This window comes from Leptosomus discolor, chromosome 3 (genome assembly GCF_034619465.1).
Source record: "Leptosomus discolor isolate bLepDis1 chromosome 3, bLepDis1.hap2, whole genome shotgun sequence".
Lineage (NCBI taxonomy): Eukaryota > Metazoa > Chordata > Aves > Leptosomiformes > Leptosomidae > Leptosomus > Leptosomus discolor.
In genome coordinates this window covers 85,116,001-85,187,729 of record NC_141393.1, presented here as the reverse complement: position 1 = coordinate 85,187,729, position 71,729 = coordinate 85,116,001, and the positions used below count along the sequence as shown (strand labels likewise).

Below are 71,729 nucleotides of genomic sequence, written 5' to 3'. Positions count from 1 at the left end.
AGGAGGTTTCGCCAACAGCAGCTATTCGGCAAAGGCTCAGCCGGCCTTGGCGTTGGGAGCACGGCGTGACCAAGCAGCTGCCTCCCGGTGCCGGCGCAGAGCTGGAACCGCTGTCGCCTTTCCAGGAGGGCAAGGGAGAGGAGCACCAGGAAAGGAGGGACACCTGCCCCATGGGGGGATGTCCCTGCTCCCTTGGTAGCTCTCTGCGCCGGACTGCGGCGCTCGGTGCTTTCGCAGTGCTCTCTGCTGCGGGTTTAAATCCCAGCAGAGCTCTCCGGCTGCCGCACGCCGGCTGGGGAAGGAGGTGTTTCCCAACAGGTCAGTCCTCAACACCGAGGTGCGAAGAAATCCTCGACACAGAAACGGGATCGTGAGCCCCATGAGTCGTGGCATTAAAGTGTGTTTAAGAGTTGGTATTTTTTAAAACCAAAAAGGTTTCTTACCTCCGTCTGTCAGCGTGTACCAGTGGTAGGATCCTTGTCAGAGATGCCGGTGAGTTTTCTTGGGACGCTGTAACACCGAAGCGCCCTGTTAGAGGCAGAAGGCGTAGCAGACATACACACACAACTAGTGTGCGCAGCACGCTGCTTATGTTCTTGAACAGCCTTGTAAGAAATGACCATTAAAAAACCCAGCAAATCAAGATTAGAATTGATTCAAGTACGTAAGACTTTTTTCAAACAAAAGCACACACATACGCACATATATATACATATGCATATATGCAAAGTGCTATTAATTACTTGCTTTCCACCTGAAACCATCAAGATCCTTGAACTGCAGACCGCCTGGGTCCAGACATGCTTGGGCCTCTGTCAGCGTAGGCGTGTGTGAGACCTCGAGGGGGCGGTTTGACAAACTTCTGCAGCTTTTGGCAGGGCAACGATACTTGAGTCCACGGTCAATTTGCAGGACTTGGCTTCATGCTGATGTCTGTCTATCTAGTTGGACTTTGGCAGGTGAAGGAAACTTGATTTCGGTTTTCTGAGGGAACCCGTGCAGAGGAATGGAGGAATCGGTGGCCCGGCGCAGGGCAGTGGCCGCCTCTGAAACCCTGTGGATGTGCAGGGACACTGGGGCGACTGGGCTGTGCTGCTGAGTTTTCTGTCTTGGCTCGGAGAGAGGCGAGGCAGGAGGCTGAGTCCCCTTTCTGACGGCACCAACAGGATTATTTACTCCCTCTGCTTTTCATTTCGCTGGAAGGGCAGCAGGATTTAAGCATTTCTCCTGCTTGTTCATTTCCATTCCTGACAGCGTTTGTAGTGAGTGGCAAGCGCACAAAATTATAGCTCTTTAGTGGGTGAGAAAGCTGCTTGCTGCAATCTAAATGAGACAATCAGGCACTTGACAACAGACTTCGATGCTTGTGCAGAAGAACAGAATAAATGAGGCATGTCAGGGACGATTCTGACACCGTACCCAAAGCTTCGGGTGCAGCTTCCCAGACCTCAGGCCTGATGTTCAACCCTCTCATCTTCTTACAGCACTGCCACTTGTTAATGAAATGTCACCACTTAAAGAAAGAACAAGGTTTTTCCATCTGTGACTGTGCTAAATGCTGTGTGCTGTGCTGAGACATTTCAGGGGGGTTAGTTTATTCTTTGGAGGGATTGTAGCTGCATTACCTTCCTCCTTGGAGGGAATAATCGCCGCTTTGCATCTATCTACTACACTCTCTAATGGAAACCTCAGCATATTGTCACATCAATAACAGAGAACATTGATGTGTTCCTTAGTATGAAAATGCTAGTGAAGACAGGAAAAATTAACACTGTCCGGTTCATGAACCAGGCCTCATCAAAGTAACTGTTAAAATCTGGTTGAGACTCATTGGTATTTTTGACTGTGGTGTGGCTGGATTGTATTTTACGTAAGGATATGATCACATATAGTTCAGAAATGGTTAATACAATCGATTAATGCTAAATACTTTGATAAAAGCGGACCATAACACCCAGACCAGCAAATAGGTATTAAAGGCATGAACCAGTATCTAGTGTTTTCTATTGATTTACATTTAGCTCTCCAGAACTTAAGGCTATTCATGTGTAAAGCATGCTCTTAACATTTTAATTAATTAGTTCGTCTAAACCAGGAATATAAAGTGGGACCCTGTGGCACTGGTGCTCTCTGGTTTATTATCATCCTGCTACCTTTTGGCAAACAACGCACAAATTCCGTGCTGTAAGAACTCCCCTTGGGTTTACTAAGGAGCAAGAGAAAGGGAAAAGAGAAAGGATGTAGGAAAAGAATGCCATGTTTGCAACTTGTGCTCACTCTTTGTCCCCTGTGACAGTATAGGCTTGATGTAATATTTAAACACAAGCAAAGCCAAGTCATTGGTACAATTTCTTTCTGGTGCTGTGATCTATATAGGCTGAATTCTGTTGACAGCTGAATAACACTGTTACCTGCCAGAATGATTACAGCAGTGTCCACCTTCATTTTCAAATCCAATTTGCATTTAATAAAATGAAAGATGAAAGCAACCTGGCTGAAAGTGCACCATCAGCACCAGCTCGCTGAATAATGGATTTGAAAGACTGGAAAGAAGTCACCAAACTCGTTAGGGTGTTGGAGTGAATCTAGGGCAGGGAAACTTCAGCATGACTTATTGCAAGCTGATGACATAAACCGTCCAGGAGAGGCCAGTGAAGACCAGCTACCGAGCTTATTTGTTGTGGGAGAGATTGGCGTTAATGAGCTGGAGGAGCAGAACACATTCACCCGGGATCAAAGTAGCAGCGTGTCCTTCGAAGCAGTGGTGACTATCCAGAAAACGCCACAGCCACCACGTCCAGAACGACCCCTTGCCCCAAAACACGGGGGTGACTCCTGCTGACTGCTCTGCCAGACCCACGTGTGGCATGGCCCCTCGGCGCAGCGCCGGGAAGAGGGCCAGCCGGGGCGGCGTGGGCGCCTCCATCGCGCTGGCAGGGCCGCCGTGCTGGCATGGGGACTGGAAACGGGGGGACAAATGCTGCAGCCGTTGCTGCTTCTCCGGCTGGGCTTTCCTGGGCTCCGCTGACCTGTCTCTGCCCGACCCTGGCTGCAGGGATGCTGCGGGGTGGGAGGCGTGCGGCAGTGTCGCACACACTGGGTTGGACTGGGGTGTTTTCCAGTGTGGTTCTGTTTTCAGCTGTAATTTCCATTTATCTTCCTTTTCTGAACCAAACACCTTTACAATGGTGATTCTGGATGCAAAAAGGTGGAAGGAGTTGGGCTGGGTTGTGGGGGTTTGGATGCAAGGCACCTTCCCTGGTGGCGTACCTGTGTTATTTTCTTTCCATTCTCTGCTGCGCTTGTAAGGCCTGTGACTAAGTGTCGTTTTCCTGGCTGGATGTCCTGTTTTGTGTTCTTCTCCCGGGGTATTTATTTCTCTTCTGTCTACACCTGGTGCTCGTAAGTGTCTTAATTTTGTTTTTTCTTGACATGCTCCTGCGATGCTTTATTTTACAGAGGAGGACACCCAGCGGGGCAGCCTGGTTTAGCCCATCACTTCTCCAGGGTGTTTATCGAATCAAAGAACTTCCTGATGTTTCTGAAGGCGTTAATGTGTTCGCCTACATCCAGCGTTCGGAGTTGTAAGTTATTTTAGCGGTTGTCTTTTGCAGGAAATGACAATTGCACAACAGTCGTTTCTGTCATGGTTTAGTATCCCATGGATTGCAAGGCATGGGGGAAGCTCTGGTTTCAAAAATCTATGTATCTTAAAAGGGATGTGACTGCGTTCGGGCATTGCTGCCGGCATGGTCCCTAGAATGCTTGTCATTTTAACAAGCTGAAGTAAATGTCTAGAAGTAAAGCTGTATAAAACACGCTTCTGAGGGAAGGAAGGAGGACTTGAATACACCTCACCGGTAAAGATGAACAGAAAACCTGTGTAAATGTTACTCTGGGAGCTGATGTGACTGGAACCAGGATGTCAAAACTTTTAAGAGCCTGACAGCCATCAGTAGGCTCTTAAGTGGGGGGAAGCTTTTGTTCAGTGGAGCTGATGAACAGCTCGCTGATGTTAATGAGATATTTTCCATGTACTTCAAATTTTTGGACTTTGAATGGGGTCTAACATTCTCACTGAATGTGTGATATTGCACTCCCTCTGTTGTCATAAGAATGACACCTTCTTCAGAGAAGATTATTTTCTTTTGGAGAGGGAGGGACCTGAAAAGGAAATAATTGATAGTCTTAAATCCTGTTCTTTGGAAATTCAAGCTCTTTTTTGTAATCTTCACAGAACAGGAAAAATGACTAGCAACTTCACAATACTTAAAGCACACCCGATAATGGAGTAATTATTTTACACCAGAGCACATTCTTTATTGCAAAGATGAGCATTTAGTTCTATCTATACACAGCTTTGTAATAAAGGTAATAATTTCCACCAGAACATGTATGATTAGCTGAGCAACTCAGTATAGAGTTGTCAATCCTGAATGTTCTGGTAGCAAGGAAAGAACAAGGACACCTTGTCTCTGATTATTGTCACTGGGGTGGGGGTGGGCAGAAAGATCTTATGAATAGTGTCTCAACTCACCTCAGTGTATCCTTTATATCCACAAAATGCTGAATATAACTGTGAATGAGGGGTAAGTGGAATAAAGAAGCTAAAATGACTGCCTGCTTGCTGCTGAACAAAGCTGTCCCTAGGAAAAAACCAACCTTGAATTAGAAGCAAAAGAAGGGGGAAATGCATGATCCATAGCTGAGGAAAAAATATGGAAGCAGAGAGAGAGAAATTAACTCAATTTAAAGTTTAGGAGAATAACATTATCTAAACTAAAATTACAGTGCGTTGAAGAAAATAAAGGTATTTTAAACTGTAATTTCCCCCATTTTGAATCTCTTTTTTCTTTAAGTTAGTAAGAATCAGAAAAGTGAAGTTCTAAGTCATTTTGTTAAAAGATGCAGGAAGTGATGTTACTCTTTCTAATGGTACATATGAGTAGATTAGTTTAACTTTTAAAAAAATTTATTCTGTTTTTTGTTGCTACTTAAACTGATAATTGCATTAGTGGTTCATAATCTGTTAAGGGCAATGTTACTTTGGGTATTTCGCGTAAAAGGCACGCTCCAAAAAGAAAAAAAGGAGAGATGCGCAGTACAAGCTTCAGAGTGCTGGGGAAACACTTGAATGGACCATGGTGGAAGTGAGAGCAAATTTTTAGGAACAAACACTTGTAATTTACGCTTTATATCAATGGTGACCTTGGAGAGCTGGGTATCACGGCAGCGGGAGCTACTGAGCCTGTTCCCACACTAACCTGGTAACGTCTTCGGAAGGTGACCGCTGCGGCGCCCTTTCGGGGAAGCCGAGCGCTGCACCTACCACCGCTACACACAAAATAGAGGAAGGTCGTTTTCCCACCCCTGGGGTTTTGCACTGTGTGGCAAGGATTCTGGTTAGCTTCTGCTTGCACGTCGTGCTGTCAGCAGTGGAGCTATCTTCAGTATTTCAATGGCTGACGTCCTGTGGCACTGCATGCCAGGCTGCGTTCGCATGAAGTGGGTTTTTTTTTTGTTTGTTTATTTATTTATTTATTACTTCCGACTCTCCTGTTATTTCTCCCTTCGAACATTAGTTTGGGAAGACAAATGAATGTGACCGCTCTTCCCTGAGCCCGGTTACAACAAGAGTTGTTGTTTTACAGGAGCAAAGCTCTGGCAGAGGACAAGGACAAGGATGCGTTTGTTGGTGAGCACACAACTGTAGGGTTAGTCCGCGCCCTGCTCCGTCTGGGGGAACCGCAGGGCTGAGCTCCGGGCGAGGTTCAGGCCGTCGCCCCGCGGGGAAGGCAGCGCCCGTGCGACCTGCAGCCGTCCGCAGGCTGCGGTGACCGGCTGCCGAGCGCCTGCACCGCCAGAAGGGACGGCGTTCCCTCGCGGCGGGGGTGATGGCGTCCCGGTGACCGCGCAGACCCTCACCTGTCACTGAAATTACAGAAGGTAATTTCGAACCGACAAGGGTTAGGGAGCACTCCGTGGGCTACCGTGAGCTACAGGTTTCTCTATCACCTTTTGTATCTTTTGCATTGTATTTAATCTGCCTGGATTCAGACCACCCAGGAAATCTTGGAAAGATTCTTTGAAATTATCTGGGAATGAGAGGAGATAACGTTGTATGCATTTGAGGCAAAGTATATGCATTGTGCCACATGAAGATTTATTTTTTAGCATCCTTATCAAAATTTTGGCTTATTTACAGGTAGATGACATGAGTCAAACCACCTTTTGGTAACACAGAATAAGAAATGTGGAAACATTCTGACAGGCTGGTCAGGACTTCGCAGTCTGGGCTAGGCATACCTAACCAAAAAAGGACACTAACCTTGTTTGCAGGCTGTTTTCGCATCTGGCTGAACAGCAAAGATTTATTCTGGCAAAGCTGTCAGTATGGAGGAAAGCAAAGAGGACAAGCAGGGTGTGAAAGAAAAATAACTCAAACAAGAAGAGCAACAGCTGGTTTGAGTTGGGCCAACCCGAACACCGGTTTATGACACCCGTGCAAAAAGAGGAGAAGGCGAGCTGGCCAGGAAAATGCACGGATAAAACTGGTGTGCTCTTTAAGGGATGCGGTTTGCTGGGAGAGGTTTTTGTAGACAATCAAATGTCAGCAAAACAGCCTGCTCTGTGATCAGCCTTTATAGAAACTGTTAGTGAAAATATGTCTATAAAAAATTTATAAGTAGTGCAGAGGAGGAGTGAGGACATGGATATAGTTTTGCTTGTGCAGGACTGACTAGTCCAATGCTTTTTGACGGCCTTTACTGGGCTCAACACAGAAAAACACTGCAAAGATGGCAAAATCCATGAGGCTGTGCTGATTTATACTCGTTAGAGATTTCTCTTCTTGTGCTGTTTCTCCTTTGTCTGAAAAATGGAGCTAAAACTGATTTTCTTCTGCTCTTGTTTGTCTTGTTTGTTCCGACTCTGGGCCCTGGTGACAAGGGCCACTGTCGCTGGTCGGGCAGCTCTCTGGCCGCAGCAGCCCTGACCTCAGGCTGGAGTTTCCAACCACCACAAGCATCCTAATGTCACCAGTAACAGGCAAGGCACCTGGAAAGGGAATATAGCTGTGAGTATTTTTTTTTCTCTTTCCCTTTCAAGAGAAAAGGAGTATCTCCAAATTGCTGGGAGGTAATTTGCTATCTCTTTGTTACAAGGGCAGCGTCCGTGTTTACCTTGCTGCTGCCGGTCATGCCAAGAGTTATTATCAAGGTCTGACTGTTGCAGTCATACATCATGAAAGTGATTGTGTTTATGGAGGTTTTATTAGTCAAAATTGTATTTCAGCTGAAAGGTTTGCTAAAGATGAAATGGAATTTCACTTTACATTGAACAGGAAAGAGTGCAAAGGAAAAAATCCTATCACAATACGGGGCAGTGCAGGGTATGTGGGTTTATAAATCTAACCCTAAGTTTGGAAACAGAGCTCTAATCTCGCTGCGCAAGCAACGCGTGCCGCACAAGGATAGCACAGCCATAACAGCAGGTTTTAAAAGCTGCACATTCAGTGTCGCAGAATTCCTTGGAAATTATCTAACTTTTGTGGTCTGTGAGTCAAAGGCAGGTTAATGTCCAAAAAAAGACGTGCTTATTGTGGAAACTGTGGTGAACCTACTTTTGATGTTGCACTACCACGTCTCCCGGTCATTTGCAAGTGCCTGACCTTTCCACCGAGACAGCTCGCGCGGTGGTTAACCCCTGCACAGCTACTCATGACTGCTGTTGGGCGAGCGGCTCGTCTTCAGAACCAACTGAAGTAGACTCAAGCTCTCCTGGGAGGTCAGCTAGTTGTCTTTGGTACTTGAGTCTGGGGTACTCCTCCGTCCCTGTGGAATCCAAGTGCCTTGCAGGTGTAAAGGCACCTGTGCTCAACCTGCTTCAGTTAGAAAACCACACAGAGCAAAACTGAGGGCTAATTCTCTAAGGAGACACCAGACATTTCATGCTTGGTGCTGGGGTATCCAGCTCTTGGGTGCCCTGGTGCCCCGTAGGATCAGCAGGGCTCGAGGGTGGGATGCCTGGAAGCTGCCACGCTCAGAGCCACTTCAGCAGGCCTGGGGGAAATGTCCTTTCCACCGCCAGGCACTCGACTCCGGGCTGCAGGCAGCAGCTTTGCACACCAAAGGCTCCGTCCAGGGAGGAGGAATGAGGCAGTGCCCCCAGCACGCTCCCTGGCCTCGAAAGGCAACTGTCCAGCAAATCTCATCCCTATTGTAGGGAGGGTGAGGCGTGTTAATAAAGACAAGGGCAGATGAATTGCAACATCTTACTATTCCTTGTCAGATCATCTTTACTCTAAAACCCTCAAGGATATTTATTCTGAAATCCTTTAGGCTATTCATTCCTGGGTAGGGGATTCTCAATTTTGCTTTCCTTTTTCTGCAACCTAATTAAATATTGCTTGAAACAGAGGGATGATGCCCCAATTAAATATTACTTGAAAGAGAGGGAAGATGCCCCAATTAAATGGATAACCACTGTAATCATGGAACATCTTTGAAATTACATGGGAAGGATTACTGCTCCAGGTGCAGGCAGTGCCATGGATACCAAGGATATGTACAGTCCCAATTTAGAAATACATAATAATAGTGAAGCAGTAGCAATCACATTAATGTTGCTATTACATACAACTTCTCTCTGACCCAGGGAATGGTAGGGTAGTTCGTACCAAACTGCTTCAATGAAAGAGAAGAAGGAACATCTGCACTGCACCGTGGAGGGGCAGCACAGACACAGACCTCGTGGCACTCGAGCTGCTGCAGAACTGAAATAATCTAGTTGCATCAGCACGTTGCAAGTAAGGTCTGCCAAGAGGACTGGCATCGTCATCTGACCTAGTGGTGGTGGAGCTTGGCCAAGAGTGATGTATTCTTGGTCCCAGTCTCGATGTCCCTGATTATGTCTGGCTTGTATTTGTTTTTTAATCCAGAGGCCATCTAATGCCAGACGCTTGGACATCCCAGGGAGCAGAAACTGGGTCCCACATCTCTTCCACTCACATCCAGGTTTGTGCTTCTGTGTGGGCTCTGCTCTGCCCAGCCCAGTCCCTCCCGTGTATTCCTGCAGGAGGTGGAAGCTGTAGTTTCAGCCCTCCTCAGCAGGGAAAAGCCTGGGATCCGGGTCTACCACTTCCTGAGCAAATGCTCTACTCGGGTATTATGCAAAATGCCATGGCTGTGAATAAAAACTTGGCATGCATTAAGGTTGCTCAAAGCATACCAAATAAATCAGACTCCTCAGGAGGGACAGCGAGTTTGTAAATCCCAAACAGCCTTTGTTGACAGAGAAGTGCTTAGATTGTCAGCTCAGCTTGGATTTCGCAGAAATCTAGTGCAAAATCCCTTTGTGTCTCCAGTTTCCATTACCCCCTGAGCTGTGAGGCAGAGTGCTCGTGTTTGGCATGCAGGATGAGGTGCACGTCAGCTCCTCGCCTGTCCTGTGCCCCTATAGCCGCTGGGCCCCAGAGCCCCTTTTGGGGGAAAGGGTTAGTGCCCGGAAAGCAGGAGCGGGGCGAGCCCCGTTGGAGGACGGACGCCTGGCAGCGTGCAGGACCCTGTGGTTCAGGGTTCAGCGCAGGAGGCTGGTGGATGTTACAGCAGGGAAAGCGCAAACAGATCCCTGGTCTGCTTGCACGGTCGAAAGCTGCTTCTGGAAGGAAAGGAGAAAAAAGGTTATAGATAAAATAAAGCAGTTAATTCCAAAAGAGCTGTATGAGCACAAATGGGTGGTTTGAATTCAGCTCTGAAAGGAAATAGCCTTTTAAAATGTACTTGAGCAGTCAGTGTCTGAACCTCACTGGTTTCCCGAAAAGTGATGCTTATTGCTCGCAAACCGAGCGCCCGGAGGCTGTGGCCCATACCTAAACAGCCGGGGAACCTCCCAACAAGCGAGAGCAAGTTCTTCCGTGCAGCTACGCTGGCGAACTGCTCAGGGTGACCTGGAAAGCGGCGTCTGATGTCAACGGTGTCGGTGAGAGGTTTGTGCCTTGGCTCTTTTCAGAAAGGTGAAACGAGAAAGCTGGGCATGACTGTCCTGGGGACGGTTCACCTTGTGCTCCCCAGAAACTTGTTACTGCGCTGGCACAGCTTTTCCTGGGCAGAATTAACTGTCCAGTTGAGCTACACAATGGCTTACATGTGCTCAATCCATTCCTGTGTTCACAGCATAGAGCTTGCCAGGCCTTATTTGCATTTGTGGTTTATAAAACCCAACCATGATTTCCTGACTGCATGAAGGTGCCATATATCGTCCCCTGATACGCTCCGAAAACCAACCTCCTAATGACTTTTAGCCTGTTCTTAAGGCTGCTTACATTATTGTAATGTTGTTGAGTTACCTCTAACAGAGCCAGCAGCTCACTGCGGAGATTTCATTCCCTCGTGAGACGGGAAAGCAACTCTTTTTCTCAGCTGCATGAGGTGTCTCACTGCAGATAACTCGGCCCAGATTTGCATAGGTGTTGAATGTCACAGCTGCACGTCCCGGTGGCTGCAAAGGGCCCTGGGGAGCGCTCAGTGCTTTCTGAAAAATGAGACTATTCAGATTTCAGATTTACCACTGCAAATTAGAGGAGTGGAAAGTATGAGGCAATGAAGGACGGGATTTATTTGCATTCTCCTGATTCCTGTATGCTTGTGTGACTACTAAATATATTTTGAGATCTCCTGAGTCTTTGAGAGCGTGTAATGTTTTCGTCTTAACAAGGAAAGGAAGAAAACGATGGATGAAATCGGATCATACAAATTTTATTTAAACACGCTGTCATTGATTTGCATTTTATTTCTTGGTCCAACTGGAGCAGGAAAATCCTGCTTTTTCAGCTCTGCAAGTTCTACGATTACATGAGAACCCCCTAAAGAGCTGATGGAACAAGTGCGACAACTCAAGACAAATACTTGCTTCTGGCTAATTGTTTCCAAACTACAGATGCAGTCACATCGTCAAAAAATCGTCATGGCCAGTCCATGCAACAGCTGTTTCGTATAGAAATGCTGTGATTCATTTTGCATTCCTGTCCATTATGTGCTCTTGGTGAATTTAGTGCAATTACGTGTAGAAAAAGGTTATTGCTTTTTTTGAGGAAGCCAATGGAAGCTGCCATTTTTCAACAGTGTATTTCTGTGCTGTGTTATTCCCCCCAACAAAAAGCAGCCACAAAGCTGTGTCAGAAAGACAGATCATCTTCAAAAATGCATGAAAGGTGGCAGGCTGGTTTCAACACAGTTCTGTGCAGTTTAGAATTGTTTTCTGTCATGTTAACTGTTAACTGCCTTGTTTGGTAAAGATGCATGTTGATAGGAAAAAAATCCAAATGAGAAATGACAGGATAGTCTGAAGAAAATTGCTGAAGAGAAATTTTGCTGGGCTGTTTCTTCTACACAGAAACAAACAAACAAACTACCACACCGTAGAAGAGATTCTGCCCAAATTTGGCTGTCCACCCATGGGAATGGATGTGGAACTGAAGGCGCGGTGATCCTGGCTGTTAATTTTCCTAGGTGTTTGCTCTGTTATCTCACTTTCCTCCCTGTAAAACGGGATATTAATCCTTCCTTCTTCCAGAGAATTAGTTAGGTTTTGTACAGTCCTTTGGCACTATTAATGAAGGATTTCCTCTGCAATTTAACGCGCCTCTCCCCCTCTGTGCAGATACTCCTGACTCCACCAGGAACCTTTCTCCTCAGAGTCACGCTCCCTGGTTTGCATTAGGAGCTGAGAAGGTAAAGCTGAGATTTTTCTCTGAGAATCTGGAAGAGAAGCTGAAATCGCTCCAGCAGAGAGTGAGCCAGCGTGGTGAGCTTTATATCCCTAAATTAGTGCTGAAGAGAAGGGGAAAACTTCAGAAGTAATTTCACAGTAGAGCCTCAGTATGCCGGTGAGTAGGAAAATAAAGTATTCTTCATCCATGAATCATTGTCACTCCCGGGGAGGAGAGATAGATACTTACGGCTCTTGCCATTTACCCTCCAGCCAGCTGTCTGAAGAAGAGTCATGCACCTATAGCCACATGTTGAAAATATCTTCTCTGCCCTCTCGAGTTGTTATAATGGTTAGAAGAGAGAGGAATTGTGAAGGACTTCATTATTCTCACCATTTAATTTTGCAGGATGCCCTTTGGTGCTTCTGCTCCGCGGCAGAGCAGAGTCATCCTGATTGATGTACACGTCTCGTGGACACAAAAACAAGGCTACCACTACTAAGAAACACTGACTTTGATGTCATGAATTAAAAAAAAAAAAAAAAGGAGAAAAGCACTAAGACCATTTTGGAAATATGAAGTAGCAGTGCTTATTTGTTTAGCAGCGATAGCACAGAAGGAGAACACCAAAAAGCAAATAAAAAACCCCTAAAGTATGGGAGTCTAGTGCTAGCAAGCACCAGTTCAGTCTTACCTCCCATGGATACAGTTGGACGCAGCAGCAGGAGCGTTATTTTCTCCCCGCACGATACGAGTCACTTCCACAGGAGACAATCTGCAATCCTAAGAGCTAAGCACTAGGTGTTTCATATTTGCTGAATCTCTTGCTTTGAGTCATTGATTTCTACACATCGAATCTCATCTCTGGCCCAGTTAGTGAGCCATTAAGTGAGGAGTCTACTGTGTTGATGAAATAATAATTCTGTTTACAGAGCGCCTTCTCACCAAGGCACGGTAGGTGCAGCACGGTATCTGCTTAATTCACACCCTTTTAATAATTAAAGCTTCTCTACCTAATGCCTTTGTGAAAAACGGAATTCTTGTGCTGTCTTCATCCAGAAGCAATTGCAGAGAGGCTGCCTGGGGAGCAGTTCCTAGAAGGTTGCCCATTTGTTTGGCACCAGAGCATCTTTTCCTCCAGAAGGAAGAAAACATTTCCTTCTTTTGAGGAAGGTGCTCAGGCCATGTGCATGAGCACATCAGCTGAGGAGCAGCATGCAGTGGAACTTCATTTCTGCCATAATTTTGTCCTCTTACCATACTCTGAAAACAGAATTCATGTGACACTTCAAAGTCTTTTTTCCTCTTCTAAACGTTTAAGAGATGCTGAAATTATACGTGTCCATTAAAGAATAGATTGGATGATGCTAGCAGAGAAAAATACCAGAAACTTAGACAAAGTAAGGACGAGGATGACCTGCTGCATCCAGCCCAATCCAGGATGGCAGGAGTTTGCCCACCTGGCTGAGGGTTCCCCTAGAGAAGAAGGATTCTTGCTCGTGCAGCTTCAGACAATCACCTACAGCACTCACTCTTTTTTTTTTTTTTTTTTTTATTCTCACGTCTAAGTAGGGAAGGAAGCAGAACGTAAGGAGCTGCGCTGTGCTGGCCAAGCCGCCGACGTGCTGCCTCATCCCCTAATACTTGCTCACTGCTGGCTTAACCATGAACAGTTCCTCGGAGCTCTGCTTAAGAATCCAGAGAGGCACTTGCAAAACCTGTCCGGAGATTTACTCCCCTGGCCCACCAGAGCACTTTTTTGTACACTTAGTGAATCCAGCGCAGGAGAGAGTAAACGTTAGTTACAAAGGCGAAAGAAATTCCTTCAACAATAAAGGCCTGATTCTCCTTTTTTTCCCTCTATGAACATCCACAAAGTTTTTGTAAAAAGACACATTCAGGCTCTGTACGTACCTTGTGTAGACAAACAAATGACAAAAAGGACGTAAAGGATCAGATGCCATAATCCTAAAGTGCCACCATGAGCGATTTGCATCTGTGGACCTGCTCTGGGGCTAAACCAGCGTAATTAATTGGTTGTATTGGCTGGACACAGCTCTGGAGCGACCACCTGCAGTGGGATGTGAAAAATGAGCCTGAGACACCAGCTCTGAGGCGTGGTGACTCTCACACCGGGCTGGCACGACTTCCCTTCGCCTGTGCCAGGGGCTCTTGGAAGCCAGAGACCCTGTGGCAGCGTTTAGGCTTCAGGTCACCTTACTGCTTGTGTTTGAAATGCTTTAAGCAGGAGGAAAGACTAGCAGGGGAAAGATGATGGTCTGTGTTGGCAGGAATGAATCAACTTGCCCCCATGTGGACGTTGCCTTCGGGAAGCAGTCTCTGCTCCTGCTGCCATGGCTTGTCCCTCGATGGCCATGCTGGGGGCCGCTGTCATACTCAATACACTACGCTGGTTGAGCTGGAACGCCTTGAAAGTGTCCGTCTTTCTCTTAATGTGCTTGTATTTCTGTGCCCTCCCTTCCCATGCTGGAAGGGTCCCTGGCCAAGGAAGGGTGTAGAGACAGACAGCCGTTCCGATTCACACCGCACCACCCCAAACCCTGTTTCTGAAGGTAACAGGCTGTAGTAGGAGACGCATAGTTCTGGCGGCATTAGCCCACTTGTGGGTAGTGTCTTTCCAGAAAGCCGCTGTGTGTCATGGTGTCTGGGTGCTGCCAGAGGGATGGAGCTCACGGGCAAAGGCCGCCCCAGGGGGTGGTGGCTGACAACAAGCTGTCACTGGCCGCACTGCGCCCAAGTGGCCCTACTGCTGCTGTGAGGGCATGGGAACGACGAAAACTTACATCTCCTCAAACAATGCCGTTGAAAATATTTTCCTAAGATTTTTACTTTGCTTCTGTCACAAAAAGCAAGGCTGGAAAGTAGTTTGAGAGCTCTTTAAGATAAAACCTTTTGTGCCTTTCCTACAGATGCAGGTAATTGCAGAGAGATTTGGGATCTCAGTCAGATCCTGCCCATTAAAAAAATATATCTCAGGGTTGGATTTGACATGCAGTGTTGACAACCTTCTTTCTACAGTAAGGCAGATGATATGTTTAGCAGACAGCTACTTTGACAACTTCCCTTCTGAGGAGCTGAAGGAAAATGCTGAAAGTTTCCTCTAGCTTTTGATATTTTGTGTGCTTGGTGGGCTAAGCTTTAAAAAATCCTGACGCTGGGGGGTCACACTTACTGCTACCAGAGGCAGATGCAACTCCAGAGACATCAGTGGAACTGCATCTCATTGCAGTTATGCAGCTGGACCTCCCTCTGAAGAAAAAGATTCCCCTGCTTCCATGAAGGGGAGAACAGGCTCGCAGGCTTCTGAGCTTTGATGCCAATGCTGCAGGCTCGGACGGCTGCAGGATCTTTCCAAACCTACCATTTCGTTCCATTAGGAAAGTCACCTGCACAAACCTTTCAATAAATTATCACAGAAATATTATTTCCTCCTTGTAGTTTAAATCACATCTCGAGTTATTCCCTACGCATTGTGTGTGCTCTCTACTTTCTTCCTTTCACTTTGCTGCGCTAGAAACTACCTTCTGTATCGCAACCTATATGAACAGCTAAAAATGCCCATATTATGTGGTGATGACTAACTCCAGAAAGAGACCCTGAAGCTGTTATAAAGAGCTATTGAACGGGACGTGAACTGCCAACGTGCTCATTCAGAACGAGATGAAAGCCGGGGAAGTGCCTTGCAGAGGGAGTTGGGCTGGATGGTTCGTTGTATCAGCTCCTCCTGTAACAGGGGATTCCCAGGGCGGGATCGCCACAGGTTTCTGAAACCTTCCACTGGTTGCCGTGAGTACATTTTTCAAAATAATTCTTTTCCATGAGGTGAAATATACCTAGTTTGTTTTCACGTGTGTTGGTTCAAATCATATCAAGATGTATACCAGATTTTTACCGGAGTCTTCGAGAAGAGTGTTCGACTTGCATATTCACAAAGGTTGTAGGGAGACACGTAATGAAGTGGCAATGTGTTCTGGCACGGTCGCAGCTGTGGATACTTTTAGTGTGTCTAATATTGGTACGCCTGGTAGAAGATACCATGACTGTATCTTTTCTGAAGGTACAGTTAGACAAAGAGGCTTCTTCCCACACAATAAGCCATAATTAAACTTGATCCTCTACTAATGTAGAGAGATTTCTTTTGTTAAATGCCTTGGTCACGTTTGCCCTCTGGTGGCAGCGAGTTTGGAAATGACGGACCCCAGGAGCCAGGCAAGAAGGGCTCGAGAAGGGAGAAATAAGCCCCACGAACAGTGTAATGAGGAATTCAGGCAAAGAGAAGAACTGGAAGTAGGAAAGGTCTCTTTGTATGAAGGAAATCTTTTTTGGGGGGAAGGGCGTAATGAAACCCAGTAGCTGTGAAATTGCTGTGCGATAGCCAAGCCAGCAGCCTCTCAGTCTGTCATTCAGAAAAGTTATTGCCCTTTTCAGACTTGAGTCACTGGAATAGTATGGCAGACTGTGCCACGTGTTTTAGTTCTCATACGCTGTTTTAAAAGCTCTACCAACATCTTTGCAGCAGAAGAACCTTTTTTTTTTTTTCCTTCCTAGTGTGCATGTTGATGTGGAGGGAAACGGTGAGGTTCAATGATTTCAGTGCTGTTACTGCAGTTATTGAGCAAATGACTGAAATTCAAGGATGATGTAATGTGGAAATGCTCAGGTGTCTTCCTGAGGGGGCTGACCCTGGGCGATCCCACTTCATCTGTATTCCAAACACCTGCGGAGTCGAGGCCGTTGGTTTTAAGAAAGTACAATTCCTTGTGATATTGATTGCCTTAGGATGACGTGCTTGTAGCACGTCGGTAGTGTAATGAGAGCCTCGTTGGACCAAGGGCTTCCTGAGGTAAAATATGAGTTTTGGCAGCTTGGCTAAACAAACCCATTTACAGCCAGCAGCCGTGAAAAGCTCGCATCGCCGACAGCACGGAGGGTGTTGGAGGGTTTGTTGTGGCAGCGCAATGCCCGTCTCTTGTGCTCGATGTGGAGCTGCAGCTACAAGGGGACTTGATGTCTGGAGCGATGGTGAAGGGGCAGACACAGTTATAGAGAATATATTGCTGTTATACATGGAGCAGTCCAGGCACGTAGTCTTGATCACCCAATCTCAAAACTATATATAAATAATTGAAAAAAAACAACAACAACAACAACAACAACAAACCAAACCCTTTAAAACAAGACTTTTAAGGAAGGAATGTTGTCCATAAGAGGAGCAAAAACTTATACATTTTGACTGCTCTTCAGTGCCATGCTGAAAACATGCAGCAGGTGAGTGAGGGGGACGTTCCAATGTTTGTACCACGAAGGGTTTAGTCTTAGAATTGATGGTAGACGCTTTGGAAGAAAAGAGAAAGCCTTCTTAATGATATATATTTCTATTTCTACTTCTATTTCTATTTGTATTTATATTATTTATATTTGTGTTTACATTTACACTTACATCTATATTGACACGATATGAATCAGTACTAGAGTCTGAGCTGTGACTCTGCGTTGGGCAGGCCAGGGTTCTCTCTGTGGGTGTTTGTTCAGGTAAAGCCGCAGCTTTGGCAGGGCGGAGCGGTGCACAAAGCACAGAGCTCTGCCTGCGCTGGGAACCCAAACCTGGCTCTTCAGTTCAGCTGACCCGTGCCGCCCCGCCAAGGGAAGGCTGGGACGCGATGCCAAAGTGCTTCGGCCTTCGGATCCTTCCAAAACCACAAACGAAGCCGCCTCCTCACACCACAACCGAGAAGCTCCGCCGTCCCCTGCACGCGCGAGGAAAGCGAGGCCGGGAGCAGCCCTCCGCCCCGCGAGACCCAGCTGCCCCTCGGGCTGTCACGTCGCCTCTCGGGGCATGGGAGGGAGGCGTGGGCGCCCCGGCATCTCCCACGAGCAGAGCCATCCGTTTTGCCGGCCCGCAGGCAGGCGCAGCGCCAGGCTCCCGCGCTGCCCGGTGGAACCCGCCGCCCGCGGCATGCTCGGGAGCCGGCCGAGCCAAGCCGGAGGCAGGCGGCAGCGCCGGGGAGATGGCTGGTGCTGGGCTGGCAGCTGGCAGCCTTGCCCGGCCCGGGAAAGCTGTGTCCTCCGCGCGGCTGCAGCTGGGGATCCGAGGACTTGGCAACGGGGGCAGCCCGCCTGCCAGGTTTGTTCTGGCCTGTCAGGCAAGGTCACCGATTAATTCCTCCGGAGCGCTTCAGTTTGGTTGCACCGGGATTTTCCAACGTGAAGCTGTGGTGGTGTAGCGAGAGACGCCCAGCTCCACAAAGTAAAAGACTTGGATAAAACGTAGGGTAAGACTGGAATCCTTAGTACACCCTTCTGCGCGTTTAAGTGGCAAAGTCTGCCGGAGCCTGATTTTGACAATCTGTGCAGCTCTCCAGCATCCTGAGGAACAGCTGGAAAAGCTGCGGGGCTCAGCCCCTGCTCACACATAAGACATGAAAAGCCTCACACCAGATGTTCCCCCCTCTACACCCCTTAATCTCTACCAGTGAGCCCCACGAAAGCACAGTAGCTGTGATTACGCTCCTTCAATGATACAACTGTGGTTCCCACCTATTTATGATTTAATGGCTTGAAGAGTCACCCGAGACGTGAGACATCTCCCCCTCCTCACCTTCCCCAGCCATGTATCAGAAGGGGCAATGTAGCTGCCAGAGCCTAGAAGGTGATTTCAGGTGTGGAAACCTGTTCCCAGGGAGCCCAGGGCCCCGGGAAATGGGATGTGCTTGATGACCTCTTCGGCATGTCCTGTTGAATAATCCAGGCAGCCACCAGGCTGGAGGGGGAAGATACCTTAGATCCCACCCAAAGTGCTCGACTCTCCTTAGCACACGGAACTCAGTACATGACCCTGTGGAGAAGACACACTCTGGCTTCAGCCACGTGAACGTCAGGGCTCGCAGTGCAGCAGATCATGGTACCAGAGGCAACGGGGGCACCACGACTCACGGTTGGAGACGCCCGAGCTCGTACCAAACGCAAGCGGTGCAGCCACCTTTCCCAGGGGTGGAACGCCGTTCCGAGAGCAACCTGTCTGCGCTGAGTCTGAAGGAACGCAGGGCAGTTCGCCTTGCGGTGAGACAAACCTCCGACGGCCGGTTCTAGCCCCAGCCCGAGCCTGCGTCCGTCTCTCATGCCCACAGTGAACCTAGTCGGTACGTCACCCCGCCAAGCCTCACGGTCATGAACAGATCTTGAATATTAATAGTTTTGTTTTGACCACATAAGCAGGAATCTAAGTAGAATTCTAGCGTGTTAGCTTATTCAGCCCAAATTCTTGGCTCTGTTTCTTTTGCTATAATTATCCTTTTATCAACTGGCAAAAAAACCCAAAGCACCAAAGCAGCTCCAGCTAGAGTAAACTCTCAACTGCATGAGAGACAACCACTATCAAACAAGGCACTTAAATATTGTTTCAAATAATGTCTATAAAGAATGTTGAGTTACTTCTACCTGCAAAGGTTAAGGCGATATATGGAGGAAATAATGTAAAAAAATAACAGAGGTAGGTTTGAGGGGGGCTGGTCACACCGTTTCATGCGTTTGTCACCACTTACTGTACTTTGAAACTAATTTCATTACTTGAGAGGAAGATTTTTGAGAGTCACGAAAGTGCCTTGAAGCTTCAGAACAAAAAGAGCCTGTGAACCATTTTCCCAGTGAGACAAAAGAAAGATGCGGCAGAAGCCTGAGGACTGTTACTTCAGCACCCTAGTTCAGCGCTGTGTTTGTTATGGTGACCCTTGCAGAGTTCGTGCAGGGCTCGGGGTTTGATGATGTGAGTCTCGCACTAGTATTTTTCTCCAAAGCACTCACAATTTACCCAAAAGTGTCAGATGATGGAGAACGTGACTGTCCAGTTAGAGAGAGAGAGAGAGAGAGAGAGAGAGAGAGAGAGAGAGAGAGAGAGAGAGAGAGAGAGAGAGAGAGAGAGAGAGAGAAAGAGAAAGAGACCTGCCGAGCGTTTGTCCTGCTGAGCATTTGTCCTACTGAGCAAAGCTGAACAGGCCAGCAGACACAGAGAAATGGGGAAGGGAAGCTGGGATGTCAGGAAGAAACAGGTTATGGATAATGAAGGGACGCGCGGCACACGGATCTATTTATCTGTAATTCCTGCTTCCCCAAACCCATCTGAAAGTAAACTTAATAATATCAGGAAATATAACTGTACACTGTGGATTACAGCTAAGTCAATCACAAGGGAAAACAATCAGGAAACTCAGATATTTTTCAGTACATTAAAGCATTTTCAGGTACCAAAATAACAACCTTCTCACACCGATTGAGGAAGAACCGTAAGTGCTATTTTCAAACAGCCTTGGATCTTCTTAGTAAACTGTTCTCCCAGCCCTGCTTGCGCTGTAATTACTGCCTATCCAGCAATAACAGAAACGAGGATGTCTTAGGCAATGTCGTTTTCCTCCAGAGACAATGTGAGATGGTGTTCAGAAAGGTGCAGAATTGTGATGTACTTACAGGAAAAAAAACCCTACACAGTAATCAAGTGTGGAGGTTCCAGGGGAAAAAAACAAAATCCCAAACCTTGATTAGAATTTATATATAAAACTGCCTGGAATGTACCAGCCCTATAAATAAACCTGGGGGGAAAAAAAAAAATGAAGCCGCTGTTAGGAAGGGTAGAGCCAGTAGATGGCAGGAGAGACCTTGAGATGGGCGTGCGGGTCTGGTGGCCGCTCTGCAGCCCTCTGTGCTGCCTCCGGGTTTAGCCCTCGCTGCTGTATTTATTTGCCCGATTCCCGAGGTTTCTTCTTCATCAGCTGCACTTAGATCCACGCAGTACATTTATTTTTAGGGACAGCTTTAGTCCTTTTAATACCTCGTTCAAACATGCTGAGTAAAAGCCCAGCTCCGTTGAGTTTAACCGTTGACTTCAGTGGGGTTAGAACGGTCCTTGTTTTTGTTTGATGTGCTGCAGAGCAGGCGTTTCATTTCCAGGAGGGGTCTGACAGCAACTGGTCTGTCCTTCCCCGTCATGCTGCAGCTCCTTGCTCTGGAGCAGAACCCCCACGCCTTCCTAGGAGCCACCGTGTCATTTAAAACCAGCGCACCAAAAGACCAGGTCTGATGGACAAAAGGTTTGTTGTCTTTGTCTAGGATACAAAAGACCGTGCCTCCAACAGCCTTTTGCCTCTCCCCCTGTAATAGCAGGGTCCAATTCTAGGCTTTTATGAATAAGCCGCTAAGGTTTAACCAAAGCTGACCGTGAACAAATTAAGTACATTGTTTTGATTTTTTCCAAATGTATAGTTATTTTACAGTTGGATGAACCTGAAAATGAAAACCTTCAACTTTTAGCAATAAAGTATACTCGTGTGGTTAGGAGATCTAGTGGAAAAATTTACTTTTCATCTCTAGAATCGCTGAAGAACTTGCAAAAGACATATGGGACTATAAATTCATAAGCATTTCTGACTCCATCGAGTAGGTAAGTAGTCATATCCTTCTGATGCAGAAAATGAGGCACAGAAATCCCCAGCCTCATGCAAAACCGCATTATAGAGCTGCAAAGGCAGGATTAGGACTCAAGCCTGGCCTATGCTTAGGCCCGCATCTTTTCTCCTGGCACTAATTTTTTTTAAACAATCCTGGAGTACTATAATTGCAAGGTCATATTCCTTGATTACGACAAAGTCCAGAGTTCATTAATGCATGTCATTGAGAAGCCCTAGGAATGAAAAGCAGAGTGCATAGCAGCCCAGGCTCTGAGGCACGCGTTTTGATACTCGGTAGGCTGTACAGCTTCGGTTTGCTTTATAAGCGAGGACAGGCATGATTTCCAAATGAGGTTTAAATCTGGACTGCAGATATATCCTCCCAGATGGGTTGGAAATGTCTACGTGGTGCATTAGAAACTCCAGAAGGGCTTTTTCACACTTGTACTGCTAATGCTCTTAATTCCTTTGGCAAAACGAGCTGGTTCTAAGTGTTTTGCTCTGCTGTGCCCGCTGCCAACCTCAGGCTTTCCTAACTTTCATTTATTTGGGTTTTACAGCTGCAGCATCGGCGGAGCCTTTCAGCCAGCCCAAGGCACCCGGCTGGCTCAGCAAGAGGGCACTGACCGACAGGGACTGGGCAGGAACAAGGGCTGCCCCTTCGAAACAGAAATACCCGAATAACCATTGCCGCGTCTCGCCCCTGCCCAGCACCGGGCAGCGAAAGGACCGGGCCTGGGTTCTGCCCGCAGCCGCTTCCCCCCGGCCCGGCTGCCTCACGGGGATGGAGGGTGAATGCCCAGCCGTGCTCTGGCACCGTGGGGCATTTCCACCTTTCTATCCCCGTGTCCGGGACTGCCCGCGCGCTGCCGTGACTTCTCCGTGACTTTTGGGCTCAAGCTGTCGCACGCAGCATCCTGCTGTTGGGAGGTTTATTGCCCACAGCCAGGGGAAAGTGCCGCTAAAGGCGCTTCTGCCGGGGAAAGGCATGAGTTGTTGTTAATGTTATTAGCATTATTATTATTACAATATATCATCATTGTAGAACAAACTCATTTAGGGCTGCTGATCAGTCTCTGCCTTCGAGTTTTTTTCCAACGACTTTAACAGTCTGTAAATTGTTTCTGGAGAAGGCGTTTGCCTTTATGAGCCGCTGGTATTTTTTGTACTGTACATCCCAGCTTGATCATTGTTAATTAGTGTCAGGCTTCTGTGTAGATGACTGTGTTTTACTGTGAGCGGAATTACTTCTCTTACTAATGGCTCCTTGCTGTTACTAAATTCCCGCTCCAGTAGTTGAGCATGAAAGTTCATTTTTCTTCTCTTGCTGCATCTCTTCACCACCTTTGTCTCATCTGAAGTGGTTGACTGGCAAAAGTTTCTCTTTCGTAAACAAGCAGATTAAAGAGAAAGGTGTTGGATTAAAGATGACAGTCTGATCCTATGAAAGTCAGCGGCAAATCTCCCATAAGCCTCAGTGAAAACAATACCAGGAAGAAAAGGGCTCTCCAGGTGCAATATTAGTGTGATCTTAAAGGCAAGGGGAACGCAGTATTCTTCATCTCCTCTCTTGTTTGGGGCTAGCCTTTCTGATGAGTTCGCAAAACGCAGCTTCTGTACAGGGGACTGGTGAACGCTTTGTTCCATACCAAAACACAGCGCAAGGACTCACGTCACTGGTCTTAGCTTGAACACACTTGCATGAAAAAAGCTCCCGAATAGAGCACTGGCTCTCTGCACACAGGCCCAGCTCGCAGGAAGGTTCTCGAGCACCACACACAGCCTACGTCCAGGCAGGGGACCCCCTGTTGCCCTCTGTGGGTTACCCTCAGGAGAGAGGCTTCAGGGCAGACAGGCTCGCGTCAGGGCTGAGCCCAGTGCTTTGAACCAGCTCCTAGTGGCATAATCTCTCCTGGAAGCAAGGAAGCAAGAGCAGTGCCCTGAGAAAAAGTGGGTCTTTTCTAACTTCAAGCTGGTGGCGAGCTGCAACTTGAGAGAGAGCGAGAGGAGCACTGGACGACAGTCATGTTTCTGCTCTTGAAAGAAAAGCACTGAGCAATGCTCTTCTGTAATTGTTCAGCTATTTAGGCTTCAATCGCCTCTCTGATAGCTCAGTTCTGGGTTAGAAAGAAACGTATTTTCTTTAATGACAGTTTCCTGACAGCACTTGGGTTGAGCGGTACCTTGCCCGAGCCGAGGCTTCTCCTGGCAGAGCACTACGCCGGCTGCTGTCGCCTGTTACGGAGAGCACCACGGCTCGCTGCACGGCTGATTCCTGTACGGGGCGAAGAGGTGTTGTGCCGTTGCTGGGGGGCTGAAGGCGCCACCTCCTCCTGCTCCCCTGGGCTGGGAGGGAATGGCCTTTCTGCGTGGGCCTGGCGAAAGCGAGCAGACTGCCACTTGGCCGGTTAAACACAGTCTAAGTGTCCTGCTTGTACTTTACTTCAGCTTTATGATGCTATTGATCCTACATATTTTTCTGTATATTACTTTCTTGGAGTATTTGGAATGCTACCGGATGTATTTTTGTTCCCTGAATTTTTGAAGGCATCATTTTCATAGATATACAATAGGGGATGGTAAACCAAAAAAAAAAAAGTTCCTATTCATACTTTTAGCTCATGAGGCAACAGCACATCCATTGAAATGTAAATGAAAATGGGGACTGTGTCACACACTATAGCTCTCTGGAAAGCTACAGTGGGAGTCTAGCAGTCCAATTCATTCCTTTGTAGAATGTACTAAGGCTAATGGTCTTGCTGGGAGTAAAATGTATTTTTTTGCAGAATGGTTCCAAGAACAGACTTTGCTCTTTACCAGAAAACATAAAAGAAAACAAATGCTTACTGTGTCTTTAGTATGCTAAATATGAAATTCTTTGCACAATGGAATGTTAGCAGTAGCCGTAATCATGTTTCCTTTCATCACCTAGTGAACATAATTTTGAGAGAGGACTGCTGTAATTATATTTCAGATAAAAGGAAGCAGAATTTCTGGATAATATTATAGTTGGTCTGATTGTTTTGTTGATAGGGAAGAACAAAGAGAGAGACCACATGAATACTTATTTAATGAACAACGTATTTATTAAGCAGTGCAGACTGTACATAACGCGTTTGACTCTGGATGCAATGCAGTAGGCTTATTTTCTTCAGGCACATTTCTTAATATTTTGCTACAGCTATTACGTTCTTATCTGTCCGGCTCTTCAGTGATTTGTGTGGTACGTCTAAGGCACAACACGAAAGCGTTTGGCTTAACTACAGTCGCCAGCGCAGGTACAATCAACGTCGGCATCCACAGACTCCACAACATCCTCCGATGCAGATTTCTTATCGCTGCTCCTCTGCCATTCCAGCAGGCTTACGGCAGCGTCTGTCAGGAGAGCGAGGCCATTGTTAACTAGCATCGAGCAAATTAACACGTTTCAAGAAAATACTGTTTTGATGGCTGCCAGCTCCCTCAGCAAGCGAAGAATGAAATCCTGCCCCCACAACTGACATCTGACTGACTCACTGACTTGGAGCAGGGTTTTCATCCACGATATAATTACTATCACACTTCCCTAAAATCAAGATGAGTAACATTTCCTGAAGCCCAAAGACGACGGGCAGGAGGCAGAAGAAGTGCCGGAGGTGGCCGCCGTCGGTGTAGGACCACCGCGCACCGGCACACATCAGCAATCCCTTTTCGTGCGACTGCCGCCTAGCACTGCGTATTTCAGCTGACTGTTTGTCGAAGTTCATTCGGAAGGATAAGCCCTTTGGAGAATTTTCAGAGGTTCATAAACTTCTAATTAAAGTTTCCCATATATTGTGAAATTTGGCAGAGCATTGTCAGTCGCAGCATTAACCTTCCCACACTGCTTTATCAACAGCAGCTTGAACAAGCCATATCCCTTAATGCTGAAATAATCTAAACGGAATAATGACATTCATCCTCCCAATAAATATTCTTAGCTAGTTGGAGGTTTATCATTGCATCTGGGAGAATATTAGGACATCCATTTAGGTTAAGTTTGTGTAATGAGAATGGGTAAAGCTTTCATAATTTTACCTCCATTTGCTTTATCCCTTGGTTGGACAATACATTTATAACGTGCCATCGCTCACCACAGGGAAAGCTGGGGACCACCGTACGGGTTCTGAGTGTACCAGTCACTTATCTCCTGAAATGCTAACAGTCTCCTCGGCTAGACTACTGCCCAACCTGAAGCACAGGTTTTGCATAATAAGCTGGACAATAAATATTGCCCAGAAAGGTGCTGGGGATGCTTTTTAAAAATATATAATATTTTCCAGCTGTGAAATGAGAAATGCTATAAAATGTCCGAGTTCTGGTTTTCATATACATTAATTCTGGTTACGTCTCTTACTCTTGGGCACACCGTGGGTCTGATCACATTCACATCCACGTAGGAAATAGTTCCCTGAGCAAATTGGATCATGGCTGAGTAACTACGATCCCTACGGGCAGGGCTTGTGGCACATTTGAGATCTAAACCGATATGTGGACTTAATCTGTGAGTGATGTCTGCCTCGGTCAAGACCCTAAGACTACAGTCTCACTGATTTGAAGACAACAAGGAAAAACTCTGCCTCCTTGTACTTTGTTTTGTCCTTGCTCCGCTTGCAGCAGTGATGGGGTCCCTCTCTTTTGGAACAGCGGACTATCGGGTCTGAGTTCTCGTACAAAGAGCTGGGAAAAGGACTTTGTCCAGTGTATGTAGGTACAGGGTTTCAGCTTGAGAAAGGTGAGGACTTTGTGTCCGCTGCTTCTCCAGGGTGTTGAACAAAGAAAGAAAAAGAACAGTCTTTAAGGGCTGGCCTTGCCTTCCTGTTGATTCTTAGCCTGAGGAAAAGCAATCATCTCACTAAAAAACCACAATTGGCATTTTTTTCCCTCCTCCTCCTCCTCCTCTTCCTCTCCCTCCTCCTCCTTTTCCCCTTCCTCCTCCTCAGGATAAATAAATAAAAAAAGCCCTTGATTAGGAATGCTGCTAGCAGACTTCTCAGTCTCTGGTTCAGCAAATGACCCAGAGAAGCCTGCAGTTGCTGTAAAAGCAGCACTGGCTGCAACAACTAACATATATTTTTTTCTGATTTTCCTCTTTTCTCGCACATTTTTGTGAGAGAGTGAGACAGCTTTATTATAGCCTAATATTCTCAGGCAGTGAGTGTCCCGGGGTGATGACATTTCAGAGATACAGACTTGGGCACACAAAAGAAATCCGTGAAACATGGATATGACAAGAGTTTGGAAGGTTTTTTTTGTTGAGAGTGGGTTTTTCTTTTCATAAAGGGATGCATCTATTCACGTCTCAGGGAGCTGTCAGAAAACTATTAGCACTCTCTCTGTGCTACTCGGTGAATAGGCTGTGGTAGACGGTTGACTATTAGAGACAGATACTCATTGCTTTTGTGGGCTGATTCAGCACATTGCAGGTATTAATAACATGAGCAAAGTACAAAGCTCTACACAGATGTTGTTTAAAATCAGACATGAAACACCCTGTTCCTCTCCAGTATTACTCAACACAGGGGACCATTGGCTCCAGTGAAACTACACTGGATTATCCCAGCTAACAATGGATTTGGCCAACAATGGTTAACGCAGAGAACAGACCACTTCAGTAGCTGCTCCCTGATGGAAGGTTTCCCTCTAAGGTATATATAAATGGTGTAATTCATTAAAAGGTTTAGGAATATCTGTAGGTTCCAGGCTGGATTCCATCCCTCATGCTTAGACAACCTCCGTGTGAACCTGCGTTAGGCGGCGCATCGAATGCGTGACAGGTTGGGGTAAGTGAAAGGGGAAAAAGGCCCAGTGTTTTTAAAAACCTGAGTCTATAAAATACCCTCAAAACCAAACCATTTTTTGGAAGGATCCAGACAACATTCCAGCAACGTGTTTTTCGCTGGTGTACTGCACAGCAGCCTAACGGCAGCAATCCTGTGGCGCTCCCTGACGGACTCCCAGCCGCCTCGCTGGCCCTGGCCTACACAAAACCGCAGGCCGCAGTCTGCGTGAAAGGGCTCGGTGCTGCTTGTCTCAACTGTGTGGAGACCCCGAAAACGTGACAAACTTTTTTATCCATCGCTGCTGCCCCTTTGACCACTTCAAATGCTTTTCTCAGATGACACTACCTGCCATCACCTAAACCAGCTTTTAGCTGGCCAGCACGGCCAGTGGTTATAGCAAATACTGGTGGGATTAAAACCAGCAGCTCAGCGAGGAGCTGGAGGAACTCAGGTCTGTGCGTGGCTGTGCTGCGCTTTGCTCTTCCGAGGGCTCCGACCGAGCTCCTGCAGCACGTGACGCAGCGAGGAGGGCACCGTACCTTTTGGGAAGCAGTGGAAGCCAACCTTGACGGGAGCTGTCTCGACGGGAGTACAGTCCTGCATGCATTTCAGTACTGGGTCAGCAGAGTAGCACGTGGATTCCTCTCCATCAATAGTAGGGTTTCGATCCAGCTTCACATAACCGCGCTGCAGCTTGCACCCTAAGAGGAAAAGGGAAGGTAGCTAAAATTGTAGAAATAAATCCCAATCGATGCTTGCAATAATAGAGGTCCGTATTTTCTCTTCAGCTTTTATTAAAACACAGTTGCCTGACAAACCATTTTCACAGCAGTGAGGTTATCGAGATGGAATGATAATAAGTTGGGGGACAGAGCCTGAAAGGGGAGCTATTTTTAAAATCTAATTGCACAATATAACCCAAATGGAATCATGTATACCCAGTTTTTTAGAACTCCATAATACACAGAAAATAACCTCTCGTGTCTGAAAGCTATTAAGAATAGATACTGCAAGCACAATGGCTACTTCATTGCATTAGGAAAAATGTCAACTGTAGTGAATAGATTAAAAAAAAAAAGGCAGCATTTATATAATAACATCAAGGATAATTTTTGTATTGGATGATTTTTATAATGCTACAATTATCTCACTAGAAAGGTATAATGTAACTTAACAGGATCCCAGCTACGACTCTGTTTCCTGGCACACGGAGAAGTACAATTCTGCTGCCACTGAAGTCAAGGAGAAAACAACCATTAACTTCAATAAAGTTATCTCAGGTCCAAGGTAAATGGAGACCTACAGAACAAAACTGTATTGATGTTATGGGAGATCATCGTTATTTTTCCAGCTACATGTGAGAGGAAGCTCTTTGACTTTCAGAGTGTTTCTAAATATTTCCTGGAAACTGCACCCTCGGATGGTACAGAGCAAGAATGAAATCGCCTGCGCTCTGAGAAGTTGCACAAAGTGAAGATCTGACACTGCATTCACAGTCTGCAACTTGTTTGATGAAATTAAGTCTGCAGATAACAGCCGAAACTGCTTTGATTCAGCGGTGAAAATCACACTTATTTCAGTGGGAGCAAGATTAGGCCTGATTTTGCCTCTCCAAGAAAAAAGCTGCTCAGTGTAAGAAGTTACAGTAGAATCAATTATTTAACACTGAACTGCACAGGAGAGAAAGACTTTTGCTGTTGTATATATCCTCTATATTCACAGGCAGTGTGTTAAACAGTCAGTGGTTAATGAAACTAAAATGGACACGTGTTGCTATTGTCTTTTCTAAGTAAAAAATATCTGCTGCTCTTAAAAAAAAAATAATTTCTGACTATTGGCAGAGGAAAAGCGAAATCGTGTTCTCCCCAGGCATGAAGTGTTCTCAGATCCACTCACCACCAGAGCAGGTTTCTTCTAGCAAGACCCATGAATGAACAAAAGCGGAACAGCTGTGGGCCACCTTGCGGTTTGGCATCTGCAGTTCATTGTGCTTTTCCCTGTCATTATTTCCACAAACCCCACAGGTCCTTCCTCTCATCCATGAAGCAACAATAACCTGCAAAACAGCACATCTCCGCAGTGAACGCTGAAGTTGCACTGCCGTGGTACTAAACAAAGCGGTGACCTTGATAGCAAGCCCAGTACCTTAAGGGTCACGCCATCGAAAGTCACCTTCTTCAGCCCATGTGTTGGAACTTCCACGATAACCGTTGCTCCGTTTTTATAAATTTTAACATTGTCTGTAAAAAGATAGTGACTCATAAGGTGATCTGCTCAATTTCAAATTAGTGGAGAAACTGAGTAGCACAAACCTCAGCGTAACGCGTTTTCCTTCGCAATGACCATCTTGCTGCTACAGTTGGATTAATTTATTTTTTTTTTGTGGCAAGAGGAAGCAAAACTAGAAGCAATTATCTCTTTATTTGTAAAAGTATTTTACTGCTGTTCCCTACGGTTGGAACTGGCTTTGGTATCCAGTCTGCTAAGCCTCTAAATGATAATGACACTGGTGATGCTCCAGCTAAATATCTGAACCAAAGCACCTAACTGTGGCTATTGCAAGAACATTTTTCTAAACAATCCACAGCCTGGACATGCCATATATATAAGAAGGAGCTTTAGTTAATGTCAGCTATGCTGAAGGAAAGTAAGAGTGCATATACTAGAGGAAATGGGAACATGAGTCAATACAAATATTAAGAAAGTAAAGTCTCTAGTTTTTCTTTGAATTAATCCCACTTGTGTTTTCTTTACACTGAGATTTTTCTGTGGAATTTATAAAACCACCTTGAAGATATTAGTTTCTAGGTCAGTCCTGGAAAAGTGGGTATCACAGTTTACCTTTTTCATACTCAGAATCTCCACTGTGTGACAGAACTTGTTCTTCATTGCATGCCACAAGGAGAGATGAATTTGCAAGAGGACAGATTGTGATGTTCCTTCAGAAAAAGAATCAAAAAAAAAAAAAAAAGGAGAAACTAATGCTTAATTTAAAATGTGAAAAGAAGAGATATTTGTGACTAAAGCTAGCAGAGAATCAATCTCAATATCTGAATTTTGAATGAATGAACGTATGAACGAGCTGTTTTCTTTCCAAAGTGCAAAATTAGGACTTTGGATTTTGAGTTTCAGCCTTTACAGAAAAGACGGCATGGGGACTTAATGAGCACATTGTCAGGTAATGGTGGCTGTGAAATTGAAGACAAGAGCAACTAAACCAAGACTCTCAGATGAGGATTCCTTCTGGAAATCCTGTCTTTCCCCAGATATCCGATTGCGAACCAGTTTCACCTCGGGGCTGGACACCGGCCATCCCCAGACTAACTCCCTGCAACATTATACCTAATTCCCGAGCCCTCGGGATAAACCACACTTACGCTGAGGTCGTGTTTATGTGCACCACTCTCGATGAAGACTGAGGATCAACCTTTCTTGTAGCAATGATGAATTTTGGGTGTTCAGTACAGTCTTGGGCCACTATCAGGTTGCAGTTTTTATTAAAAGAATATGTGTGGCTCACGCGGTCGAACGTTTTGAAATCTCCCTCTCTGACTTCACATGTGGCTGCAAAACAAAACCAGAAAGGCAATGGCAGATGTGACAATGGCAGGTGTGCCGCTGCAAAGCATTGAAAGTCACCTCTGAGAGACTGAACTGCCCAGCAAATGGGAAAGAAACTTCATTGTCTCCTGCGCAGAAGCTTTCAGTGCTGCCAGAGTCTGTAAGGACAGGATAGCACTACACAATAACTGCCAGATATAGCCTATACTGGTATTGATTTTGGTTACAGGCTAAACACAGAACTCCAGCTAACAGGGACTAAAATGTACCGAATTCCTGAGAAACTAAACCCAGTAGCTGACCATGATAAAAAGCGGTTCCCATTTCCCACAGAAGTGCTGGGCACCAGCCAGCTGTGACTCACACGACTCCTTTCTGAAGAAAATAAACAGGGAAGAAAACACACGATCTGTCTTGTACCCATCATCTGATGCCTCTCAGTGCAGAGATGGCACCTTCTTAGACTGGGCAAAAGCTCTAGTCCTTGCAGACGGGAATGGTTCCTGAACTCTGAATATTTGCATCAGTTTGAAGTCTCTTCCTTCACCTGCCAACACACGTGTTTCCAAGTGAAGGAACGAGCTGTTGAGAAAGCAGGGTTAGAGATGCTCTGCTTCCCTAGAAGACCACTACAAGGAAAGGCAAGGCCCAGTCATGGCAGAGGACTGATCTACAAACATTGCTTATTCATGAGACAAGCATATAAACAGTATTTACATTGATCTTCTTGTGCTATTTGAGAAGCTATTTCAGGAAATATATTCCAGGCAGTGATATCTCGAGTCTCGTAAGTTGGAGATGGGCCTAAGGGCAGCGTGAATGGCATTCGGAGAGCCTGATAGTAAAGTGTTACCTGAAAAAGCAGAAATGAAAATACATTAAGATAAATTGAACCGTCTTGCTTGAGATATGACTGCAAACAAAAAAAAAGACTCTTATCTTGAAAAAAAAAATCTTGAAGATGCATTTATACAATTGCAGTTGTGTTAGTCTCTCCAGAATGCACCTGAACCTTAAGCTTTTGTGAGGAATCATTGTCTTCTCTTCTAGTCACTCTTGTTGACTTCTTGAGAAATTGTTAAGGACATTGGAAAATAACAGACACAGATGAATCATAGAATCACAAAGTGGTTTGGGTTGGAAGGGACCTTCAAGATCATCTAGTTCCACCCCCCCCACCATGGGGGCAGGGACACCTCCCACCAGACCAGGTCACTCCCAGCCCCATCCAGCCTGGCCTTGAGCCCTGCCAGGGAGGGGGCAGCCACGGCTGCTCTGGGCAACCCCTGCCAGTGTCTCACCACCCTCACAGGGGAGAATTTCTCCTAATATCTCATCTAAATCTCCCCTCTGTTTGAAACTGTTAACCCTTGTCCCATCTCCACACCCCCTGATCAAGAGTCCCTCCCCACCTTCCCTGCAGCCCCTTTCAGCACTGGAAGCTGCTCTAAGGTCTCCCCGGAGCCTTCTCTTCTCCAGGCTGAACACCCCCAGCTCTCCCAGCCTGTCCTCACAGGGAGCTGCTCCAGCCCCTCAGCATCTTTGTGGCCTCCTCTGGACCCGCTCAAGTCTGTGTCTGTCTTGTGCTGGGGGCCCCAGAGCTGGACGCAGCCCTGCAGGGGGGGTCTCACGAGTTTAAGTGATAATTAAGTGACTTCTTAAAAAATAAGGTAAGAAGTTAAGTAACTGAGTGAGTTGGTGGATGTGTCTGGAAAAGTGAACAGCATCCATTATGGGCTGAAAACTGGCACAATGAGCATTGGGGTAAGATCCCTCACTGTAGCTACAAATTACATTCACCAAGAGAATCAAATTAGTGCCTAGTGTGCCTACTTCTTCATTATCGTATATTAAAGATCCTGCAAACTGAAGCACCATAGAAGGTTAAAGACACACTAATTTCTCTGTGTATGAATAGCTAGCGGTTATTAATTTGCCAGAGATCCATAGGGGAAATTTTAAGAAGTGGTGCATAGGGATTTGGTGGACAAGGACCAATTAATCAGTGGGATTCTGCAGATCCAGTCTGTGCAAGCTGCTCTGAGAGTGTCGCTAACTGCTCCAGTTTGGTTAAGGCAGAGCTGTATTTGTGGCTGTGATAACTTGCTGGGCCTGACTCAGCAAGCATGGCTACTGCAGATGTGGGGCTCGAGTGCCAACACAGACAGATGCCCTGCACGGCTGCAACGGAGGGGAAGGCAGGCTCTTGCCTCCGTTATCTGCTCCGAGAGCCCCATACATCCCACAGAACCAGTCACAGCGGGGAAAATCAGCAAAGGCGTGAATGCAGAGCAGTCGTACGTGAGACAGTTTGGGCCTAACCGCTGTTCCCAGCGTGGAAACAGAGTATTTGACTGGAGTCTGGTTTTCAACTTAGTGCTGCATTGCAGCGAGGCAGCACAAACCCAAGAGTACTCTGGTATGTGTTTCAAGACCCATGTTACAGTCAGGTATACAGCAGCTCCTCCGAAAGGGAAGGCTTTGCTTTTTTTTCCCTTTACGTTAGGTATCAAAATGTTATTAGCTGAAAATCCACTCAAGGTAAGGTAGAGGAAAATAAAAATTGACACATACCCCAGGAGCTTTAATTACTGTATCAATTGTTCGTGGAGATGTTGCAGCTGCCCTTACTATGAACTCGTGAGATGGATTTCTCTGATGTGCTTCCGAGAAGCCCAACACGAGCGCGGCACCAGGAACGTACTGCATGAATCTAGAGGCAAACAAGATGGGACAAACTCAGGCACCTGAGCAAAAGCAGGCACGGGAGGATGAGGACTACTAGCAGTTCAGAAATAATCAGGGAAATGATGGAAGAACAGAAAAGTCAACGAACTAATACTTTAGGTCAGATTAAATGGCTGATTTTATCCAGAGGAAACACACTGGTTTTATTTTGCTCATTTTAACCTGGTATTTTTTGAGACTGAATAGAAGAACGTTTCAAAACAAAAAGGCATTTTGAACTGAAATATCAAATCATTGAATATGGAAAATGTAATTAAGCATGTCAAGTTTTTAAATATTTGGGGGATAACTTTTAATATGAAACACGTGGAGAAAGTGGAACACATTCACCAATACTTTTGTGCCATTGTACTTGTGTTTTCCATCCAAAAAAAAAACCCAAATATGTTTGGGTTGAAAAATTTCACCCAAGTCTTTCAGTGTTTTTATAAAGCCAACTAGCGTAAGAAAGGCACAACAGCAGCTAGGGAAAGAACGGAGTACGTACGCCGTGCTTGTCTTTTTGATCCAGGACGGAAGACTTCCCCACTGCACCTTCAGCTGCACGGCCGGCTTCCTCGCCAGCTGGCCTGTGGTAGCCACGGCCCCTATCCTGTAGTCCCGGCACTCCTTGCCCCATCTCAGTCTGGCCTTTACAAACAGGGAAACAGTCGCCCAGGTTTCAGAAAAGAGTCACAGAACCACCCCGATCGTTTCAAAACGCAAGTTTTTGTTTCACAAAACTTCATATCGATCCTTAATGTTTCCAGGTTTTTCTTTTGCTCTAAATAGGCTCACAGAGAAGTTTCGCCTACGTGCAGAAAAAATCAGAAGCAGAGCAGGAAAAAAGTTCGCTAGGCTGTGCAGAACCACGGGTACATGTTCCTGCCTCAAAGCAGTCCTTGAAACACCAGGTTTGACATAATTTCCTGAGATTTCCTTAGGCTTGACAACTTCATAATCAATGTGTATTATCTCTAGGCTTCCCCACACCTCTCGACGTGAGCCCCGCCCCAGCAATATCACGCTGGGTTTGATAACCGCAGCTGGGGAAAGGAGAGGTTTGTACGTGGTTACGCGAAGGTCTCTCGCGTTAGAAGGCACACGGGAGGTGCGGCACATGGAGACGCAGAAAAGGGAAAGGAGAGACCTGTTCCTTCATTTATGATGCTCTCTGGGGCACCAACCCATTGCCCAACTTTACTTTTTCCATCCTTAGATAGAAATCCTAAGAAATACAACATTTGAAATGCATTTGAGTTACGAGCCTCCTGAAACAAATTATACAGAGAAAACCAGCCAGATTCCCAGCCAAGCAAACCTATAGTACAGCAAAAAATAAATAGGTAGTAATGAAGCGGTCAAGTGTTCGGACATTTTTTATACCCCTACTGGTCATATTTTGATGTATTTTGAAAGTCAATATCTTTTTTTGCTGCATTTTGAAACGGCTGATTTTTACTCTTTATTTTTTATTCAGAAGAATAGGGAACAAGAGCACATATTCTGAAACTTTAAAAAGTTTGTGAAATATTTCAAAATAGGCACGTTTTTGCTGCTTGGTTCTGCTTAGCAGCAGGTGCTCTGTGCTTATTTAAAAACCTGGGACTTTCAGACGTCCCTCTGGGTGAAGCTGCCCGTGTGCTTACCTGTGCTTTCAGAGGCAGTATTACAGCGTCGGCACACGCTTTCCAATCGGTTTCAGCCAGCTGAACCACAACTAGTTGCACATCAACTTTGGCAGCATGAGAACGAACATATGCTGTAGCTTGATAACCTTGATTTCTGCTGTCACTCCTCACTGCCTGTGCCACGATCGCAATGCCAGGTGGAATTACGTCTCCCAGGAAGTTGCGCTGAAAAACAACCCCCAACCATCTGTGCTTAAGTATCTGCGTACTCACGGGAGAGCCGACCGTCCAGTTCAGGTGTGCTGGTAGCAGGAAGCAGCCCTCGTCCTTCGTCAGTTTAGTTTGTGGTATGCATTTCTATATTCCCAATATGCAAGGACAAATTTGGTTGGAATCTTGATTATTTCATTACCAGCAGGAATTTTCAAAGACATGATTGTTTCGGTGAGGGATCCAAGACTCTTCCGCAGTATCTTGATGCACGTAGTAAGCTTTTGTTCATTATTTTAATGTTTCAAGTACCTGCCTACGATACGTACTGGGTGTCCTCACAGCAGCATACCCACTGACAACATCGAATCACAGAACAGTTTGGGCAGGAAGGGACCTTTAAAGGCCCTGCAGGGAGCAGGGACATCTTTAGCTGGACCAGGTTGCTCAGAGCCGCGTCCAACCTGACCTGGAGCGTTTCCAGGGATGGGGCTTCTACCACCTCCCTAGGCAGCCTGTGCCAGTGTCTCGCCACCCTCATCATAAAAATATTTCTTCCTTGTATCTAGTCTAAATCTACCCTCTTTTGGTTTAAAACCAGTACTCCTTGTCCACATTTCGCTATACTACGGCTCCTTCCAGCCAACCGATTATTTCAAAATCCTTCCCAGTAGCAGAGTTCTGATGGACATTGCATTTGCAGAGCAGTTTGTTTTATCGCTGTGTAGAGACCTTTACTTACCGCAATTACAGAATACTAGGTGTGTGGTAAAGATAAAGATGATCTGTGCTTAATGGGATTTTACTTTTACCGATCAGTAATGACCATGGAAAGTCTGATTTTAGTTATGCTCTGCATGCACTCATGACCTCAGATCCACACCTAAAAATAATTAGGTGGACTTAAGTTAAAAAAGATCTTTAAATAAACCCTATTTATTTCCTCCCCATTTTTACCTTAATGCAATTTATTTTGCATTTTGGGCTTTCATGGGGAAAAGAAAATTCTTTCCCCTCTGCCTTACAACTCCATTCCTTTCAATTTTTATGATTTCCAAATCCAGGCTTTCACATCCTGCAAACACCTTTGGAAAGGAAGGAAATCACACCCAAGAAACCAGCAAACCAGCCCCCAGAGCCAAGGGAATTTGGAAGAAATGTTTTCATGGGGGAACATATCCCGACAGACGTTGGCTTTCGATTTACTACCTCGCCTTGCAGCAGACTGCCTGATCCTGACCCCCTCAGCCGGTTGGGGTGCCACCGCAGCACGGCTGGGAACCCAGCCGCTCGTTCGCCCCGTGCCGCTGGCCGTACCTCGCGTGTCCAGCTGGAACCGTGGCTGTGGTGGGTGCTGGTGCCTCTGCTCCTCCTGGAGCCGTGGCCAGCATGTCCTCCGTGGAGGTGGCTGCTGCTGCTGCTGCTGCTGTGGCTGCTGCTGGTTCTGCTCGGGCGACTGCTCCTGCTGCTGCTCCTGCTGCTGCTGCTGTTGCTGCGGCTGCTTCCCCACTCAGAGGAGGAGGATGATGAGCTGCTTGATATCTTATGATCTGGATGCTATGAAACCAAAGTAGGATAAAAAGCTATGGCCTGGCCCCTGGTTTTACAGCGTAGACATCAAAATCAGAGCTATCAGCCTCCCTCTGTAGGTAACAGGCAGACTGAGACACATCTAGGGTGTTATTTTATGATCACATGCAGACATGAACTACGTTGGGTAGGAACGGACCCACACGGACCTCCCTGCTGAAGGCCGTGTAGGCAGTGATTGCCAATGGCAACATCACATTGTCCAGGCCTGGTGTCAGGGAAAATAGAAACTGACACTGATTAAGTGGTCAAATTATCCATATTTTTTAGAAATAAAGAAGAAATTGCAATTTAATCAAAACCACTGTAAACCACCTTCCTCTTTCACAAGCAGGATACATAACTTCACAGCTAACACCTACAAAAGCCACTACATTGCCATCCTTCTAACACATACTTAAAATATCTCTGTGCCATACTGCATACTGACCCTGGCTTCTGATACAATCCACATCCCTGATGATTTTTCCACAATTGCCTAAAAACCGTGGACACAGCTATTCCCGTAGGGAGGCCCTGCTCTTCTGTAATTCCCCCCGGTCTCTGTTAACTTAGCTTTGGCTGCCTTGTACAGCAGCCAGCCCAAAGGAGTCCTGACCCCAATCTGAGGATTGCAAGTGCCGCAACAACAGAAGGGTGTAGTGTGAGAGTCAGTATTTTAGTAGTAAATCTGCTTGTTTCGGCCATCCTCAGTGTTGTTACAGGACGGTATGGAATGATCTGGTGAAACGAACCCAACAAAGCCCTTCAGAAACATGCTTGGCCATATCAGCCATAGCCACTACAGGGATGCACTCTGAACTAGGGACCTACCCAGTGGACGTGAGCAGGCCTGAAGCGGAGCTGGTATACTTTTGGAAGGCGATATTCCTGCAAAATTCCAAAAGACGTTATTACCTACAGCCCGGTGAAGGTCACCCCTAGCAGATGCAAAACATTGGGAAATTTTACCCATTTCGTAGAGATGCCGTAACTGCTGTTAGATTGGGACCTGGCGGATTTCGCCTCAGCTCGGCTGTAGTACTGGCTGTGGCGACGGGAAGCACCAGTGCTTTCACTGCTGCTGCTGCTGCTGCTGCTGCTGCTGCGGCTGCTGCTGCTGCGGCTGCTCCGTGCTTTACGCCGCTGCTCACGGACGCTTCGCTCTCCTTCAGCAGCGCTGGCACGTGGAAGTGCGGTGGCCTTGGACTGCTGCTTAGCCTTACCCTTCACCCCAGGTGGGCTGCTGCTGCTGCTGCTGCCTGCGCTGCTGCTGCCTGCGCTGCTGCTGCTGGTGCTTCTGCTGCCACTACTGCTGCTGCTGCCCTTGCTGCTGCTACTCCTGCTTCTCCTGCTACTACTGCTGCTACTGCTTTTGCTGCTGCTGCTGCCACTACTACTGCTACTACTACTACTGCTGCTTTTGCTGCTGCCACTACTACTGCTGCTGCTGCTACTACTACTGCTGCTTTTGCTGCTGCTACTACTGCTGCTGCTGCTACTTTTGCTGCTACTGCTGCTGCTACTGCTACCACTGCTGCTGCTGCTGCCACTGTCCCCGAAAGGGTAGAATTTCTTTCCTTTGGCTTCGGACTGTCTTGTTTTCAGAGTTATCTGGGTGCCTCTCCACGACGCTCTGTTGTCAGAGTCGCTGCTGGAGGGGCTGCTCGTTGTACTCTCGGCGCTTCCACTGGCGCTGCTGGCACTGGATGATGAGCTTCTGGATTTTCTTGTCCCCTAGTCAATGGTACCATTGGAAAAACAAAATTATTTTCTGTGTTCCTGCAGAAGGCTGTAAGTAAAATCAGACACAGAGCTGTGAACCTCTTTGCTGCCTTAGAAGACAAGATATACACCTGAGAGAATTCCTGAAATACATCACAATAAGGCACATCCATAATAATGTGTTAAACTCACACATAAGTAGAACAGCATCTCAAACTCTTTCGTGATAATGAACACGCGTAGAAATTGTTGGCCATGCAATTACATGGAACTAGTGTTGGTAACGACCACGCCGTTGCAGTGACTGTCTCACACAGGGCAAGCTGTGTAGGTAGGAGTCATACCTTTTTGCTGCAGTTGTGCTAGCTGGAAAGAACAGACTACCTTTGGGGCACACAACAGCTATTTTGTGTCTTACAAGAGATTTTCAGAAAAAGCTACAAAACCAACCTTCTCTTTCTAATGTCCTTCACCTGCAGAAGAGACGCATGCAAACAAAAGACCTGCAGAAAGAGTGGCATACCCAAACCCCTGTCTTTATTTTCCAATTTTTGTTTACTATCTAAACAAAGGAAGCTACTTCAAAAAGAAATACAAATAACTGAGCTTCGTGTAATGTCTCCCACAAGTCTAGAAGTAGATTTTTACAGCAGTACCTGGTCATTGGTATCATCAAGGATTTTCTTCACTCTTCTAATTGCATCTTTGCTAGAAGATACTTGTGCCTCTGGAGCTTCAAACGTTACTAAACGTACCATTTTTGTAGGAGCTTGGTCTCCTGCTTGAATTGTGACTTGTATTTTTTCAATAGGTGCCTCTGTGTAAACTGAAATTGCAAAACCATTAATATTAATAACTGAATAACAGAATAAGCCAATTTTTGGTATAATTTATCTAGCCATTCTTCCCCAAACAAAAATATAAATGCTCATTGATTATTTCTGATGTTGAGCAACTTTGTTAAAAATTTTCTGCAACAGCTAAAGCACAGGCTAGCAACAACCACATTTTAAAACATCAGCATGATACTAGATTCTTTTCAAGTCAACAAATGGAATGATCAACAGATTTCAGTCAAGAATTGGACCGCTGAACTAGCTATCACCATGGGATAGTGAGTTAGACGTCAGAGAGGAACCAAGGCTCAACTCTTGAGCTGTAAAGAATGGCCCAATGGTTAGGCCATTAGTGTAATACTCAGGAGACCTAGATTCAGTGGCCTGCTGTGCTTTTGCTTCTTATGATCATGGATTAAGACATTAAGGACTAGATCCTGGCAGGGTTAATCCATAATTCCCTTTAAGAGTCTGGGTTTTTAGCATGTAGCTACAGGACTCCGCATCAGATCTGTTGCCCATGTCCAATTGCTCTGTGCTGGCGTCCCAAATCCAATGATTCGGGAAGCATCAGACACACTCTGCGGGCACAGAGCAGCTCTGCTTGATGCTGGCCCTGCTGAGCGGCGTTGCTGGGAGAGCTGGGAAACTGCTGCTCAGACACGTTAGGGGGGAAATGGATTCCTGCTACAAGCGTAGCCTGTTGCCTGTACTGGTAGGGCTGGTAGGTCTAACGGCAGTTTTAGTGGTACTTGGGGTACAACAGGTATCTCTGTAGGTGTACAAACACGTATGTGTATATACACACCCCCTACCCACCCACCCACTGCTTTCTTTTTTGTGCCCTGTTGCATTTACCTGGCTTGAAGCTCACTTGAAGGGCGTGCTCCCCAACCAGGTAATAGAGAGGCACGTTTTTGATAAATGCTGCGTGTACGCTTTTCCTCTCCACGCACACTTGCACCCCGAATGTACTTGCATTGGAGCACATGGACTGAACAAACGGCTCTTTTTGGGAAGGAGAGCTTCCAACAGAAAAGGAATTTCCCGATGAAACATCTTCTGCAGGCTGTCTGTCCTGTTGGATGACACGCAGGTCAGGTTAGACTGGGCAAAGTAAGGAACACTTGATGTGATGAGTTCTGGTTTGGTGACAGTAAGATGTATTCTGCAGGAAGATTTAACCAGTTTATTCTAGATAGCAAGGCCGTGACACAGGACAACTTGGTTTTCAGCTGGACAACATTATAAACTGAATGGCTTGATTAGACTATCTAGTGTAAAAAGAGCTTCAGGCTCTAAGAATGGAAAATTACATTACAAATTGATTCTAAATATTTAATTTTGTTTTCCTGAAGTATTAGACAGTGTTAACAGGTTCCTAATAAGTCTGAGTGTGCTCTAGACTGACTGAAGTTCTTGCTTTTGATTTTTGATTGGGTCAAACAACAGGCTCTTCACCTATGTCCATGAAAAATCTCTCTCAGTTGACGTCTGACACACACATGAAACCACATCAACTAGACGGTCAAAGCATATTAGATGTCAGAAATTTCCACTCAAAACTATTTACACGTGCTAAGCAATGCTTGCAGAAGAACAAATTAAAATTAATGAAAATTAGAATCAAATCCATGAAATGAAAACTGTGATTTCCTGGAGCAACGAAGCAAATAGCTAAAAAACACATAATCACAAGCTTTAATTTCACATGTAATACAGGTTTGCAATTAATTTTTTGCTCAGTTTACGATGTCTCGCAGGATTCCAAACTTGTATGAACCCTACCGAAAAACTGGAATTTTAATGCCAATATTTATTTTCCAAAGGAAATTCTAATGACACTGGGAAATGCTCCCGTTAGTGCCGTTATTCAGTCGCTGTTCATTTAAGAATAATTGCGGAGAGCTGGGTTTTCAGGAAGGGCAGCGCAGAGGCACAAAGCAGAAGACCTTTGCTTGTTCCAGGCCATTGGAAACTGCTCTCGCTGAGAGTACGTTTGCCTGTTGACTTCTCCATAGGACAGCGCTGTGCTCATCCTCTGTTTGATTCTTATTTTGTCTGAAAACCCTTCAGAGTGGCAGGACCACAATGAAACCAGAACAGGACAGTACATTCCTCACCCCTGTCAGTCACTCACTGAGTGGACTGTCACGGTGACGCCTTCACAAGGCTGCCCATCACAGAAAGCCTGTACCGGCTTTTACAGAAAACCGTAGCTCAGGAAGTCATCGGGCTTGGCACACAAGCTGCCATCCATCCTCGAATCAGGGTGCTTATAAACATCACATTTGGCTCTACAAGCGAGCAACGGAGCGTTTTGTGGCCGCCCCAGGAATGTGACACTTGCGTAATGGTTGCATGGTATTTGAAGGATTGTGGGCCTGTCCTGTAGATGGCAGTGTAAAATTAATTACCAGAGAAAATGCTTTTGCTTCTGAACCAGTGCTGCGAGTCTGATAGATTACACTCCAGATTTTAAAATAATGTTACTACAGGGCTATTTGTGTTATTAGATTGAACCTGACTTATTTTGAGGGAAGAAGCATTGGTCAGAGATGAATTGTACATTTTCCTATAGAGAAAAGAAAGAGTCTCCCAGCGATTAAAAGCCCAAAAAAGAATAGTCAGACACTACATCATTTACCCTGATGTTATCAGTCTCGCCTGATGCGGAATCGGAATCGAAGGACGCCTTCATTATATCAGGCACTGCTTCGGGTAGGAGAACTGGAGTCATCTTACTAGCGGCCAAATCCCCGATATTTCGCGTAACAGCAAATGTCTTAGACCTGCGGAATAAACATTAGAGGAAACCTGCATCAATAAAGCCCTGCTGAGGAAAAGACCTGAACAGTGCCTTGTAGCACGTACCCAGCAACAAGTATCATACCTTGCAAATTGCTTTACAGATATTTACAGCATCTTTCCTGTTGGTTGTATTTTCAAGGGCTGTTAAGAATGAATACAGGCATGGACCTATCTCAGGGGCAGGGAGCTCAGACAGGCTTCTAGAATCATGTGTGTGTGCTGAAAGCGTTGCAGTTAATGGGACTTTTGTGTGCCTAACACCTGGAAGAACAGCCCGCTTTCTTAGAAGCCTGGCTGTGGATTACGCGATTAAATTTTTGAGTCTCCTATTTTGATCTCCTGGACTTTTAAATTTTTAAACTTATCTTCTGCGCGTTCACCGCTGAGATGAGTTCTCATTTCCTTTGACATTATATTTGGGAAAACACTGCCATAACTTCAAAAAACCTGGGGACTGGTGGCTACTGAATGTTGTTTCCTGTGCAACGTTCGTTAAAGCAGTGTTAAAGAAAGGAGCCTGAAATCTTCAAAGTAAGTGTCTCCAGCTTGATGAAAATTCACCGGTACTCATGGCTTGGCCAGACATCACAGAGATGTGCAGGAAGGTTAAGAGCCTGATTATGTGAGTGAGTTCAGCACGTTGGTTCCAGTGGTGTGGACTCTGAGAGTGTTCGTCAGGATCCAGGATGAGTGACGCAAGGTGCAGCATGAGATGGAGACTCTCACGGCTAAATATGCCGACCCCCTGGCTCCATCCCCCACGTTCTTCACGTGGAAGTTGTTACAGTGCTGTGATAACTATGGGTTTTGTTTTGGGTCAGAGAAACATCTTAAATGCTGAACAGCTTTGAGAGATGAAAACCTATTTCCCTCAGCTGTTGGCTTGTGCTAACTCTACCTTATTAGCCGTTTATCAGTGCGAACATCCTGCTCAAAATTCCCCACGTGCTGTTTCTCAAGTTTAAGGTTGATCTGCTTGCCCTGGGGCTTTTGTGGTCTGCCAATGGAGGTGGCCTTTGTGGCAGTGAACAGAAAGGTGGTCTGCCAAACAGTCTCTATTTTAATATGGTCCACACTGTACTAGCCTGAGCAATTCCAATCTAACCTATTTGAAAGATGAATTTTTATTCATCTGATAGCCCTCTCTTCCTCCTGAAGGCTCCCGCTGTGCTGTGTGCACTGTAAAGCACACAATTGCTCTTCATGTGGAACACCTCAATAAAACGTGTGTCACCTGTGGGCTTTGTTTTCTTTTCCATCTCTCTCTTTTTTTAGATAAGGACATGACAGCAACGCTCCATGCTGGGTGATAGGAGAACCTTGAAGAATGGAATCTGAAATAAAATATTCTCCCTAACAAGCTGAGGGGATAAAAGAAAATACAAATCAACTTGCATTTCAGATGGCTCATCTGGGTAAAGGGACAGAAAGGGAAATGGCTTTTATTTTAATCCCATTCAATAATTCAAATGACCACTGAGCTGCAGGCTGGGTCTCCAAGCAGAAAGCCCTGGGGTTTCTTTTCCTTTTTTTTTTTTTTTTTTGGTATTTTTTATGCCAATAGTCTACTCCTGCCACCTAATGAAAGTGGAGGATCGATTCCTCCCTGTTGAGCACAGAGAGCCGACAAATGTAGCTGCATCACAGGTGACACATGTCAATGTCTGCAGAATCACACGGCACGGTAAAAATAGGCTACAAGAGCCAGCTCTGGTGCTTTAACAAGAAAAACAGTCACAAAGAAGGCCTAAAGCTATGGTATGAAAGAATCTGCTCTCTCTGATCCCACACAAGGGAGAAAAAATAAAAAGGAGATTTTCCAATATGTATTAGTGTATTTTTTGGATGAGAGGAGAAGCTGTGCTATAGTATAAGCCAAATTCACTGCAGGGGTAAGGGACAAGCAATTCAGCTGTGTTGGGCTGATGTCTCTGTGAGCGTGGCCTTATGGACGTCCCCAACATAGGGACAGAAGAGCTCAATGTCTGTTCAAAACAAAACATAAAACCAGTGAAAAACTATTTTCCCAGGTTTTAAAGCACAGCGTGACATTGCATCTAAATGAATGAGAAGAAAGAGACAGTCCTCCAGCCAGATCCTGCTCTCTTTCTGCTGCGGTCAAACGAAAACGTCTCCTTTCCTACTCATCGTCCTTCTGACCTTGGTGCAAAGCCGTTATGAAAACAGAGGCTTGGAGCACCAGCCAGTTCCCTTCTCTGTCCCCAAACACACCGCGCTGCCTGGCGAGCTCCCGGCGTTCGCTGGCCCATCCGCACGTGCTGCTACTCATGCTGTACACATCTTGTACTCAGTGTTGTAATTTCGTAATTCAGCTTATCAATAAGATGCCCATGGGAAGCAATTTCTGCTTATCCTACAGTTAAAACAAGCAAAAAAGCCCTATGATACAAGCTCTATTCAAGATTATGTAGACGCTTCAGCAGCCTGTCATTACGAATATGTGATATATTTGCAAAGTGCGTTCTCTGGCAGCTCTCCATATCCATTCTTTAATCACAGGGCTCTAATTTTCCCTTAAATTTATTTGATTTTTACTTCTTCCTGTAAATTTTGTTTAAAAGTTGTTTAAGTAGCCATCTGTAGTACACTAAATAATTATGTTAAAAGAGCCTTAAAAATAACTATTATTTTTAATTGAATTTAACTTTGATGGGATTGAATTGAAACACATGCTATACTCTCTCCATGGTATGATTAATCATTTTGCTCTGATTTGCTATAAAGAAAGTCAAGTCCATAATGTGCTGATTTGTCTTGGGAACGCGACCTCTCTATCACCAAAGTTTTCATTATTTTTTTTTTCTTTAGTGTCTGCAATTGCTCACCTCAGTTTCTCTTCCGCTCCTGAAAATTTTTATAAATCCCACAGCTGTGACAGGTTATAACCTGTTCTGTGCGTAGGATAGAACTGAACTTAATGCTATTGAAGACTGTTTGCTTCCTGTGTCTGAATGTGAGAGATGAAGGGAAAAATAATATCACATCCTGACTAGCTTTAACGACACGGTGCTGCGGAAGGCAACCTGCTGACCATCAAGACCAAGTGCCCAGTACTAAGATACGTTGAACAGAGCTCACAAACAAATGGAAGGGCAATAGCTTTCTAGAACCATTTCTCTAATTGGGGCGTTTAAAGCTACCAAGGGAAGGTGTCAGGATCTCTCTCAAACATTGCAATGAATAAGCTCCTTATTCTTTGGGTAGATCTGTGCAGAAGGAAAGTCGAGGCCAAACTGAAATTTTTGTCTCATTCTATATGGAATATATATACGTGTCCTTCTCCTTCTATCATTCCTGCCAGTTTCTCTTCATACCTTTAAGATTTCACTTTGCTCGGTCTTTGACCTCCTCGGTGATGTGGTGCAGTGTTACAGTCTCTAGTTATTGCTCTGCCTTCACTTGTGCTCATTGCGGTTTCATTGCCCTGTGTGGTTTCCGCTGACCATTTGTTTTGTAACAGTGAACAGGAACGCTTTTTGGAGAAAAATTGATGGTGCTAAAAGTTAGCTAGTGAGTATTAGCTTTCTCATCTACTCGGCATTATAGAGCTATTTCCAAGTGACTACTTCACTTTATAAATGATAATGCTGCAGGGTCTAGAGCAGGGCTTGGGCTGGAACTCTCTGCTGTAATCCCTTGCGTCTGATACTGGCTTGCTTATGCTTTCTGGCGATGCGTTTAACCCTTTTTGTGTCTGATCTGATTTCCCCTTCAGTTGAAGGAGGAAAATATTTTTTATTTTGCTTTGCAGGGAGGATCCTTCTGCTAACGCTTGCAGCTCTGCTTGAGGCTCCCGTATCAGCGCCCAATATTCTCAGCATCCGTATTGCATTCATTAATATCCGCCTCACCCTCTCCAACAGCGAGAGCTGGCGAGAGCAGGTCCCTGCCGTCCCTGATGACCTTGGAGGCAGACTGTCCTGGTCTTCACAAGAAACGGAAGGAAACTTTTGGGCTGTGGTGCCCCAGCAGCTCACCCGCAGATAACTTTTTCTCTGTGAACTGCTGAAACCCACCCTCCTCTGCACGGAGAGCCCGATTGCAGTGACCTTTGGTGGAGTGGAGGAATCACCTTAGGGAGGAGGCTATGCTGTCAAACGCCTGCTAGGATGGTCTGTGACCATTGGAGGGTAAGGGACAATAATGATTAGCCTAACCGGTGGCTGAACTGGGGAGACCTGCAGAGCTTGTCCAGGCCAGCAGCCACGAATGTTAACTGCAGCTGGATCCAGTAACTGAGCTTTTTTGTTACAGTTGTATTCCTAGAGCAGAAACTTGTTAACATTTCTGCAGATTCTATAATAGCTCATTTCTGTTGTCAGTGATGCTTTGTCCTTTGTGATGAATTTTCGGCTTGTCTTAGTATTTTTCTCTGTGTGTGTGTGTGAAGGTTTTCTAAGCTTTAGTCTACTGCTTTGATTCCTTGGACATACTCTTTCTGTTTCCTCCCTCTCTTTGCGCTTGCATTTCCATCTGTTTTCATTTGTTCGGCATCTGGCTACAACAGTTTTCCAGAGTGTATTGTAATTGCGTGCACTGATAATAAATCAAGTAGACCTAACAGGTAAGAAAACCAAAAGGCAGCCGCAGGGAAACAAGGTAAAAGCACAAGAAACACCAAACCCTCTATGCTTCAAAGCACCAAACGCAGATGCGCATGGGTTATAACTGATAGGATTCAGCTGGCTTATATCTTAACTAGTGTCTCCAGTCCAAATATATGCGTTGGGATAGAAATTTTATGCCATTTTTGTTTCAAATAGCTTATGGTTCTCAACAACTGAGAAATGGTCCTAAAGAGGATTTTCAGGTGAAGACCACAGGAAATAATGCATATTTTCAAGCAAAGCTTTGGTACATGTCACTTCGTTTAAAATAAATACACTACGCCAATCATTGCCAGTTACCCAAGCTGTCAGTCAAAGACAAGATCCCTAAGCAAATGTTCTGTTTTATTGGAAAAGACTCTGCATTGCTACATGGAAAGACAAAAAGGGCTATGTCTTACCTTACAGTAATTACGTTAGTCTCATCTTTACATGGTGGGATTTCAATTTTGATATCTTTTTCCTTCATACGGACAGCGGCAACAACGTTCACAGGTACGTGAGCATTCGTTTTGGTGTGTGCTTCCAGCCCTGCCTGGATCATGTGCGTGTTGATCCCCATTACAAAGGTCATCTCCTTAGCTATGCTGAAAAGGTAGAATGAGGGTAAAATTATGTTCAGACAGCAAACAGCTGCTCAATTTTTATGGCCTCTGCCACTCGGAAATACTATTCTTCTATTTTACACGAAATATTTACCTTAGACTCATTTTGGATCGCAGCCTAATGTTGGCATTTAGTAAGTCCGTCAATCTGAAATCAGACTTGGGAGAAGGTGTAATCTGTGCCTGAACTATTACAAAGAAAGCGAAAAAGTGTTAAAAATCCCCCTCAATCCTGACAAGCACCTTTGTATTGCTCAAATCGTGAAATACGTTACCATTTCCTGCCACTTTTGTGACAGAAGAGTAATAGAAGCTGGTCTCCATCGGGAACCCACTGCAGGTGGGCACGATGCGACGGATCTCAGAGGCCAGGAAAGCCTTGGTCCACTGCCTCCCCATACCACTTTGAAGGCTACTGATTATTCTCCTTATCGAAGGGATTTTTTCATCAGGCCCATACCATGCCTGCAATTACATTAGACAACTTGTCTAAATAAGCAGAACTTGAATATCGTGATCTGTGTCATTAACTATGCCTCAGGGGAAAGTCTGCCAGCAATGATTATAGCTAATCCTGATCAAAGCTTGACCGCATTTGCCTTGATTAATACTAAAGACAAAACCCCCTCTTGAATTAAGAAGTTACAGAAAGGGAGAGAATGCATGAAAGAAACAGTGCTTTAAAGCTTTTGATGCTTGGGTGGCTGTGGTTTTGAAAAGATACCTGCAATGCGCTTTGGATGGCGTTTTTGTCAAGTCCACCGAAGAACAACTCTTGGCCAAACATCTTCAAGTAGCCTGATGCAAAAGGTTTGTCACTGGAGAATGCCTTCCAGTCAGAGAGCTGCGTGAGAAGAGGAAGAAAGTCTCATTGCTCATAACATGTGGGGAAGCAATACCTCAGAGCCTTGCTCTTCCCCGAGAATTTACCGTTTTCAGGATGTCCTTGAAGTCATAGTCAGCCTCCCAGTCCCTGTCAGGAGAGTAACCTTTAGCAAACATCTCCTGCAGGCCTTCAACCGTTACTCCCACCTGGGGGAAGAAGTAAAGTGCAAATGCCGCTTGGATGACGGTCGTAAGAAGCGATGAGAGGGCAAACTGTGGGTAGGCCCGATTACCTCCAAGGGATCAGCCACTCTTCCAAGGAAGTGTGTCCGCAGCTGGGACATTGCCGTCACGGGAATTAAGCTGCCCGCGTTATTCAATACCAAATATTTAGCTGCCAGCCCACTCATAAGGAACTCTGAGGAGAAACAGGCAGTAAACCACAGCACAGTTAGTTTTTAAAGCCACGGTGTGCAGATTGCATCAATTTACTAACCTAACTACTAACGTAGTTCGACTGGTACAGCATGACATGAGAAAGGCCAGAATACCCAGCTGTAAAACCGATGTTACAAAACAGTCATAAACAGAATATTCTGGTTTTGAGCTATTAATGGGCAAAATTACAAGCCCCCTGTTCATCGCACGGTGGTTATGCTGTTTTTCCAATCGCCTCTGCTGTAGCGTTTACATCCGGTCAGGTCCTGTAACGTCAGCTTATAGACCGCTTTTATGAGACATCATTGAGGACAACTTGACAAAGGGGATCAGGAATGAAAACAGATTTGCCATCCTTTACTAATAGTTTAGCGAAAGTGATATAGATGTCCTGTAAGGACAGATGGTGAGGTGTAGATTTGTCTCTCAAATGACTCAGAGGCAATTTAATACATCTAGTTCCAAATGCTGTAACTCCTGCCATGAAACGCACTGGTTGTTAAGGAATCGTTAACTATTGAGTGAACTTTGAGCAAACATAATTTGTGTCTATTTATTTTCTCTGCTTTAGATTTATAATCTATAATGTTCTTAGATACAGGTAGTCAGTGCAGAGCAGTCAGGTATTCTTCCTGATCCTGGCACAGGTCTATCCAGTCCTGTTTTCTGAGGTGAAATAATCCCAAGGCTTTTCTAAGTTTCCTTAGGTTTCAAGAGGAACAAGGCTGACACGATATGTAGTCATCCCTGTCGTACTTCCTTTCTTCCAGCCCTCCTTTCCTCTTCCTCACTGGTTGGAGGACAGGGAAGTATTTTAGGAGTCCCCATGTTAAATTCCTGCTATCGTCATGTTATGTTCTGATTAAATCCCGGCACCACCAGAAATCAGCTTTGGAAATCCACTACAGCCAGGATAACTGCAGAGCCCTGGAAGATCCAGACCAACAAGTTCAGTACCTGTAGAGAAATTATTGATGAACTGTAGGAAATATATTTTCAAACATTACGAGAGGGAGTGACTCTTTGACCTCTTTCCAGAAAAGGAGTGCCTAAATTCTCATCGATTATTTAGCCAAAAGTTAAAGGAAATGCTATTGCCTGGTTCACAAGTGCGGGGCATTATGGATACTCGTGCCCGTATTACTTCTCTAGTGCCGCTCTCTGCGTTTCTGATGACACCTCACTCCTGAGTCAACACTGTCCCATTCCCTTCCGAACCCGTGCGGGCAGACAGGGATCTGGACCGTCCTTTACCCTCGTTTACTCCTCGCGCTAAGCTGTTTCGTACCAGATTGCCGGGACTAATTTCCATTTCTGATTTCTCAGAGCAGATTCCATCTTTTCATCTACTTGAGGCACAGTCTATTGGAAAAGCCATCCGCTCAGTCTGCTAAATCCGTGTGAACTGGCATTTCACCACATTACCTCCACTGTTTGGCCCTATGAAGCTCCTGTGCTACCTTGTGCTAGGCACTATCGACCTACAGCACGCGTAGGTACAGCTCCTGCAGTCAAAATACGGGTATTTGTGCCACCCCGCTGGTGGCAGAGGAATCAGTGCAGAACCTTCAGCAGATAGCAAGGAGGCACGACAAAAGCTCACCCGTTAATGCTGATCCCATAGAAAATAAAAAGCAAAGCGATGCCACACTGGGACACTCCTAATAAACTGGCTTGAGACTCAGGAATCTGAAGACTAGTTTTTCTCTGAGTGAGTTCAGCCAGAGCAGCCCTCAGTGTTACGTGGGCTGGGCACTAGAATGAGGCACTGTACTTTTAGCGAATTTGTTAAGGCTCTTTTTTGTGTTCTAACCCACCACAACCGTTTGTTAACAAAACCCGTGGTCCTTACTGATACTTAATAAGAAATGTTGCTCACAAATGATTAAATGATTATACAGAATTCGTGGACTCAGAGAGAGCAAGGATATTTTCCATACCTCGGGCATTACATAGCGCTAATCCTCCAGGAATATATTTACCAATGGAGAAACCTCCTGACATGGTCAGATGATGCACTGGAGCCACTTCACTGTGAGAGCGTGGTGGCACCTGCATAAATCTGACTAAATGTCTTGCCCCAAGGAAGAGGGAAAGACAAGCTGGTGATCAAAGAAAGTGGTCTTTGGTGCCTATGAACATTAATACACGTATTTATTTATATGAAGCTGTGCATGTTGGGAGTCAGAATCTGTCAGTCTTCACATTGAGCAGGACCTGGGTCACCCCTTTGATTTTCGTAGCCGTGTGTAGAGCGTGAAGCTCTATTCGTGGTGGCCATGTGTGACAGATTCCAGATTAGAGATAGATTCAGCTGACATTATTGCCTGCCATTAAAAATTCAGCATCCGGCACCACAAAGACCTGCGATGCTGAGGGCACGCTTGCATTTTTAGCAAGGAAATAGGTGCTGCATTGCTGCCGTCACTATGGTAACTCCTCCAGAATGGACTTGCTGAAACACATTTCACCTGTGGCTAGCGGTGACAAATCAAATCAGAAAGCTGGAGGATGGATCCTCCTCCCGCACCAGTGTAGTAGGGGACTGACTTTGTTACCCAAGTCTAAGATTAGCGCGTGTGAGCAAGGATTTTGTTCCTTATTCTTCAGGATTGAGAGATCTAAATATCACATATGCATAGTCACTGAATTTCTGACGCTGGTCTTCACCAGGAAGTAACAGCAACTCACTGAGGTGCTGCATTTCCCAGCTACAGCCAGGACAAAGTAACCTGCTTCGCACAGCGCGCTGCCAGCTGCCCTCACGCGTACCGCGCGCTTCCTTTGCGTCATTTTAAAAGAAAAATAAGAGGAGAAAACGAGCACCTGAAACTAGAAACACACATCTGAGTGTTACTGGGAAATGTATCTCTCCCTGATTTTAAATGGTACAAAAGTTTTTGACCACTTCAAATGGTACAAAAGTTCACGTGGTTCATATTAGTGACTGTAATTCCTTGGGCACACTCTGTCTCCATCTCTGAGGCAGCAAAGCATGTGTATCGTATATTACTGTGGTTGTTGTGGTATGTATTGTGTTTGTTTTTGTTATAGAGCAGATCAAATGGTCATGTAAAAACCACGAAACAGGAGCAGGGCAACAATAAGATCTATAAAGTCTTTCAAACCACCACCACCACCCCACCCCCCCAAAAAAGAAGGCAAATTACTTGTACACTTAGCACTGTGGATTTCAGACATTTCAGAGTCTCCTTGTCTATTGATTACTTAGAAAAGAATCTTTACCTGTACCAGTGAATAACAAAAGTGCTAAAAACGTCCAAGTCCTCCTAGATAAACAGCATGTGTGAGGAGACTGTGGTTGTAGATATAACCTCCTGAGTCTGGCAGCTACATATGCCAATCACTGAGGCTGTCGTGGTCATTTACATAGGGGAGTTGTTTAAACAACCTCTACTGAGAAAAATAAAATAGTGGAAAATAGAAATCGCTGCAATCTGGCCCAGCAAGAGCTGTCTTCTAATCTGGTACTCCCTGCTCTGACTACATTGTTATGTGCAACTCCCATTGATGCAACTGGTCAGTCTCCAGATCCCAAGCGTGGATCTGCTCATTCCAGTAGAGAATCCTGGTAGGAAAGTGCAAGAAAAATCTTTAGAATTGAAACGTCTGACCGTTTTCGAGGCCTGCTGTTTCACTGGGCGCTGCTGTTGGGGTGAAGAGTGTTTAGCACCACATTTGAATTCAGCAAGAGTTGTAGGTGTTCAGCACGGGTAGAAATTAATCCACTTCAGCAGTAATTTGGGTCCCTTCTGTTTGTTTGGTGCTGAACAATGGTATGAAATTGTTAAGCACCACTGAGACTACAGCGTTTGATACAGGAGCATGTGCCGCACCGGCTGATGAAAATGGAGGGTTAGAGCCCCACAAGCCCTCTGGTAATTTCATGCTGGCAGTGTACAATGCAAACCACACAGGGACCTAAACGCTCCAAATGCAGAGCCTCAGATTTTTTGGGTTTTTTCTCGCTGAACATAGGAGAATATGGAGGAGCAACATGCAGCTAACCAGCTGGCTAGGAGAATTGGGTTCTCACACCATACCGTTGTTTCACACATTGACCTGTATCTATTTCTCTACAAAATCTTCTGAATCTTACCTTTAAACATACTGAAGCGGAAAACCTTGCTGAACTGATATCCAGATCTGTCAAACTGGGAACTTAATGCTCGGACAGCCATTCTGCAGGCAGAAGCCCTGAAAAAAAAAAAATTCAGTGAGCCCATGAACACTTCCACTAGTTCACAAATGGTTTTTCAGCTAGGGAAGGGATCTAGCTTTGCCTTACATCGCTTGGAGGTCTGGAGCTGTGCTTCTACCCAGGGCCCTCAGGTGCGAGTAGATGAAACTTGCCACTTGCATGCTGGATTCCTTCAGCACAGCCTCAGCTAACGTCATCACTATTGGAAGACCTGGCTTGGTTTCAAGCAAAACCACTGCAGCTAACATTCGGACCCGAGGATGAATTTTGCAATTCAGGAAAATCTCAAGGGTAATAGCCTGGACCTGAAAATAATACGTACAGTCAGATTTACAGTACGTTTGGACATCTTGCTAATAATGATTCATCACCGGTGAACGATCTCTTCATCACTAGTACAGTAAAAATTTATATTATTTAATTATTATGAGAACTGTGTTCCTGGTTTCACAGTCTGAGGGCTGGAAGGGGCATTATGGTAATGCAGTCTGACTTCCTACCCAGTCAAAGCCAAGGAACTTTGCTGGATAACTTCTACATTGAGTCTATTATCCTCCTTTCAGCTATAGCAAAACATATCTGTAGCGTAAACACTCTAGGTAAGAGATTTCATGGACCCATTACATACCTGAGAAGTGGTTTCAGTGATTACTTATCCCTATCCATAAAGCCTTATTTCTAATCATTTGATCTCTTGGGGCCCTTTCTGCTAAACAACAGAACAAAAATGATATGAATAAAACCCAGTTTACTACCGGAAATCTCTTTGCCATGTAGGCAGCTTAAAACTGAAAGTTTAGGCAACAAATGTAATTTCCACAGTAGCACTTGTGACCAATGTGTTGGACCTCAGCAATACTCAGTATCAAGACTAGTTCTGCACTGAAGCCTTTGACCCCAGCTTCGATACGGATGCGGATGGTGTGACCGGGCTCCGGCAGCCCCTCTGCACAGTCCTGTCCTGCCGGGACAGCGCTCATCCGCGCGCTCTGGTGAAAAGCCTGATCCAGAAAACTTCACCCAACTTGAACAAAACCCGTCAGGATGTTGCCAGTCTGAGCGTGCTGGTTAACAAACACCAAGGTGAGACTTGCTGGCAAGGATGCAGTAGCCTCTTTCTAAATGCAGCTTCCTTCTCAAACTAAACAACAAAAAAAGACAGACTGTGTATTAAGTCAGTTTGATGTAAACAGGGGTGTGTAGCGAGCTGCAAACCAGGCATTAAACTGGTTTTTGAACAATGAAAAATCCAGTCACAGTCATTAACTTGTTCCAGATCAATTTTCTCTAAAGAAAACGCATAGAAAATGTTTGGGTCACATGTGGAAATCCAGGCTGAAGGGCAATCAGAGATGGAGCACTGTTTTCAAACACCAAGCTGGCTCTTTTTCTCCCCCAGCAAATACCCCAACTCCTACCTTTGCTATTCTCTCTCCCCCCCTGCCGCTTTTCCACATCTAGCTCCTGCACTCTGGTAAATTGTTTCTTTATTCTTTCGCTTAAAAGCATACCCGGGCACACCATTGCCTGCGGATCAATATGTGCACTCAAACTGGGAGTCACGTGCAAAAAATTAGTGTAATGGAAAAACTGATACAGATTAGTATGAGAACAGTTACAGAAAGCTTTTATTTTACTTTTTATATTAAGAATAGACTTACATAAAACAACAAAAAAATTCAATGTCAGGAAAAAAATGTCTTGCAAACGCAAGGTTTCCTTTTAGAAGCAGATTGCTTTAAGGTGAAAATGACTGTAGAGCAATGTCTGTGGTGGATGAGAGCATGCCTGTGTAACCATTGTATGTGCTATCTAATCATTACCTCGTTCAGGGACAAAAGTCACATTTAGTAAATGTTCTGTTTATGACTTAAACCCACACAATGTCTGTAAATTCGTAATTAGGATGCAAACCTCTAGTGTCTGTTTACAATAAGATCTGGTCTTGAATTACGATTAGATGTGACACCCAGTATTAAATGTCAGTTCTCTGAAAACCTTGTTTTGTGGCTCTCTCACATACCAAAGTTGAAGTAGCACTAAACACATTTTGGTCATGAGGTCAGCTTTTTGACTCGTGTCCTTGGAAAAATAAATGTTTGCAATGGAAATACTGATTTGTCATCAACAACGGGGTAATGAAAGAATCCTTTTAATGGGATTTTTGTTGCCGTCTGAAACACTAGAGGTTAATTTCAAAAGGAATAAGGCATGCCAACTAAGGAAAGGTTAAGTATTTTTTTTGGAAAAAAAACCCAACAACCAACCAAACACAGAACATATTACAGGTATATTTGAAAAAAAGCTCTGCTCTCCCCTCCTCACCCATCATCGATCAGCACCCTTGTGTTGGGGTACCACAAGTGCAAAGGAGGCAGCTGTTTCCTTACCATCTTGGGGTCTTTCAAGCCTATATTCTTCAGGGCCATCACAGCAGTCGCGTGGACCTTGAGTGGCAAATCTGAGGCACCAGCCGCGTATCCTGGCAAAAATTTCTTGATGTGCTTGATGCTGGCTGGGTGTCCGACATTCCCAAGGGCTTTCAAAGCCAAGGAAATATCTTCTGTGTCAGACTTGCTCAGTGCCTCTCCCGCAAAGCCATGAAGTAGCTGAAAAAAGAAAACAAATCTTCTGTGGAGTTCAATTCCAGCTCTTATCTATATCCCGTCCCCCAGCCTATTCTGAGGTTTGACTTTGATAATTTCAGTTTGTTCAATTCACTTATTTTAAATATTTTCAAATTCTTTTTGTCCTCATGAATAGGACATTTTATTCATAGAACAAGCATAGCCGAGAAAGCTGCAATGAACAGCTGCTTCATCACTGTGCCTTAAAGTTATCAAGTAAGATTTTTAAAGGAAAAAATAATGGCTAGGAGCTAGTTCCCACTGCCTTGCAGGGTGAGCTGGGAGCCCTGCAACAATGCTGTTTGAATATCTCTGTCTCACGGCTGCAGACAGGTGCAAAAACGCAGACCCACTTAGATTAGATTCCTGAAGACACGGCTGGTGCCGGTGCCCTTCACTTCAGCTATGACAGCCACTTTTGGTGGGGATCAACAGCTGGCGGTGACATCATCAGGGCATTTTACAGCCTTAAGCAACTGGATCGCACTTAACATTCACATGGCAAGATTAGTAGTCGTCTGAGGGCTGAACATGGGAAAAGAACTAAATCCTCATAGATAACGGTTTTCAACGCCAACAAATGGCTCTAAAAAAGAAACCAAGATGTTACAGAATAATTTCAATGGAGTTCCCATGCTTAAATATGATGTCTGAGGTCCACTGATGGGGCAGAAACAGTCCATTTGATATTACTAATCAAATGAATGGATTTTTGAAATGCCTTGAATAAGCCTATACCATCATTTGCTTTGGGAAAGAACTTCCATTCCCTGGGACTGGGCTTCTCGGATGTAATTAGCTGAAGAGCATTGGTGGCAATCCTAGTGCAGGAGATGCATGTAGGAACGTTGGCCATGCCTGTGTACTGCAGGAAAAAAAACCATGGCAGGCACACGATGTATTGGGAACACCCTGCTCTTACTGGGGATGCTGGACTGCCCAGTGTTGAAGTCTGAAAACACATGTTTCTTTTTCCTTCTCTATCCCTGGCTGAGTGGCCAACCTCTGTAAATGATGACATGCATCTGTAGAACCAGGAAATGCCGTTTACTGCCTATTTGCACTGTTTTCAGACCCACTGATTAACAGCAGTGCAGAACAGGGAGGGTATTAGTATTACTGGAAGCTTATAGTCTGTGTGGATGACTGGGCTCTGCTCCTGGCTGAGAAATGGCCTGGCTACATGACTTCAGGCAAAACCCCGGGCTTTTGTGTCAGTTTATTTATTAGTATATAGAAGCACCTATATTTAAAGTATTTCAGAGCAGCGCCATGGGACTTCATTAATAATTGGCAATAAAGCACTCAGAGATACTCCAATAGAAAGTGCTATGAATTATATGCTTCTTCCTCTCACTCTCTTTCGTGTGTTAATCTAAAGATAAAAATGCTCTATTTAACCAACGGGGGTTGCTTTCCCCAAAGGAAATGCTGCGGTGAAGTGAAATACAGGTTTCTGAATAATGAAGAAAGAACTCAGGACTTAATTTTTATTGTAAACCATAAATAACAGTGTGGTTACCTGGAGACATTCAGAGCAGGAGTCTGATGAAGAGCACTGTTTGTGGCACAGGGACGCGTAGCTGAGATGGCAAACCTTTCCAAGGGCAGTGCTGGAGCGTGGGCAATGTTTTTTCACAATGAGCTGGGGAGAAAGCGGTTGTTCGTTACCACCGTTAGTGAAGAGCAACAATACTAAAAAACATGTTCTGCCAAACGCAAGGCAAAACCAGGCTTCTGATGTTTTTCTACCAATGGGTTTATAGTTAATCAGTGGATATTACTGTATTTGACAATGTGATTGTAAAGTCATTCCAAGTAACATCTGGAAGGCAGGTCTGTTGCTTTCACAGGGTTTCAGATTTAACTTTGGCATAGGCTATAATCCGAAGGGAGGAAATCACCTGGTTATGGAATGGAAAAACACACATTATTCAAGAATCATTCACCATTGTTTTGTAATCCCCTCAGCTATGGGCAGAAAAAACTTGAGAACCATTGTGAATAGATCTCAGTGCTTTGGGCGGTCAGGAATATTTCATATAAATGTTGGAGCTGACAGGAGGCACCAGCCCACTGCTTCCTTGAGCGGGAAGCAAAGCATTACCATGGCTGGGCTGTCACGGCCTTTACAGAGGGCGAAACTCGGACTGAGTTTGGCGGTCTCTACCTAGGGTAGGCACAGATAAGGTCCTGCATCTGAGGCTAGAATTAGACCCTGCAGAAGAAAAAATTGTAAAAATCGTTAGACTTTCTCCTATGTGGGCTCCACATCGGCGTAATTCCCTTGATCTCAATAGATCTGTTCCAATTTGTACCCATCCTGCTAGGTCAATCAGGAGGAATACACGGATATAACAAATACGTATTTCTTATTCCCTGGTCTTCGCAGACACTCAGTTAGAGATCTAATCTGATGTAATTGTAAAGTATGTTTGGACAAAGAGAGACTGGAAGCCACTGTTTGCAGCAATAACTTGGGTCCCTGAGGGGTATTTTACTCTTTCCTGTTTCATTCTGGATTCATTTTTGCCCTTTTGCTTTGCATTCTCCTTGCCTTAAGAGATACAGGAAAAACTCCTTTCAATGTCGCTGGAGGATATAAAACCTCAATATTTTCAAATCCTTCACCATCTTGTCAAAGGAATAAATATGGCAGAAGCTGAAATCAGTAAAGAGCGACTCGAGAGTGTTTAGAGAATCCTACCGTTGCTTCCTCCATCACGTCCCGCGTCGGTGGGCTTGAGTGCAGAGCCACCAGCACCGTCTGAGCCACTTCCCAGTTGGTGAGTTCTTGCCTTTCCATTTTCTGCCTCAAGAACCTGAGCGCTCGGTGACTGGCAACTGCAGAAACTATATCCAAAAAGAAGCGCCTGTAATGGGAAAGGCAAGGACCGTTTTCCAGACCTGCGTTTGAACAGTCGTTCTGGGCGGTCTCCAGCGGAGTTCATCAGCAGAGGAATCTCCACTCATATCGCCTGTACCTGTACGCTGGTCGGCTGGAGAACTGCTTCCACACCGACTCGTAGTTCTCCTCGTTGGCTGCACGGAAGAGGTGCACAAGCTTGAGGGCTTTTGCCGGTGCGTCGCTGGGAAGCTGTTCAGACGTGGTCTCTACCAGGTCTTGCAGGCTTTCCTCTATCTGCAGGAAGATTGAGAAGCAGGAAGCTCACACGCACCGTTTCCCACATGCACAGATTCCATCCTCCAGTGGCTGGTCTTTACCTGACTCTCCACATTTTTTATTCTGAATAAGTGCACAGGAAGCTGGAGCAATTCACTGCCAAACTGGTACCGAAGTGACCCACGGCTCTGGAATTCTTTTGGTGGGACCTCTGCCGTCTGCTTCTGCACGTCAGTCAAAGAAAGTTTCTGCCTGGAATGGCGAAATCCAGGCAGACAACGTCACAAGATGCAGGGTACAAACTAAAAAAACCCCAGTAATCCTGCCTACCTGCGTGGCAACGCAACTACAATCGTTTCAAAAGGGTTTTGTCATTGAGGGGCAAAGGTATTTGCAAACAGATACATTTGGACACGACGCTCAGGACCGTGCTCTGAGAAGGTGGGCACTTACACAGCAGGGCTCAGGTCAGAGGCAGTCTTTGCCTTCCTTTGGGAGCAACGTGGCTTGAGAATTTAAGGAGGAAGTGGGAGGTGAGAAGCTGTGGCCTGAAGAAGGTCACAGGAACTAGGTGGTGTGTCCTAAGGCGTAAATTAAGGATTACAGAAAAATAACTGATGGAAAACTTTTTCAGATATTATCACGTAATTTAGACCTTTTAAGAAGTTCATAAAAATTCTTACATGTCTGTGCCTCCTGGAATCTTCAAAAAGAGTTGAAAATTGTTAGAGACAATAAGAAATGCTCCAATCTTTTTACTTGCACTATTAAAATTCCCTCCCCATTTTGCCTGGCAAGCGGAACGTCCTGGGGACTGCAGAAGATAAAAGGTTCTCACGAAGTTTTAAACTGGTTTTCCCAAACAAAAAAGGGCCAGATAAGCTCAGGATTAGTCTTTGGAAAAATACACAAGTTTCTGGAAGCTTTTCAAGGAGCACCAAACCTTCATCCTTTGTTATTAAGAATAATTCCAATGACAGACTGTCTTCGCAAATATTTGCTATCTTTGTTACAATTTCAGCAAAAGGGGATGCGTCCTATTGCACCAATTATGTTTTAAATAGGTCATTTAGGACACTATAATAAAGTTAGGCATTCACACTGAACAACTGAAAACATTCCAGAAGCAATATTGCTGTACTACACAGTATGTCAAAATCTCTGTAGAAAATTGGCGTGTTTATTTTGGAATCTCTATGATGATCTTCTGTATCATTTCTATCCACTCCTTCCATATGGATTGCAGAGAACTGCTGCAGAAAATAGCATATAACTGCTCTGCAGACAAGGCACTGGAATTTGAATAGAAATCACTACAGAATCAGCAGAGATTTTTTTCTCTCTTGAAATTTTATACAACATTATTGAAAGAGCATTTGGGTCAGAAAGTAGAGCGTCAGGTACACTTGGACAGATTTAACTCCCCCTTCTAGAACAACGGTGAATCTATTATGTCTTCATCTCCATCATTTCAGGAAGAGATATATCTGCCTAGAATAGATGGGAAAATGCTATACTCTGAAGAGCAAATGAATACTAAAGATAAGATTAAAACGGTGAAACAACAGTAAAACCTCTCTTGGTTTTGAAAGATGCTGCAAGAGGCTTATGCTGAACAGGTCTGAAAACTCAGCTCGGAATGTTTTAAGTTCTTGATGTCAGAGTTTTTTTCTTTCTTTTTTTTTTTTTTTTTTTAAACCACAGAAAGTGCATTGTAGAAATAAATTCTGAGGCCGTGGGTGACACATCCACACCTTCCCCGCTATCTTATATTTGGCCCCTTCTGCTGGGCAATGCAAAAGGCGCAGAGAAAAATGGGAACAGTAAAGGCGCTACTTTTTCTGGGGGCTCTATACCTGCGGAGAACCGTCAGGAAGGCAGTCAATGCAGGCTTGCAGGGGCGTTAACTCAGCAAAAGTTTAACTCGGCTCCAGACCAAGGCTCACTCACAACAATCTATAATCTGATAAACCCACGGCAGTTGTATCCATCTTCTCCTTGACCGTGTGAGACACTGAAGCCACTTTCACCTTTACTGGTTTGCGTGGGGGTTTTTTGTTAGCTGGACTGAACATGTTCATCATATTAATAAAGTTAATCAGTGATTTATTGACATGATGTTGCAGCTCCCAAAGCTGTGTCATACCCACGGATTCCTGCAGAGGCTGATGGAGCCGCGCGAGATGACGGCAGCTGAGGAGTGGGACCGGGGCGCATCGGCTGCGCAGTGACCTTCACGCCACAAGCCTCCCCCTCCGGCAGGGCGCTCCTGCCTACACCGCCCATCGCTAAAGCAGGTAACTAACAGTTTTCTCAACTGATGAATTTGATGCCAATGAAAAAAATTTTCAAACACAAAGTCTGGGGGCTTGATCTGAAAACGGGCAGGGGTAGAATTTCTTAGACAACCCTATTCTCATTTTGCCCCAAACTTGTTCCAGAAATATGCAAAATTTGCCGTGGAAAAGCACATACATTTTACATGCCTTGGGCCCAACCTTTTTGCAATAAAACCCAATTTCCTATCGAGAAACAGTTTTGATGGGAGATTTGCAGGCAGCCCACTGTACTTAGGAAGTATATTGGAATCCAAAGTCCTATCTAGGTTTCTTGTGAACTAGTCTCCAGGGTCTCTTACCGCATTATTATTTTCCTGGGAACTCTCTTTCAGTGAGTAACTGTCTTTCAAAGTATTTTACTGCAAATATATTAGTTCACAATTTTTCAGATGGAATTACATTTGTTTTGGCTTTTATGACATAAATCAAATATCCCTGAGAAATAAAATAGTCAAACCCTGCCAAGTTTAGCTAACAAAATTTGGATAGTGATGTGCATGTTTCAGATTTACAACTAACAGTGAAGGTTGTTTTTATGAACTGTTTGGGATTTTACGTAATTAAATACTGGCAAACAATAGGCTGTGGAAGTAAAGGATTTATTTCAGTTATGGAGTTTGACCAGATTACTGAGATGCTGAGTTAGTTGCTGAATTAAAGGCATATGTACAGTACCTCACTTCTACTACAGCATTTCCTCCCGTTATCTCGTTGAAGGGTGCAAACTGGTGGATTTCCTCAACATCAGCTTGTGTGATCACAGCTTCGTTACGCGTGTATTTAATTTTGTAATCATAAGTAGCAGTTGCCCGGGAATTCTTGTTTCTCTTTATAATATAAAAAAGCAAAGAAACAAAGAAAATAGAATGCCATTGACCTTCTGAATTCTGTGACTAGAAGCTATTACATCACCCGCTTCCACCCACTTGGTCGCCAGGGCTGTTTTGTTCCTTGGCCATACGAGCAGTTCACGGGAATTCTGCTTCCATGGGAGAGGTCAGGCACGCCGCCTGGCTCCAGCACTTCTACTGCTAAGAGGTGTTAGCTGGTTTTCCCCTTTCCCAAATATCAGTAACTGGTTATTCCCTTGAGGAGGAGACACATTTTCTGAGGAGATCAGCAGTATAAGCCACACGATTTCTCATTTCAAAGACAGGATCATAACAAGATGCAGCAGTACCTGTCTTGGATAGCAGAAACCGACATCGTGACTATCTTTGTCACTCAACAGCGTGGCTGAATTAACTCATGCTGATAATTAATGGTTTCCAAGCCAGCTAGCCTGAGCTGGTTGAAGCACGCCTGCGGTACACGACAGCCTGCAGCACAGAGCTCTGCTGCTCTGGGGGCCCGATTGCCATCCGGAAAGAAAACATTGACAGCAGCAGCTCTGAGCCTTCTCCCGCTTTAGGTGTTACCCAGCGAGAGACGGCGCGGGTGCCCAAGAGCTCGCCGTACGAGGCCGTGAACATGCGTGCGTAACACCACCCTGATTTACCTGCTGGCAGGGCTGGCACGGCCGCGTGTACGCTGAACCTGTGACCATCTGAACTTTCTCTTCGCAGCTGTTCAGGTCCTTGGATTTGGTCACGTAGACCAGGCTTGCTCTCTTGTTTTCCTGAATTGCATACGTTGTGTTGCAAATGCCCCCAAGTCCGGCCTGGCAAAAAGGAGAACGTGATCAGAGAAGTTCACTCTTATGCAAAGCTTCATTAATTCCCCACATGGACTGTCCTCTTTAATTCTGTATTTTTGAAGTTCCTGATAGCAATGAATGCTTTTTTAACTCATGGGGCTCTCCAGAAGTGAATTTGGGATGATCCTGACTTTCATCTCTTTTTCACATGTTCAGGTTTCCAGTAAGCCAAATCAGAGTTTCACTGAGAGACCCAAAATTCTCAACAGTTTCACTGAGACAAGTTTTGGAGCCTCAGAAAAGGTGAGTAACCGCTTCCAGTTAGAGCTGTTGATTATAAAATACAATTTGAAGCATATTAATAAAAAGTGCGAAAATAATTTGATCAGTCGGAATAAAATCTCAGCAGCAAAGTATTTTAAGGTTGGAGATTACATTCTGCCCTTAAAATTTGCTTTCATAGACAGCTTATAAATGCCTATGGAACAGGCCATGCCATATCAGATGATCTGTCACAACACAAACAGCAATAATTAAAAAGAATTTCAGGATAGCAGAGTTTTGATTGCGGGTTTTCTTGAGTTTAGGGTTTTAGCTCAGATCTTCAATAATATTTCAAGCATATATATTTATAAAAGCTCTTAAATCTCCTCAGTCAGTGAGGAGATTTTTGGAGAGGAAAATATTTGATTGCATTTTGGGAGGAAGGGTTATTTTCATGATTTTTTTTATTGTTATTGATAGCATAGCCGCTCCAGAGAGCGGCTCTGGGCTATGTCAGAACAGAAAAATGGCCATGTGGTGGTTAGGAGACAAGACATACCCACTTCATCTTTAGCTTAACAGCATTCCCGAAGACACTGTGGCTTCGGTAAGGGCTGGAAGTCAGAATTGCCCCAGCTTTCTGAAAGACTTGTACCTGCAAAGAGGGGCGTGGGGCTCCTCTGCGGACTGCAGGGTGTGGCAGGGACCTCCAGACTTTAAAAGGGAATGCCCAGCCCCGCGGGCTCCGTGGGACAAAGTCCAGCCTGGCTGGACTTCCAGATGCGTGCAGTTCTTGGCTAGCTCAGGTACCCCTACCCCACCCCCCGCAGGGTGTGATGTAGACTCTCCCCGGTTGGTCCTTTATACCTCTCTGCAGCTCGGATTTTGGGACTAGCAATGCTTATCTTCCTTTACAGAGTGACTTGAGGTTGTCACGCATGTGCCCATGCTCATTAATCAGCTGCTGTCTGGGAAAGGCCAGAGAACTTGGAAACGATTCCGGGAGGTGAAGTCACGTGTGCTGCTCAGCAGCGGGAGCAGGACGTACAGCTAACCGCATTAGAAAGGATCAAGATGTAAAACTAGATACGAGAAAGCGGCACCACAGAATACGCGACACCACCACCCGGGTTTTTATGTGCAACAAGCGGCGTGAAAATATTAAATCACATAGTTCCTTTCCCAGAAACAACTCTACTTACATAAAAATAAATTTTTAAAAAATTAAAATCGCTCCGGTCTGCATTTTCAATAAAAATAACATGAAAGTATAATAATTTCAAGGTCTTTGCTGATCTCTGAATTTAATGTAGTCTAATCAATGTAAATACGGTTTCAGAAAAACTAAACACATTGCAATTTCTGTGGTGAATAGTAATATCAGATGATTTACCTTGACTAAGATATTAAAACCTGGAAAACAGTGGAAATTCCAACAGAGCATCAACTGCAACTGTCAAAGCTATTACAGTAATGTCATGGCATATATACTGTTTTCCTCCCAAAAGAGGAGCTAGAAGAGATTAAAGTATATATGATTGGTAAAGAAGTCAAATTACTGTTATTTCAGCTTTGCTCTTGTGCTGCATGTTTACGCTTGTTCTAATACAGTGTTCAAATTTTAAGCAGGCTTCGGCTTTCACAGGAGTTTACTTTCTCTGGAACCACAAGCCAGATTTTCTAAGGTTCCAATACTGCAAACATATTTTCTGAAGTACTTTGATCAGTGAGATTAAAAATCTGCTGTTCTCTTGTCCTGTCTATCTACAGCTCCATCCAATGTTGTCCCCCAAGAACACCTTAATGACCCTTTCCCAAGCTCAGGTGTTTCTTGATAGTGAGGTTTATGCCAAGGATGAATTCACGAAACGGGGCAGAAGAATCTGAAGAGACGGCTTATTTGTTTACAAAGCAACCACAGTGGCCAGCAAACCAGAAAGCTCACCTCCTGCAAGCTGTACGAGTGCTGCATCTTCTTTAGGCTCAGCTCCAGCACATTCAGAACGCCTCTGTAGATGTTCAGTCCATCATCCGAGACCGAATCAGGAGCCATAAGGTTTCCAACGTGGCCACCGCTGTACTCAAACTTGATGGGGTTACTGAGTTGCCCAGTTAGTACCTGGGTCAGTTTGAGCGATCGAGAGAACGAGCTCGCAGGCCAGACGCCGTTGTACTCTGCTGCCTCGATTGAGTGAATCTAGAACAAAGGGGGAACACAACTCCTCTTCACTTTTTTTTCCGTTCACTTTTTCAATGCACATAGCATCTAGAGCTTTACTCACATCTAAAATGCACTTTTAAATACCACAAAGCCTCCTCAAGGGGAAAACTTAAAAGCCGTTGTTTAACGTAGCCAGTATCGACATACATGTTTCCATCTCTAACGGGAAGAGTAATGCAAATGCGATATTGTCACAGCCACTGGGCTCTGTTCCGTTTCATAGATAATCCACACTGCCAAAGGCGAGCTCGTGTGAAGAAGCGAGCCAGAGGAGAGCCGCACGGGGCCGGTTGCTACCCAAAAGTAGTGCGGGAGAGCTGCGGGAAATGGCGGGAGGAAGTTAACGTTGCATGAAGCGTCATTAACTTCTGCGGCGAACTCCGTCGTCTCCCTCGCCGGGGTCACAGAGCCCAGACAGCAGTGAGGAACTAAAGACAACACGGCTGCTGGGCCAGATCGGCGTGATTAGGCTGGGTGGTGGGGAGCGGGTTGCAGCAACGGCCCTTCCCTCCCCACCTCGCTGCGGCGCCGAAGGCTCGGGCTCTGGCCCCAGCCCCGCTCTGCGCTGCACCCCCCAGCCCTCACCTGCGGCACGTCCAGGCGAGCAGAAAGTCGAGCGAAACCGTGCATAACTCGAGTGCCCCGGGAATGGGCCATGTTTAGCCCGGGTTCTCCGAGGAGCCTTCCCTTCTATATACTTTGACAACTTAGAGAGACGTTTCTCTGACACCTCAGGCTGGCGATGGGATGCAAGACGCGGATTAATTTCTCGAAAAGCCACACAAACTAAACCCTCACCCAGCAAACCGCCGGAGACTGCGCTTTCCTACTTGTTTGTGTTGCTGGTGGCGGAGATCCCTGCCAGCCCCGGTAGCTGAAGCTTGCAGGGGAGGCTGTTACGGAGCAAATCCCTCCCGCTGCCCCTCGGCCACGCTGCTGGCGTACGGCACACGGGCAGGCTGGGGAGTGCCCCGGGGGTCGGGGCCAGGCAGTTTTCCAGTTTTCCCTGGCCCGCGGGGCCCAGGCAGGACTCGGGCTGTCTGCAAGGTTTGGAACGCAGCTGGCAACCCTGACTTGGGGGCTTGCGATGAAAATCTCGCCAGCTGGAAACTGCCCAGGGAGCACAGCTTTTTGCTCGGGCTGACTGCGAAGTGGTAGGCTGCAGATGAAAGATTAATTCCCTGAACCATCCCTCCGAACCATCTAATTTAAATATAACAGCAGCAAAATAAACTTCTCCCAGAGCAGAAGGGAATAAATGTATCGTTACCTTTAGCTTAGAACTTGTCCCAAAATCTCGTGATTTTTTTTTTTCTTTTCTCTTCTTTTTCTTGCCTGAATTTATTTCTGTATTTATTTTTGAAATGGAAAATTTTTTCCCAATGCACTGGGGCAGGTGAAATGGTGTGGGAAGGTTTCAGGGAACAGGAGTCAGTTCTTGGTGAAGACTCACCCTAGCACAGCACGAGCTGTTTCGGCAGGAACAGGGGAGGACGTGGGGTGAGGACAAGACGGCTCCTGCCTCCTCTCTGCCCGGGGAGACTTCTACTGGCCAGTCAGTGCAGACGTGTGGCTCTTCCTTCTTGGGTTTTTTGCCTTTTTTTTTTTTTTTCCCAAAAAAACCCAGCTATTTGCAAAGGTCATGGAAAAGCAGTATTTCCCGCCCAGATCTATTACGATTTGAACTTACAAAACTACCTAGTTACAGAAGGCTAATTCAGGCTATAAGGCTACAGCATTTACCAGCATTTATCAGGCAGTCACCCGTCTTTTTAATCTGCAGTTTTCAATTGGCCAAATAAAAGATCATTTTTCTTCCATAGATCCAGAAGCCCAAGTGGAGTTTGTGTAAGGCAATCGAGGGGTGCGTTCCAATGCTTTCATTAGAAGCGCGTATGGGCTTCCGGTAAAGGCAAAAGCACTTTTCACATAATCAAAACTTAGTAATTACTCAGCATGCAGTAAAAATATACAACTGAGGATGACAAAGAATGTCATCTGGGACCCTGCAGAAAAAGAAGCCACCAGATGACATTAATTATGCTAAATATTGAATCACATCCAGCTACCGTAGCATGTTTTATTGCCTTTCGTTTGCTGGTTACGAAATCAGTTGATTAAATAATCTTAGGTCTTACAGTCTGGAACAATTGGATTGATCCACTAACAAATGATTGTGCATTTCAAATTACATTCCTTTGTCTCCCTGACCAGAAAGCAGAAGAAATCCTTCAAGCCCAAGGTTGGCTTGAGCTGAGAATTACCTGGCAAAGTGCAAATAGAATTTAGGGCACTGCATAAAAAACGAGTAGTGTTAGTTACATTCTCCCCGAGTAAACACAACACATGATGAAACTTAATTACTTCCCAAAAGCCTAAAAAAAGAAGCCAAGTACGAAGAGAATTTTACTTTTCAAACGGAATACATTTTCTTACCCTAATCAGACAAAGTTTTGGCCCAATACCACTAATTTCCACTTTGCTTTTTATTCTTATTCCAGCTCTTGCAAGTCCTTTCTCCGGCAGTCCGCTGAGAACCATGCTTTCATAATCAAACGTATAAACCTTGTTTTCACTGAAATCGGGTTCTGCAAAGAAATGGTTCCCATAAAACATTATAGAGATCGTACAGAGCACAATTAACTACCTGTATTAGAGTGTATGGGATAAAAAAAAAAGATGAATTTGTTCATTTTTGTATTGCACCTGAACAAAATTAGCTGTTGTAAAATTATATTAAACATTGATATACTTTTCAGAATCTATTTTGAATTTCACTCATTATAATTATATTAGCTGATAGGAAAATTACTTACGGTAATTAAGTTGCTGGCTTCCTGAAAGAGAAGGGAAAAAAAGAAAAAAAAAAAAGAAAAGAGTAATGAAATGACAAAGCAAAAAAAAAACCAAAACAACCCACCCAAAATGTTAATGTATTTTAGTACGAAAGGCTGTATCTCATCTTGTACCTACAGCGTAACTCTCCCTAATTAGCTCTACTTCTAGTTCAGCACATGGTCAAAACCCTTTTTTGCCCTAAACAACAAAGAAATTGTCATAAAATAATCTTTTCCTATAAAATGTTAAAATTAATGTTTGTAAGTAAACTATATTTAGATTCTAAAACTTTTTCCTGAATCTCTTGTTTTAAATCCATCAAAGCAGATAAGTTACTTACCCACCAGGGTTAAAACCAGGGCTAATATCAAGCCCCTCATGATGGGGACAAAGTAAAGGTGAACATGCTGGGTTCTCTTTTATAAAGACATGTGCTATCACATGTTTCTTTTGGCACGTTACTTCGACAAATAGGCACATTGTAGAACGCATATTGATCAATCAAAAAATAAACATTTCTGAGGTCATGAACGCTGACAACTTCAAATAGCTTCATGATTTCACCTACTTTACTTCCTATGTGAAACAGAAATTTCATTTTCAAAATACCTTGCTTGCTATTTTGTTCCCCGTTTCTCCACATTGTAGTTATATCGTATTAATTATTAAAGAATAATTATTAAAAGAATTATTAAAATTTTAAATTAAATAAAAATAGTTCCTCTATCATAAGTGAAATAATTGGGCTCTTCTTCGGCCACATCTTCAGTCTCTTGATAATTTGCTCTTGCCAAGGGTCACCACTTTGGAGTCACACCTTGCCCTGTCACATTGAAACTCTACTTTTACAGAAGAATTTGTGACTGATTTCGTAGATTGAGGATTAAGATACCTTAGAGCTCACAGACATGCAACGAGAACCTGTCTTTCCAAGGTACCTATCACGGCTGTCTATGCAAGCACATCTTGTTACCCACGCCTGGGAAGACACACCTCATCGGTAGGACCCTCACGTTAGCTTCTGGCTAACGGGCAAAGCTTATTCTACACAAACAGGAGGGAAATTAATTTCTTTGCTTATGAGAAGAATCTAATAAAAAATGAGTTGCATTTCCAGAAAGAATTCAGTGAGTTGGGGAGCACCAGGTCCTCCTCAGCGGGTTCTCATGGATCTCTGGCTGCTGACACTCTTGGGAAAATATATCCAGCATTTCCCACTTGTAGCAATAACGTCCAGGCCAGTCCTTAGCAAAACTAAGCCAGGGCTGTCTCGTTCGGGCACCTTCGCTGACGAGACCTCCAGAAATCTTGAGAATTTTAGTGTCGCATCTTCCTTTTGTAAAGGGAAAGACACGGAACTGGATGAGTAGTCAGACCTGCCTTGAAATGAAATGTGTGTCTAGTAAAATATTTAAAAATAGATGATAGACATACGAACCGTTACAAGAGATTAATAATTGGGCTGCTGGTTCAGTGTGGTTTCAGATGGCGAAAAATTAAGTGCACACGGATTTTCTCTGATGTTCTCTTCTAGGGTGCTACTTGCGTGAGATATGGCAAGATGCATCACGCTTGCGGGCCCTGTGGAATTCAGCGGGATATCTTGCCTGGCACCCGTGCACCCTCAAACGTCGTTAGAGGCGCCCTACAGACAGCCACGTCTTCTGCAGCCGGGATGGAAGTAAACGCCCAGCAGCAGCGTCATACTGCGAGGGGAAATGTGCAAAGCTGTCCTCCTTCGGTCACCCTGCTTCCATGGCACTGCTCGTCACAGCCACAGCCTGGCCTCCGCAGCAGTGTTGTGCTGTCGCGCACAGCTACCCGCGCTTCCAGGGGACAGAAGGTGTAAGCAAATACATGTATTATACACAGAACTATATAAGGGAGACTATTAATTGAAGCATTGTTGAAACGACGTCTAAGGGACACAGAGATGAAAATGCAGCTACAACATTTTTCAAGTTTAACAAAAGGCTTTATAATATGAATACATTTGTTCTAACAGGGTAGTGAAAATACTGCATTTCTTTTTTTAACGGGGAACGGTGGGTCTGAGCTCACAACCAGCACGTAGACACCTGCCTGCCAGACAGTTAGCCAAAATAATTAAGACTGTGCAGGCTGCCATGTTCTCTTCACCTGCAGCATGTCCTCTCTCTTTGTAATAACTCCTCTCCACACAGGCTTGTTTTCTTGGGGGCGAGGAGAAAGTGATCTCACAATTGTTGTACCCATTATTACTTTAAGGGGACAACCTAATAAATTCTGTAAGTGGAGAGGAGACACAGCTAGAGTTTGAGGGTCACAGCACTGGGCTCTCATCCCTTCTCCAGAGCAGACACGTCCTTCCAGCTAGCTCTGAGGGAATAAACAAGCAATCTATCACTTTAAGGGAATGGATAAAAGGAGGAAAGGTGAGAGACACACTTTTTAAAGCCAATACGATTTTTATTAAACATTCAATGTGTCACGTTAGTGAGCAAGAAAATACATGAAAAAGAAATGAAATGCAATTAAACAGGCCCTCCACAAACAACTTCCAGTGCTAATTTGGTTGCAGAGGAAGGAACTTTAACGTGGGCAGGGGCTTTATTCACAACCTGCATCTTTTCCTTTTTTTTTTTTTTTAATTTGTTTTTAGCCATAAACAACGAAGAGAAGGAATTCTTAAAAAACAATGGGAAATATCTTGGGATTTTCCTTTTTTTTAAAGGAAGAAAAAATATGGTGGTGAGTGTTGCAGAGAGCACGACGGCTGCATACGGAGTGCAATAAGATGAGGTAGACTGCTTTGAATTTACAGAGCACTTGCACCATAAATGAAACATGAATACAGCCTAATTAACCTGATTAGAGCTATTGCTTCGACACTGCAATTGTCTTTACATAACACATTCTGCTTGGGTAACAGAGTCTTATTATCTGCTGTTGTACTGCCGCCGATAGCTCTGCGCTCGCCTCGTTCTGTATTCACAACGCTGAACTATGGTGCAGTGATGCAATTGCCGTCCTGCTAATATATAGCCTAACGGCAAAGCAGGGATTAGCAAAACAGCTCCCAAGCAACCATGGCAGGTTAAAATAGATATAACCAGCTGGCTAAGCTAAGTGATTCCTAGCCTTCAGTTTCCCTCATTTCTGAAGATGAAGAAACCTTACTTAAAAAATTATAACGGAAAATTCACAGCTATTTCATGTTTAACATTCACTTCTTGACTTTTTTTTCCTGAAAATATTCGGCATTTGCTGTGGTAGTACAGCCTCTGAGATAGTGTTTGATATTCTCTCCAGAGACGCTGGACCTGGTCTAATGAATAAGAACGTGTTCTGGGTTGGGCTAAATTGCCATGAGCTGATTTGAGTACATTCACAAAGGGATTTTGTTACAGAGCTTGCTTTAAAAGGTGCTTTTTGTTTTTTTGACTTCCATTTCTTTTGCTAGAAAGAAACCAACAGGCCCAACTCCCTGCTGTTATCCCAGTTTCGTGCTGGCACACCACCAATGGAGCGATAATGGTGGGAACTGGATACAAGGTTTGCAAAATGAAAGAGGTAGAATTGCTATTTACATTTTGTCTAGCTTTTGGGGCACGCATGCTTTGGAAGATGCTGTTGGTCTAGGTTTACAGTATAGCTGTAGAATTTTGGTTTGACAAATTTGTTTTTCGTGAATATAGGCTGTTAAGCCAAAGCCATACCTTTGTGGTTTTCAATGAAGTAGTCAGTGGGACTGCTCCTGACCCCTAGCACGGGTTTGCCTGTCATTTCCAGAGAAAATAATAAAATTAAGAAAAATAAGAGTGTGGGATCCAACTCCGACATTCTCAATATGAAAACAGATCGTTCTGATACAACCTAGCTTTACTAAGATGCTCAAAGTGTTCTATTCTCATTCAAATATGGAGAAAACCTTCTGAAGCCTAACA

At 44.9% G+C, this 71,729-nt stretch overlaps 1 protein-coding gene across 1 annotated transcript; it reads right to left on the bottom strand.

Moving 5' to 3' along the window:
- Nucleotides 1-24,421: 24,421 nt before the first annotated feature.
- On the bottom strand, nt 24,422-68,183 carry LOC104351240 (vitellogenin-1). Its single transcript, XM_086463205.1, has 35 exons — nt 68,144-68,183; nt 67,782-67,802; nt 67,402-67,553; nt 64,690-64,941; nt 62,343-62,504; nt 61,520-61,671; nt 58,607-58,757; nt 58,366-58,523; nt 58,089-58,254; nt 56,904-57,026; nt 55,145-55,363; nt 52,842-53,059; nt 52,653-52,750; nt 48,388-48,512; nt 48,200-48,301; nt 47,994-48,113; nt 47,545-47,734; nt 47,364-47,457; nt 47,066-47,251; nt 41,873-42,017; nt 40,084-40,303; nt 39,046-39,215; nt 37,637-38,401; nt 37,499-37,555; nt 36,413-36,652; nt 34,904-35,110; nt 33,763-33,905; nt 33,102-33,240; nt 31,245-31,380; nt 30,344-30,530; nt 29,808-29,905; nt 29,112-29,206; nt 28,863-29,022; nt 27,506-27,667; nt 24,422-24,540 (listed from the first exon to the last, which is right to left on the bottom strand). The coding sequence occupies exons 1-35, from the start codon at nt 68,181-68,183 to the stop codon at nt 24,422-24,424; spliced, it is 5,772 nt and encodes a 1,923-aa protein (XP_086319331.1).
- Nucleotides 68,184-71,729: the final 3,546 nt, after the last annotated feature.

Coding starts and splice junctions, on each gene's coding strand:
- LOC104351240 (XM_086463205.1), bottom strand. CDS start 68,183: ATGAGGGGCTTGATATTAGCCCTGGTTTTAACCCTGGTGG. Junction 64,942..67,401: donor CAAAACTTTGTCTGATTAGG/GTAAGAAAATGT, acceptor CCTTTGTTCTAG/ATTCACTCAATCGAGGCAGC. Junction 29,906..30,343: donor CACATAAACACGACCTCAGC/GTAAGTGTGGTT, acceptor CTTTTTCTGAAG/GAACATCACAATCTGTCCTC.